Source organism: Parasteatoda tepidariorum, chromosome 1, assembly GCF_982258835.1.
Source record: "Parasteatoda tepidariorum strain Cologne lab strain chromosome 1, Ptep-v5.0, whole genome shotgun sequence".
Classification (NCBI taxonomy): Eukaryota; Metazoa; Arthropoda; class Arachnida; order Araneae; family Theridiidae; genus Parasteatoda; species Parasteatoda tepidariorum.
In genome coordinates this window covers 16,393,544-16,465,632 of record NC_141755.1, presented here as the reverse complement: position 1 = coordinate 16,465,632, position 72,089 = coordinate 16,393,544, and the positions used below count along the sequence as shown (strand labels likewise).

The 72,089-nt window shown below is 30.1% G+C and overlaps 2 protein-coding genes across 2 annotated transcripts; both read right to left on the bottom strand.

Annotated features, from left to right (window-relative positions):
- Window positions 1-55,708: 55,708 nt before the first annotated feature.
- Window positions 55,709-60,898, bottom strand: LOC147816289 (uncharacterized). The gene is made up of 4 exons (XM_087152591.1): window positions 60,141-60,898; window positions 59,296-59,930; window positions 59,033-59,106; window positions 55,709-55,978 (listed from the first exon to the last, which is right to left on the bottom strand). Exons 1-4 carry the CDS (start codon window positions 60,896-60,898, stop codon window positions 55,709-55,711), a joined length of 1,737 nt encoding a protein of 578 aa, XP_087008717.1.
- Window positions 60,899-61,509: 611 nt separating this feature from the next.
- On the bottom strand, window positions 61,510-62,508 carry LOC147816288 (uncharacterized). Its single transcript, XM_087152263.1, has one exon. The coding sequence runs from the start codon at window positions 62,506-62,508 to the stop codon at window positions 61,510-61,512; it is 999 nt and encodes a 332-aa protein (XP_087008389.1).
- Between the last annotated feature and the right edge of the window lie 9,581 nt (window positions 62,509-72,089).

Sequence of the window (72,089 nt, the reverse complement as noted above, 5' to 3'; positions counted from 1 at the left end):
CGATAAACAAACACAGAAATAACACAAAATAAATGAGTTCGTCATCGTGAAGTGAAAAAAAAGTCATCATCGCTGCCCCTCTCTGGAATTCATCAGCGTCTCCTTTTTTGTTAGTTCCATTACGCGCTCCCGTGTCTATCGTGTCTTTTGGAAATTCGCACGGGGTCTAACTTGCAGCTTACATAATCTGTCATAATCTGGTTGGATCTCTAGCTAGATCAGCTTACAGCACAGGAACTGGTACTATAGATTGGAACTGGCACTACAGATAGGAACTGGCACTACAGATAGGAACTGGCACTACAGATAGGAACTGGCACTACAGATAGGAACTGGCACTACAGATAGGAACTGGCACTACAGAATCGGCCGTCCTGCATTTCGGCTGGTCCTCCAGCGACTCTAAAAAGAATAAAAAAGAAAAAGCAGAACAGACTGACAAATAAAATTGATAACTGAAAAATAAATGTTTTAGGTTAGTATCTTTCATAAAAAAAATCTTTCGAGTAAGAGTCAATCGGTTCAGGCACGTTCACTCTTCTGTCTTTACAAGTCTTTTGTTTCTTCTTCAACAACTTTTCCTTAACATCTTTCGTCCTTTTTTTTTCTTTAACGTCTTTCGTCTTTTTTTTTTCCTTTAATGTCTTTCGTCTTTTTTTCTTTAACGTCTTTCGTCTTTTTTTCTTTCTTTAACGTCTTTCGTCTTGAACTTCTTCTACGTCTTTAAATTCTTCTACGTCTTTAAAGTCTTTCGTCTTTAAATTCATTTGTCTTCTTTCACGTCTTTCGTCTTTAAATTCTTTTGTCTTCTTTTACGTCTTTCGTCCTTAAATTCTTTTACGTCTTTCGTCTTTAAATTCTTTTGCCTTCTTTTACGTCTTTCGTCTTTAAATTCTTTTGTCTTCTTTAAAAAATCAAATTCACTTCTTTAGCAATTATTTTTCATCTTCAAAAATTACAGTCTTTATTTTTTTGTCTTGGCAAGTACTAAAATTCTTCTTGGCAACCGCTAAAATTCTTCTTGGCAACCGCTCCATGATTTAAGATACTCCGCACACGTTGTCGAGCAGTTGGGTCCTTCGTGATTCCCTTCTTTTACTACATCATAGGTATTTCCTCCTTTTACTCTTGTTATTTTGTAGGGGCCAAGGTACTTAGGTTTTAGCTTCAAATGAGGTCCAAATTGGCCATTCCAACAACGCCATTCCGTTACTTACTTTCACAAGAATGAAACCATTCGGCATCCAATTTTTTTCGCCAATAATTTTCCTTTTACTAGCAATTTTTTCTCAATCTAATTTCTTCACCATCAATTTGTTCTTGAAACCACTTCTGATTTTGTGGGGACGGCATGAGTGGTCGTCTTTGAAAATGAGAGACACTGTACTTTAACAAAACATATATTAAACGCTAAATTTACATAAAGATGGACGATAAACAAACACAGAAATAACACCAAAATGAATGAGTTCGTCTTCGTGAAGTTAAAAAAAAGTCATCATCGCTGCTCCTCTCTGGAATTCATCAGCGTCTCCTTTTTTGTTAGTTCCATTGCGCGCTCCCGTGTCTCTCGTGTCTTTTGGAAATTCGCACGGGGTCTAACTTGCAGCTTACATAATCTGTCATAATCTGGTTGGATCTCTAGCTAGATCAGCTTACAGCACAGGAACTGGTGCTATATATTGGAACTGGCACTACAGATAGGAACTGGCACTACATATATATATTATGAAGTGTTTAATAATATTAACCTTTGTGGAGGACTTTTTGATGGAACTAACCAGCATTTGTATTTGCGTTATACGGAGAGGAAGATAACGAGAACCTCCCACGGTTAGCCTGACAGCAAATAAACTCTAACCCATGATCGGTCTACCAGTGAGGATATTTCGTGTCAACACTGTGGTCGGTGCAAGCCGGATGCGGATTCGTATCAACTAGCCATCGCAGGGATTCGAACCCGGTTCACCTCACTGGAAGGCGAACTCTCTATCCCCTGAGCTATCGCGGCTCGGACATATATTATAGTCGAGAGGGCTAATCTGTCAATCTTATGACTGATAGAACAGAGGTTCGAGTCGCAGTGTTAAAGCGAGAATAACTCCCTCGTTCGCTTTAACACATGAAGGGTTTCTAGTGTTCTGCATCCCACAATTTGTGATTATGGACTATTAGAATATCATACTCTCATTTACACATAGATGGCAGCACCATAAAACTGCTTACCATAAAAAGGTCTAATATTCCCAATCTCCAACGATAGGTAAAATTACCAGAAAAATAAATGAAAGCACATTCCATATCTACACAAGTGGGCGACCTTTGTACTAAAATACAAACTAAGACAAACAACGTTGATGAGCATAAAAATATTTATAAAATACAGACAGCTGTTTTGGATGCTCAAAGGGCAACCTTCATCAGTGCAAGAGGTTCCATGGTTCATTTGCGAAATCACAACTCAAAAACCACTTTTTCTACTGCCAATTACAAAACAAAAAGCCTTGCTTCAATGCCCGGTAAAAAAATTTTTTAATCTTGAAACTATGCTAGTTGTAAATGGTTAAAAACCGCATATTTTTGTATTCATCGCTTTTTAAACCTACTAGTTGTAAAGGGTTTCAAAATATTAAAGATAAAAAATTTTTTTTTTCTTTTAATTTTATGGTTAATTGGATGGACAGACTGCTGTTGGCTCCTTTACCGTAAGTTTAGAATGAAACTTTTTACAGTGAATAATAAATTTAAAAATTATGATTATCGTTTTGCAAATTTTTAAAAAAAATTAAATATTGCGTTTATCTCCCCATATTATAAAAATTTTAACATTAGTAAATAAATTAGAACTAACTTGAATTTTGTTAACAGTTTTATAAAAACAAAATCTATTTTTGAAAAAAAGGAGAATTTATGTTTAAAAATAGGAGAATTTATGTATAAAAACTGCTTCATTTTTAAAAATGGTTGTGAAAAAAATCAAAAAAGTAGCTATATTTTTTTGATTTGAAAATCCTCACCACACTATAACAAAGTCCCATGAAATAATAATTAAAATCCAGTAATTTTCGAAATTTAATTCAAATTCATTATTAATAAAAAAAATGAGGAATGTAATGCATGAATTTTAAGTCGTTGGCTGTATAAGAAAAATATTTAATACTTTTATTTTTAAATTGGAAGATTAATTTTTGTACGTTCGATGAATCTATTCTAATTGTGTTTTGATTAATCAAAGAAAAAACGCAGATTTTTTTTAAAATTCAATATTCTAATTATTACTCTTTAATTCAAAAGGTATTATCCATATTTTAGTTTTATACTTGTGAATGGAGTTTGTCATTTTATTTATAATGAGCTTTTGGTTAAGTATTTAGCTTCTTAAAAATATTGAATTTTGATTAACTTTGATTCAACTTTTTTTGTTATTTTAAAAAAGTCTTTTTGGGATTTTCTTTCTAATTTTATAAAATAAAGTAAATGAAATGTTTAGGTAACCATTTTAAATCATTAATATGATTCATTAATTTGCATTTGAATTCTGACGTTATTTACATGTTTTCCTTAATCGAAAAAAAAAGACAAAACTAATAATTTCAGCTGTTTAGATCGCTCGAAATAAAGTAAAATTTTTTTAGTGGTTCAATACTATTTCTAAATATTGATTTAGCAATTTTAATTTAATATTTGATCTAATTGCTTATTAGAAAGTAAATAATTGCGAAGACGGAAATAAACTGTAACGCCTTACGTCGCGAACTATTACAATTGAAACATGTGACTAACCGAAAATATTTATTATTTAATTGATATTGGGTTGGCAACCTCACTATTGTCATCAGTTTTCCTAGTTTCTCTAGCATTTTGCATGTTATTAAATGTTTTTGGCATAATATTTTTGATCATTCAAATGTTCTACCAAAATCTATGTTTTTTTTGGATTTAATTTATGTAAAATTTCAGATCATTAAAAAGGAATGTCAAGTTAAAATAAAAGGACATTTTTTGAACCTCTTTCTTTTTGCTTTTAATCAATATTCTAGAACCGCAAAAGCTTCTCGTGATATTTGTGCTGCGTATAGAGAGGATGTCATAGATGAGAGGACTGCACGTTACTGGTTCCGCTTGTTCTGGCCGTTCAGTTGAGCTTGACGAAAAGTGATTGAACCAATTTATGCACGAAAATTCCCATTAAACGACAAGGGAGTTGGAGATGATACCACAATTTAAACTTTTATGAAAAGTTAAAAAATAGTAAGAACTCTTTGTTAACCCAATAAAATATTGATATTATTTACATTATTATCTTTAAATTATTTCATTACTATCTTTAAATATGCAACTATAAATTTTTGTTGCTTATTTTAATTATACAACTACATGATAAAAGAAATTCCGGCAAAATTACCATACTCTATGGTAATAACATTTGTGGTTAAAAACAACGTAATTCTGATTAATAAAACAAAAATTTGCGGTATTTTTACAATATTTAATTTGGTAATTTTCCCAATCATACGGGGATAACGGTTTACAAAAAATTCTTAGTTTCAAAATTATAGTTCTTTTTACCACACATTTAGTAAAAAACACGAAACTGAAGAGTAAATTTAACCGGATAAATGGTTTTTGTGCCACGCTCCAAAGAATCATGATGAAAATAGGAAATTTTACCACATTTACCAAATTTTATAAAGTACGAGTAATTCTATAATGCAAACCATACTGTATTGTTAATTTTTTCAAAAGCAATTACTAAAGCACTTTGGTAAAAACTACCGAGCTTTTTCGTGTTCCCATAGAGCAGTGTTTCCCTAAGTACCGCATACCCTTAGGGGTACGGTAACAGTTTATTGGGGGTATTCGTTCTTATGCGAAATATCTTGCAACAAACGAAAATTTCAAAATGTTTTATTTAAGAACTAAGCTAGCCATGAATATTTATGATTACGTATTTTATATTGGTTACTTTTTGCACAGTTAACAGTTAACAATTAGTGGTGTCAACAGCCAGTTGTGATTTTTAACTTTTGTGCAATTTTTTAATAGTAAAAGTTGGTAATAAATTTTACTTATTTTGATTATTTTTATGAAATATAATTTTTATTCCTAGCATAGATATGAATCATTCGTATCATTGGTATCTACAAAACCTTGTACCAAAAAAGAAAAATAAACATATTTAAAAAAAAATACATTTATTTTCTTGTTAGTGGTACACGGCGTTATGAAAACTTTAGAAAGGGGACGCAAAAGTCATAAGTTTGGGAAACACTGCCATAGAGAAATAAACACGATAAGTTTTACAATATTTAGGTAGTTTTGATAATGTTTTTTTTTCTCATTGCAAAAACAAAAGCAAATGCAAAAGTCTATATTGCTGTACATCAGTACTGCTATGTTAAAATTTTATCTAGCTGCTTTGACTTTAATTGGATGTAGTTTCTTATTGTATTTGAATGAACCATAAAATATAGCTATCTAATATATAGCTATCTAATACGATACTTTTCAAGCCTACGAGTGAGCGAAAATAATGAACTCAATTGAGATATGTTTTTATTTATTTCTTTCAGTCTCCCCAAAGCATTAAGTTTAGAGTATTATATTTAATGCTCATAAATGAACTCAACATTGTTTTCTAGTCGCTATTTAAACTCACGCTGAATTGAATTCAGAATTTATTCTGCTTCGATGAAATATTTATAAGATTTAAGAAAGTAATGGAAGTACGTGACTGGATTTTGAAAGCTAAATTATATGAACAGTAAAATACAGACTGAAAATTTATCTTGATAAGTTGAAGAGTTTTCATTAATTCTTTCCTGAAATTCGATGGAGCTTTAGGAGATATTTATATACTAAAACTGTCGACGAATTTTATTGTAGTAGGTGATGTAAAATATTTAAAAATGAGCTATTTTGATGAAGTATAAATCTATCTAATTTTGCTTTTGTAGTGTTGAGATATTTGATAAAATGATTTTTGAAAAATATAACATAAATTAACTCATTTATTTAAGTTTATAAATCAGGAAACATAATGTCGTATAATATAATTCAAGCTATTATTACGAGGGTAAGTATTACGAACGTTTAATTATTTTTGGCTTATTCTGCACAGGGTATTATTATTTTTTAAATTTTATACTAAAATATACTTGTGTTTTGAAGATTAGTGTGTAATATGTCTAAAGACGGTTTTTTTCTTTACTTTGCTTGCTTTATAATAGTGAAATTTTAAAAGAAGTTGAAATTTTTATTTGTTATTTATTTTTTAGAAAACCTTAATATGTATTTTTGGAGAAAAAAAATTTACCTAAATTATAGTTATATTAAATTTTTATGATTTTTCCTTTAAATTATTTAAATTAGGCTGTGTGAAGTGTACACACTAAAAAAATATAAATTATGTAGTTATATGTACAATGGAAGAAAGTATGGTCAATACGACCAGAATATGGTAAAATTTACCGTTTTTCTGGATATACGGAAACTCCATAAAGCTTTGTAGTTTTTACTGGAGCGTTATGATGATGATTTTTGTAAAATTAGCAATGAATGATGGTCCTATAAAATAATATTATATTAATAAAATCGGGCTTTAAAACGTATGATAAAATTTGGCAGATGTAGCAAAATTAGGTATTTTTATCATGATATCTTAGAATGTTTAGTTCATGGCATAAAAACCATTTAATCGGTTAAATTTACTTTTCTGTCTCGTATTTTTTTTCTAAATGAGGGGTAATAAAAGCTATATTTTTTAAAATCAGAATTCCCCAAAAACCGTTACCGTTGGAACCGGAAAATTACCAAAACAATGGCTTAAAAACGGAATAATTTGGTTTTATTTACCAGAATTCAAGATTCACCGTAACTGTAGAAGATTCTAAGTAAGATTAGAGAGTTTCATGAAAGCTTGGAAGATTTACTTTACGTTTGGCGACGTTTTGGAAAGTTTGGAAGATTCACTGTAAGTTAAGAAACTTTTTTATAGTTTGTAAGAGTCTCCCTAATTTGGAGACTTTATTGAAAGTTTTGAAGTCGTTATTTAGGAACGAATTGTAGAGTCTAAACTTAATCTGAGGTTTATTGAAAAGGTTCACTGAAAAGTGTTTATTGGCCACTATAAGCCTAATAGTAATATTCTTAAGAGAATATCTGAAACTTATAACAGCTGCATATTTTTCTATTTTTTTATTGTTTAAATCTATGAACTGAAAATAAATAAAATTAGCTGTGTCGAAAATATTCAATAACATATTTTTCAACCCACACTTATATATAACTTTTTTCTTAATTGTTTGAGTTATTGGATGATAAAAATATAAATGTATGCACACATTTCTTCTAATCTGTTTTTATCCAAATTATTATTTTTCCAAATGTTTCTAATCAAATTACTTGAAAGAATAGAACTAATTAATCGAGAAAGTGAAAGCTTTGCTCCTATTACCCAAAGAAAGCAAAAAAACAAGGAAATCGACAGCAATTTATTCAATAACTGAGGTAATTAATAACGAAGGATAGATTATTCGTTGATTCTTTGCAATGTAGTTTTTTAAAGTACGCTTTCTTTTAATTGTTTCATTTATCCAATTAAAATATCGTTTATTGAGACACTATCAATTTAAAAAGGCCTTGGTAACAAATGTGATTATAAAAAGGAACACTTTCTAACTAATTTTTATAAAAGAAACATTTCTCGTTAAAATTAACTTAAATTTTCATGGATGCGAAATTTTTCTTTTTAAATTGAAACAACTGATTTTTTTACATTTAAATAAAATTCTTTTCGATCTTTTAATCTTTTGATATACTTTACATTTTAACATTTACAATTTACATTTTACATTTTAAGTGTAGTCATGTCAAATCTTTAGAAATGATTTTTTACGCATAAAGTAAGGTACATTTAAAATAAGTCAATTAAACATAATTTTTCTTAATTTTTTGAAATTTTTTACTGCACACTTTTGAATTGTAGTGTCTTAATTATTAAGTTTTTAAATGGATAAATGAAACAAGTAAAGTAATTTAGGTCTGTTATCATTCTATTAGTTTTGATAATCTCTGGGTCATTTGCTACATTTTTTGTTAGTGTGACCTTGCTATATCTCACAAACTAGACGCGTTTTAACATTTTGACATTAGTGACACGATGCCCGTTATTAAGAATAAGAAAAAAATCATCGATTACTGCACATTCATGGAATCTTGCACATAAATTCAAATTTGCGATGTCAAAATTCTTTCTGCCCTAGTTTCATATTGGTGCCCTAATTTTATTCATATTAATGCTTTTTCCCTTGTTAACGAAATTAGTTTATTACAATCTCTCCATAATGCGTGGAAGTGCATTTTACCATGATTTACTCTTCTAAACAACTGGTTTATTCCAGTTCTGTTTTTTAATCCCTTTTGTCTTTTGTGATTTTTTTCTGGTTTTACTTATCACCTTTATGTTTTTATTTTTTCTTAGTGAATTAATGTTTAATATTTCAGAATTTCAAATCCCTTTTATTTCTTTTTATTCAAGTTCGGTAAGTCGTGGAAACAAACGCCTGTTTTAAGACGCTTGAAATCTGTCGACTGTTATTTCCAACTCGTATATTTTTTAAACTATTGAAGTTTTTAATCATGTAATATATTACCGATTCAGTTTCTTGTTATTATTAGTTTTATATGAAGCAATTTTACTTTAATAATTTTGCTTTTAAATTCAAGTATTGAAATTTTTCAGAATTATAGACAACTTAAAAGTTGATTTCAAGTATACTTCTACAATTCTAGTATATTTATGATTTTTAGTATTAATGGTATTTAGTATTAATGACATTTAGTATATTGATGTTACCGATTTCAAGTATATTATCGATATTTAGGGTGTTTCATAATCCCTACCCTTAATATATATGCATTTTAAATTTTTTGTCATAAATGAAATGATCGCATCGCAAATTAATATTTAAACGAAAAAAAGAAGGCAAAAACATTCGAGTTTCTACTAGGATGAACGAGACTTAAAACATAAAAATCTTTTTCACGATAGATTATGATGGCGTTTTTTGCTTTTTCCTATTTTAATTATGGATTTTTGACAATTAGACGTAAGTTTTTGTACCAGCTCTATAAAATATAGTTTAAGGGTGGACATCACAGAATATCATGTTTGTCACTAACATATTCTAAATATATCCCTGATGAGAGGAGTTGAAAGAATATTATAAGAAATACAGCTAAAGTTTATTTGATAATCAAACTGGCTTTGAATCTTTAGTTACCCCTTCCTCTGTAATAATTCGAAAGATTTTTCTTTCCCCCCCTCTAAAATACGTATTAATATGAATTATCTAATAAATACAAGTATTTTAATTTATTTTTTACAAGGATTATTGTAATAGTAGTAGTGTTTTAATTATATCTCTCTAGAGCAGCACGGTCTGGAAAGCATCCTCGATGATGAAGGATTTTAAAAATATACATTAAGGGTGGTGATTATGAATAACCTGTTTGATGTACTGACCAAGATAATTTATGAAACGGTAACACTTTTATTGCTAAGTTGACTATAAAAGTTTTAAAGAGTCTTTATTTAGGGTGAGTTCAGCATTTCCTATAAACAGAGCTCTTTTGAGAAGCACTGCAATCTAATTTTAGTGTTCTCTTTGTGACGTAATAATGTTGTAAAGTAGTCGTAAAATATTTAACGACTGTCCTGAGATCTTCATATTTTCTTCGGGTGCTGAGCTCAAATTGAGAAACAAGGGTAAACAAAGGTAGGTGTGCGAGGAATCAGAAAAATAATTTCTCGTTGTTTAGATTTTTCGTTGAAAAGAATGAGCTTTATTGCCTTTCATATAACTTTTAATACTTACAACGAGACTTTAATTAGACCTTACAACGAGACCTTACATGATGTTTGCATTTTTAAAACAGAAAAATCCAGTTTGCTCTTTTATTATATTTTATTTCAAAATTATTAAGATTTAATGTGAAATATATAATTTTAATATCTTTTAAATAATATTATCTTTTTAATATTTTTTCTAATATTCTTTAAAATAGAAACTTTTATTTAAACTCATGCTTTTTTTTCCTCCCTTCATATTTAGTTTAACCGCTATGCTCGCTTACCTAGAGAAAACAATGTCGGTTATATACAGTGCAGTTTGACTGATTTTGGTTTCTGTTTAAATAAACTAAACATAAATTATAATCCAATCTATGTACACTTTTTACTTGCATTAGAAACAGAACTAATATAATTAATAAAAAAAATGAATATAAAGGGAGTAAACAATTATAAGCAAGAAAGCTTAAATGTTGTTTTGAAGTGAATTTTAAAAGAGTATTGGCAAAAATTCAAAGCTGAACTTAAATGAATGCGTATTCAATGAGCGGCAGCTCGGATTGAGAAATTAAAATGACCAAAATTGCAAAAGCAGCATTGAGCGTGTGCAAGAACAATTTGTATCCCCAGAAAAGAAAAAGAACAGAATTGGTGAGTAATGCGAGCAGGGGGTGAGCGCCTTGTTTATACGAATACTGCACTGAGAAAAAAGTACTTTCAAAACTACCAGAATATGGGAAAATTTACCTTTTTCTGGCTTAATAAGGACACAAAAAAACCCCGATAATTTTTACCTAAGCGTTGGTAAATATTGTGATTAAATTAATAAAATATGGTTTTCTAATATGTGATAAAACTTGGTAAATGAGGCAAAATTTTTTAATTTCTTCATGATATCCTAAAGTATGGCATAAAAACGATTTATTCGATAAAGTTTACTTTCCAGCTATGCATTTCTTTCTTAATGTATAAAAATAGGAATTATAATTTTAAAATGCACGAATTTCCTGTAAACTGTTTCCATATAAACGAAAAAATTACAATAAATAAATGGTTTAAGTGCTGTAAATTTTGCTTTTTATGACTGGAATTATAATTTTTTCCACAGAAATACCATTACGTTACAGTGCGATTATTTTACTAGAAACTTTGTTCCATGTAAAAAACATATTAATTTAAAATGATTATAACTGTATCAAATTTAAGAGCAATAGAAGCTCAAGAATAATATGCTTTTATTTTTTCATCTAATAATATCGCTAAATGTACATTTTACTATAGTAGAACAACGTCTGAAACGGTATACTTCATAAGTTTTGAAAAATATCGAAGTTATTTGGCGTATATTGAACATATATATCTTTTTGCGTTTTTTCTTTGAGTTGAATAATCTCTTTTTGATTATCAATATCAGTGACTTCTTCACAGTTGGCTATTTTAACATAGGTCGTCCAACTCTCTACAAAAATTCTAGATATTATTAGTACTTTTATAAATAGTAATTTCTATCAAATGTATATTTTCTAATAATAGAACAACGCCTGAAACGGTATACTTCATAAGTTTTGAAAAATATCGAAGTTATTTGGCGTATATTGAACATATATATCTTTTTGTGTTTTTTCTCTGACTTGAATAACCTCTTTTTGAATATCAATATCAGTGACTTCTTCACAGTTGGCTATTTTAACATAGGTCATCCAACTCTCTACAAAAATTCTAGGTATTATTAGTACTTTTATAAATAGTAATTTCCATCAAATTAAATTTAAATTTAAGATAGCAATATGATGATACAAAGCATTTCTTAATGTAAATTGAGTAATATTATAATATAGTTAGGTATTAAACTTTCTGCTTAGAGAAAATATTAAATTTCGTTTTTTTTTCTTTTCAAAAACACATTGAAAGAACACTTTTGCACATATTTCTCCATTATTACAAAAATTTCCTGTTTGGAATTCTGGAACATTGTTGAATGAAGTATTTGTAAAAATATATAGCATCTCTAAAACGTCCATCTCCATTTAAATAGCCCGTAAAAGAGATAAAATAAAAATGATAAAATCTCTTCAGTCTGAAATATCTAAACCTGTCATCGTTGTAATATCAAATCCTGAAAAATTTACACTCCCGTTTCTTCGTAATAGTTTTTCTCAACTGTGCTACATTCAGGTCACATACTCTTAAGTTAAAAGTCATAAAGAATATCTAAGATCCAGAGAAAGATCGTGAGCGAAAATTTAAAGGGAAAAACAAAGCAATACAGAAAGATTTCCTAACAATATTTTCAAGCAAATCTATTTTACCATTTCTATTTTGCGTGCATGGCAAACAAAACAATTGCTTAGAAAACAGAGTTTTACTTCTAAAATGTTACCATAAATTTAAAAATTCTGCATTTTTAAATGTAGAATTTTTCAGTAAAATTCAGTTTTTTTTTATTAAAAAAGGGAAACCAGATTGTGGATACATTTATAAGAATGAATATTTACGTTACTTACGATGAATCCTTTCTGGTGGTAAAACTACACTGTAAAAATAATCCAAGACCAAATTACAGTATAAAGTATCGGCACTTTGGGTGCATCATCCGTGAAATCCCTTTTATTGTAAAATATATTTTGCACTATAATCAACTTTACTGTATAATCCATTTTAACCATGAAATTTACATCACAATTTTTACTGTCATATTTATTTAATTAGTGGGATTCAGTGATTTTACGGTAGATATAACTGTAAAAATTATGGTTTGCAGATTTTTTATTGCGTGACAGGTTCTGGTAAAAATAGATTTTACTGTAATTTGATCCAGATGTTTTTACAATGTAAAAATGTCACAAATTAAAATCAAAATTAAAATGGCACAAAAGAAAATCAAATATGAAATTAGAGACGTTTGCCACTGTAATAAATTTAACTTGTCATAAATAGCACTATAAATTGCAAAAACTATTTTGTTGATATTTATATTTTTTAAAGTAAAAACAATTAAACATTCTGCGAACGTTTAAATTAAGGTAGGGGAAAAAGCAGTTAAAGAAAAAAAAGTTATATTTTCATTACACGCGACCATATATGGCAGTACTTTTACTTTCGTTACTTGTACCGCCGGTACAAGTAAAAAGTACGTACTTTTACTTGTACTTCGTTACTTTTTAAATTTAGTACTTTTACTTGTACTTTCGTTACTTTTTTTGGGAAAAAGTACAAGTATTTGTAACGGAAATGTTGAATGAAATCGTTACTTTTTTCTAAAACTCGGTAAGCTTTCTAAAAGAAAAAAAAAATTAAAAAAAAAAAATCCTGTCAAAATGCAATTATTTTGCAAAATGAATAAAAGTATTAATTTGGAAGTTATTTTCATTCATTTTCGAGTTTTATGCATTTGTTTAATACATTTTAAATAAAAAAAAATGTTGGATTTTGTTATTACGTTTTTCAATTTTCTTTTTGGACTCACTAATAATACATTTTTGTCTTAATACATTTTTTACTAAATACATTTTTACCTAGTACAGTTTTTACTAAAATTATGTTTATGCCCGACCTTGTCAAACAATGCCCAGTCAAATCTCTAAGAACTTCCGAACTATTTGTGCTACTGAGAACTATTATAATTACTATTTTAACTCTTGAAAACTCGAAGGTATTAATTTAGCCGCAGATACTAAAATTCGTTTACAAATTTTAATTCTTCCGCTTGGCAGAAATGTTCGAAAAATGATTTTCTCGCATGACTTCATCATTAGCCATTGTTACAAATAAAACTGTAGACTGTTCTGTTTCAACTTATACTGATGCACATTCAATTATTTTTTATTAGCTCAAAGATCACAAAGCTATCTGAAACCCCGTGTTTGCTTTGTTTATGTTTGTGCTTTTAAAACGCGTTTCTATAGAGTAAAACAATTTTAAATCAATAGCAATTTAAATAAATAAAGATAATAAACTAAAAATTAAAATCAATAGATAAAATTTCTTTTTCGTGCAAATCCATAAAAAGTTTCATATTAAAATTATACTTGATTTTAAAATTATATTATCCGATTATATCATAAAATTATATTATAATATTCCTCCGAATTTAAAAATAAATTAATATCCATAACTTTCAAAATTAAAAATAAGTAAATAAATAAAACCAATTTTGCAAAACCATTGAAGAACATAAGAATATTATTCAATAAAATTTTAGGTTACTTTGAATTTTCGATTTCCTAGAAATGTACTTTTAAATCGTTACTTTTTTGTTTAGTACTTGTACTTTTACTTGTACTTTTTACTCGTTACTTTTTAAAATAAGAACTTTTTACTTTTTACTCGTTACTATTTTTAAAAAAACTTGTACTTTTACTCGTTACTTTTTAAAAGTAACGTTGCCATATATGCACGCGACCCAGCTTAAAAAGCTATATTTTTATAATTTGGCTATAAAATGTAATACCCCACAGTATTCAAATAACAAATTTTAACAAATATCACTATTTGAATAGTCATAATTCAGAAAAATCTACAATTCATTTTTGCTCTTTCTTACAAGAATTTCTCTAGCACACCCTTATCTAAAGAAGGGTAAAGACTAAAATAATATGGCAAGGATATAAAATGGAAGTGCTGCCGTCGGTGACATTTTGACGACTCAATTTTAAGACATCTAGAAAAGAAAAGTTTTGAAATTTTCATCGAAATTTCTTTTGAGTTCAAAGCACCTTTAAATTGTTCTATATAGTTAAGATATAGTCGTATATAGCTCTATATAGTCCATGAGGCAAAAATGTAAAAAAATTTAAACTTTTTTTATTACGCTTTATATAATGTAATTAGAAAAAGTCGTCCTGTTTTGATGGCTCAAAAATAGTCGCCAATTAATTTGGATGGCGGTAAAGTTCTTTTCACCTCTGTCGCATCAGTTTCACCTCTGTTGCATCATCTTGATTTCCTAGAATCTTGTTTCATTCATATGAATGACGAGTTTCTAGTAAATGACATTATTTTCTCACCACTCCTTCACAGCTTTTGAAAATGCAACTTATCTTCATTTACCTCTCTGGCGACAGCAGTTTTTAAAATTTGGTTTTCTCGGTTTTTATTTTATTTTAATTTTGAATCTGTTCTCGTTTTTAAAATGGGCGCTTAATTTTGAGTGCTCAAATTATGTCGGCTTTCTCTATCTCTTAATTTTTGAAACGAATAAAGTTTTTTTTTCAATGAAGATTTATTAGTTTTGTTTCCTTCATTCATGCATTTACTTCGAGTGATGCTGAAATTAGACGTCATTTTCTGCTCTAGGATCATCATTTCATATTTTCATCAACTTAAAAACGATGTATCTCAAAACTAATTATACCCAACAATATGATATTTGAAATGAATATTTTTTGATTGTTTTAATTTATGAGGTTTTTAGAGATGAATATAAACAAATTATTATACATGTATGTAACATTTTTTCCCTTCAAAATATAAAATTCATAAATATTTCATCATAAAAAGAATCTTACTAATTCTTAAGTACTATTTTTTGTAATTTTTATTAAAAAAGATCTCAAAAATTTAATGTTACGCAAATATCAAAACAGCGTAGCCAGTAACAAAATAGTTTTTCTTTTGATACACTGTTAGAAATTTCGTTAAATAACGATTTATTTAATTTTTATTTTACTATATTAAAATAAAACAGGTAAATAACAAAGAACAAAATGGTATTCAAACTGTTAACTGTGAACAAAAACCCGTTCATTAACTGCTTTCACCTAATACGGTTAAACAACCAGCACTTTATCACACCAACTAGTCCCACCTAATGAAGCCACTTAGTTCCTTGCGGATGGATACATATTATAGCCGAGAGGGCTAATTTAATCTCGTGACCGCCAGAACTGGATCCCAGCGTTGACACCACAACATTTCCTTCAACACATGAAGATTTTCCAATGTCCTACACTCCCCAGTTTATGACACTGGGCTATTAGAATACGATACTCTTATTCATGCATAGATGGTAGCACCATAAAACTGCTAAACTAGCTCTAATGTCCAGTTAAGTTTATTCTTTTTGAAACCATGCTAGTTGTAAATGGTTTCAAAATCACAAAGGGGAGAAATGTTACAGTTACGCGTTACGGTTAATTGGTTGGACAGACTGCTGCCGGTTATTTCACCATAATTTTCAAATGAAAATTCCAAGAGAGTAGAATTCCGTTGTTTCTTACGCAATTAATTAGATAAATGTCTTCTTCATTTTTTGGTTTGATGATAATTAAAATAAATTGAAATTCTGAAGTTCTCACGGACTGTTTTAAGCTTATTCATCAAGCATAGAAGCGAGAAAATGTAGAAAAAGATAATAAAATGAGCGAATTCTGAAATGGGTGAGTTTATTTAAAACAATTTTTTGTTTAATTCGTCTTTTGAAATAGTTTATTAATGGAAAAGAAAACAATGCACTCTTTAAAACATAGATTTATATGCTGTAATTACAAGAAATTTCTGTAAAAGCAAACATGAAAATAACTGAAATACATGTAACAATATTAAATTCAGTCTAAAGCTACGTCGTTATAATGATACATTGGATAAAGCTTGCTGTTCATGAAAATTTGTCTTGATATAGAAAGACTCCGAAAACGTAATTTCAAAAGGTAATAAGTAGAGATTTGGAAGAAATATGTTTTGTAAATTTAATTTTATTTCACATTTGCTTTCTTAACTATTACGCTTTTCCAATAACTATTTCTAAGTGTCAAATAGTAAGTAATTAAATACTTTTCAAGAAGAACAATGTAGTAATTACGCATTATATATCCAGTAAGAGCAGGCTTTTGCAATTAGAAATAAATTCAAGTAAAAGACAAGATTCTAAATTAATTGCTACAATTCGACAAAGGAACATTAATAAAATTGCGTCTTTAATCGAAAATGCGTTTAAACTTTTGTTTGTAACAAAATATTGGATATATTTTAAATCAAATTTATCTGTTGAAAAATTTAAAAAATAGTCAGTACTTACAGAAAAGTTCTTATTAAGGGTTTAAATAAGGGTCATAATTGTACCCAAAGGTCATAATTGTGGGTCATAATTGTAATGAAATTTGCCACTGTCATCTAATCATTATTTTTATACACATGACAGCCGCTAACTATAATAATTTCTAGTTGATTTGAGAGGTACTGATGAAATGATGCACTTGATGCGCCCTTCTTCAGAACTTTAGTATTTTATTAAGATTTATCATGTATTAGTTTTAATACTTTTTTCAAATTACTAATAACATAAAGTCGATATACAAATACGATATACTAATACGAATATCGGAGATACACTAACGACGATAAACGAATTACTAATAACATGTGTTGAAGTAAATTGTTGAATCTAGAAACTGTCAGATTTTATCAAGGCATTTGTTGTTTATTTGTGTATTATTCTTGACAAGTCCTAGATGTACTACTTTTCTTATAAATGATTTGTTTTCTATTAAAATTCAAAACATCCAGTCTTACCCTACCAGTGAGGTAAGACCAGATATACTCGAATGTATTCGGCTTATGTAAACTCCATGGAATATTTAGAAATACTAGTATTTTAATGAAAAAGTGGCAAACATTTCCATTTTATACGACAATTGAGAAAACTACATATGTAATTCACATATGATGTAGTCAAAGGAGGGGGGGGGGGGACTGACTATTGTTCCGAGGTTCGGAACTGCTATGTGCCCAACCAAAATTGTTTAAAAAAAAAATCGTGCTTATTAATTAGTTTTTTTTTAAAAAAAAGAATGTTTCAAAGATTTTTTTTTATATCTAGATTAAAACTATAATTTTTTATCATTCATCTTTAAGGGGAAATAAGGCATTTTGTGCTTCGAGAAAGGGACTTGCAATAAATATTGTCCTGGGACCAATAAAACCTTTGTTCAAATTTGGATGTAGTCATTTTCTTCAACCTCTGTACTGCAGCTTTTGTGGGTTCAATATAGACACACATTAAAGGGGGGGGGAGATATTACCCAGTCTTATCCCGAGAGTAGAGATTATTGAAGCGAAACAGAACAGTGCTACTATTTGAATAAATCCTTATTTAGTGTTAGAGTTTGAATCTTTAGAACACATCTAGGAAACTGGACTTAAAAAAAAACTTCTTGTATTTTTGAAAAAAAAAAACATAATTGGGCTGAATATTTAATCAGAATTCAAGAAGACCGAAACTGTAAGAAAATATTTTTTTAAAATATTTATTTTTCGATTTGTTAGCCAATGCTAACAAATCGAAGATGTAAATCGACAATGTTAAGAAGGACATCAACACTTTGAAAATAAAAAAGCTGGAAGACAGTAGCTAAATCAGAGGGACGGTTGGAGGAAACTCCGAGAGAAGGCCAGGGGCCTCCCAGGGCTGTCACTCCAGTAAAGAAAAGTAAAAATGATGTTTATAACTGTAATGAACATTAACTAAGATTAGTCTTAAACCGAAAGAATATTTGAAAGTCAACATGGTCAAACACACTTAGATTCACAAACGAAGTGAATTAATCAGCGAAAACTTACCAATGTAATAGATTCTTCTTTTTGACTAGTAAAATGTAATTCAGAGTCGGCACAATCGATTGGTATAGTTATTTGCAAAATCGAGGTACCCGATCTCACCTTATTATTCGGTCTCACCCCCTCTTCCCCAATTAAATTTCAATTTTATGAGATTTGACATGAAATTTAATTACTAAATTTTTATAGTAATTGTAATATAGCCGAAAAGAAATTTACCATTGACATCAAATCTGGATTTTTATACACGTAATTGCCGCAAACTGATGTTAATTTTCAGTTGATGTGAAAGGTATTGATGAAATAATACTATTGGGAGGACCGGAAAGTAATGTCGTTTTGGAGCATTAAATATTCATTAGTCTCAAAAACCAATCCATTTTTTTTCCGATTCTTTTCGAAACATTTTCGATTCAGCATTAAAAGGTTGTTGGTAACGAGGGTGAATACAATATTGAATAATAATAAAATCTTGATAACAAATATAAAATTCACCGAAAGACACTACTTTCCGGTTCCCCTAATATCAATGTGTTCTTCTTTGAAACTTCAAATTTAATTAAAATTCATTATGCAATTATTTTAGTGCTTTTTTTTGAATACTCGTAATTCAATTTCATATCATTCGTATTTGCTTTCACTCCAAACTTTAAAAAAAAAAAAATTATAAGCTTATAATAAGAGTTATAATAAGAGTTTAAAAGATACTCAGACATGTGTAAATATAAGAGTCTGGAAAATCTATATTTTCAGCTGATTGGCTTTCGTCGAAAACCTTTGGTCAATGATCTATATCTTTCGTTTTCTATTTACTTTCATCGAACGCATTCGTTGCCTCCTTGGAGGTTAGGAAACTTTCATAGCTTGTAATTGTATTTAATACTGCTTCTATAAAGCGTTTTCAATGGACTGTTTTCAAATTTTTCAAACTTTTTAAACATTAAAAACTTTTTAAACTTTTATTGCATCATTTTTATACGTCTTTCTCAAGTGAGCAATCATGCAATTTTAAAAAATACAAAGAATTAAAAAAAAACTGAATTAAACAAATAAGAATGATCATTAAACAATTAAAAAGTATTAAAACAAATTGCCTAATGCCAATAAGTAAACTTTGAATGAACTTAAATTATTGAGGTTTTTTTTATTGTCCTTGTGTCTCAATATAGTTAATATAGTTTGCTAATGTTTTTTTTTTTTTTTTTTTTTTTTTAATTTTATTATCGTTCTTTTTGTCCAACCAGATAGAGGTAAAGAGTTGGTTAATGATCTTCGCTTCCATGCTCGAAATTTGTATCCATAAACCATATCCATAAGTTGTTTCGAATTTAGCACTAATCAGGAGGCTCAATAGTTGGGGAGATTTCAGTATCGTGATCTGCGGCAGAATAATCGCCAAGTCTTGGAAACTTCCGGGCAATGTCCCGCGAGAAACTGAAAAAAATTACCACAGAAAGGGACCAACCAACTCCTCCTAGATAAGAGCAGGCCTCAGCACGGGTTACCATAAATATCCTTTAGTAGTCCAAACGTAATGACATGCTCCGTATTTTCAACCACTGCGCTGCTTAGTACCCTTAACGAAATGACATCTTTCTTATTTTTCATCTACTGCGCAGTTAACTTCGTTAGATCGGACTACTAAATTGATCCGTGCTGAGACCTTCCTTCTTCTAGGAAGTGTTGGACCAACTCGAAAGGTATAACTCGTAGCCACCCCGGGAAAACATCTACATGTTTTTTTTTTTTTTTTTTTAAATTTGCAAGTTCAAAATCTATTTGGCACCTTGGCGACAGCAGTTGGCGTGTCAGATCACGATACGGAAATATCCCTCATTAGTTGTTAAGAGGAGGCGATACCGTGGGAGAAACTTCTCTTCACAAATTCTATTTCCTGCCCATAAATAATTTAAAGTATTGAAAAAGTGAGTTTAGGTAAACCTAGAGTAAACTATGAAGTTTTAAATAATGAAAAGACATATTGAAAGTATAAAAATGAAAACAAATTATGAAAAGATAACTTAGGATTTCACAATAAGGAAATTCACTTTCATGTTTCGAAATTTATTTTTCAGTATTCGAAACTTCATGGCCTACTCACGGTTTGCCATAACTCCCATTTTCTTACTTTAAATTCTAAATTAGTTATTGAGGTAAAACAGAATTTGTGACGAAAACTTTCTCTCACGGTACAGCGTCCTCTTAAAATAATTAAATTACGCGATTTTTAACTATATTTTCCTGCAAGGTAAGAGAAAATCATCAACTCTATTCCCTGTTTGCTAAGTGCACGCCAAATGGATGCTAAGTTTCAAGTGAGAACGTATAAAAACCTCGCCAACTTCCTTCACATCCTTCGTTTTGCTTGTTCTCTTAAATATATAATCTTGTGAAATCATCTTGTCAAAATTTAAGTCCTGTGACTACGAAACTATAACCTTTTTTGATAATTCTATGATGTATGTCGAAATAGATAGCACAAATTGAATTTCTGGCTCATACGTTTATTCTTTAAATCTTTTATACTGTTTTAAAAGCATATTTGTATAATTTAATTACGGAATAAAGCGGAGCTTTATTCAGTCTCATGATTACTTAAATCGTATACCGCAATGGTCTTTTCTTAACTTGCAATGGAGTACAGCCCATCTTGAATATTAAAATTTTCGTACGACAAACCAATTTCTCTAATGAGTGGCCGCTTTAAATCTTTGAATATTTCATAACGTTGCATAGTTTAAAACTATTTTACATATAAATATGAGTTAGTAAAACAGGGGTCAAAGAAAAGTAGAAAAAAATTGCTCGATTCCTTCTCCGGTTGGTTATAAGCTAAGTCCTATAAGAGGATAACATAAACGAAATTTTTGATGCTTTGAACATTATTTAGATAAACATTTACCAATTAAAATTGTAATTAAAAGTATTACTAAATTAAACATCATGATAATAATTTAAACTATAACTTACCCGAATGTAATTCATCAGAATTGAAAATTTTTGGGTTTGATTGAATTGTATATAAAATACATACATACAGAAATCCAAATACGCTTAGCTCATTTGAAAAGTGAGTTAAAAAGATATGCTAGTGAATTCTATACATCATTTGAAATATAATTCCAGAATATTCTCTAAAGACCCCTTCTTAATAAAGATGTTTATAATTATGATATTGTGCGAGGAAGGTATTGACGTCTAATTCTTTTCTTTCAACGGTTTTGAAAAATGTCATTATTTTGCACTGATATATTTTATTAAGTTTATTTTTAACTGCTATATTATAGTGCAGAATATAATTTTAAATAAACTATCTGAAATTACACCGTACCTGCATAAATAATCGTACTTTAAATGTAACCATGATACATAAATTGAAATTAATATTTACTTTTGGTCACTCTAACACTGCATTATTTGGTTTCATGAAAAATATGAAAATAGTTTGAATTATTAATTTGTTTTAATGGGTTTCATCCAAGTCAAAAAAATGGCGCGAAATTGACAACTATTTCTGATATAATGATTTATTTTACGTATTTAACTATATTTTTAAAGTCCAATCGACTCTTTTCAGAAACTTAATAAATATATACAATTGAAACTTTCTTTTGATAATAGGGTCCTTCACATAAGGCATTTTTTAAAAATTTTCTTGGCGAAGGATTTTAGAACAACACGCTTAAAGGGTAACTTCTCAGGACAAAAGAAAAAAGAATGTTAACGACAATTTAAGACGGATCAATACACTTCGACAATATAGTTAAAACGATAAAGTTTCTAAAATGATATTTAACTGCCATAAAATTGTTTTAAACTTCACTTAAGCCCTCTTTTTCCTTTTATGAAAACTATTCTTCCAAATCTAAAGTTCCAGCTAACTGGGATAAAATCAATTTCAGTTTAAAAACGAAACAATTACCATTTTAATTTGAAAAAAATAGGATTTAAGTTTTATCACATGCCATAAAAATCACATAAAAACTTAATAAAAAGATAATTTTAAGGAAGGATAGCTTTAGAGAATAAGGACAATTTTTCTATAGGATTTGCAAATACACTTCAAGCAAATAGCATCTGTTTATCTAAATAAATTAATAAATAAAATATTAGAGAGGCAACACAACGTATCGAAAATAACTTTTTTCCAAAAGTTTTCAACTAGAATATAGAGACAATAAAAATTCCGTAATAAGATGAGTGTCACAGCCGTTTATGAGTCAAAAATAAAAGTATACGCTTACTGCTTCAAAATAGAGCTTTATATGGTCATATTTCATAAACATTAGGTTTCTGAAAACTGACTCAGAGTTATGTTAATGGAATATGTCGGATTCCTGCTTTAAACAGCTTATTTAAATCCACTTCTGGATATAAAATGAGGGTTTAGTTTGGAGTTTATGTCACAAAAGGGATAAACATTTTTTGAAATAACATTCGAATGTATCGAGTGCAGGCATATGTTTTCTCTCATAACATATTATGAATCGAAGAAACATCTCTGTTTTCTATCATAAACATGAAAATACGGTTATTTAAATTTACTATCAGGTTGTTTTTTTTAAAACTCAGATTTATTATTAGGTACTTTATTTACGCCACACTAGAGCTGCTCTATGGACTGCAGGAGAAGGTCTGAGAAACATTGAGAATGATCCGAAGACATGGGATCGCAATTTTGATCCTCGGCAGGAGTCGTGGAGTCGAATTAACTACTAGTTAACATCTAAGAGTTAACGAGGACCGATACCTCGCACCGTCGGTCTCTACTCTGGCTGATCAAAGTCGTCACCCACCTGCTTACTGACATCACACAGTGGGCCAGCATCCAAGGTTTCGTGACCAAAATTAGTATTTCGATAAAATTTGTTTCAAAATTTGAGGGTTTCTATCGGGGATTTTTATGTACAGGTAAATTGAATTCATGGTTAAAATGTTGAAATTCACTAAAAATATCCAAAAAAAAAACAAAATGGCAACTGAAATATGGCGAGCAAAAATTAAAAAAATAATATAGTACGTTTAAATAATTAAATACAGCAATGAAAATATAATAATTTTCGCAATTTTGTATTAAAAATAAAAAGCAAATTATATTTCCGAAGTAATATTACAAAATAACGCGAATTAATTACAAAATAACGCGAAAACATGAAAAAAAGCATAATTTTTGTTTTTCGGTATATTTAGTCCACCTTTGCAATACGGGCAAAGTGGGGCAGTAAGAAGAAACATCAAAGAAGACAACAAAAAAAAGTTTAGCTAATTACCTAGCGGAACTTTGAAAGTCATTCAAACATTGTAAAATGTCGAATGATAAGATATAAACTATAAGTTTGTCAAAAGTATTAACTAATCCAACAAATAGAAAAATTGTTCTATAATTTTAGACTAATTACTCTGATAAAAATGTAACAGTAAGGTGGAATTCCTACATACATTTCTGAAATAAAAATTTAAAAGTTACGTTAAAAAATTTTTTTAAACATATTTTTCATTACATTGTACTCTCGTCGGTCCAAAAAGTAAATTATAATGTTTGGAATGATTATGAATACTTAATTAGGGCTATATTAAAATTGCCTACACATATTTTAGTTGAAAATTTAATTTTTGACTTTTGGCCAAAGATCATGATCTTCTGGCCCACAGTGCATCAGCCAGTGATGCTTGACTTCGGAGTGAACAGTATCTTTACGACCAGTCCACTGCGGGACATTTATTATTAGGATTTTTTATCAAAAATAATTTGGCCACCGCCACTTCAATTGCGCCTTCTAATCTCCTGAAATAATTTCGATATTTCTAATTTATTTTAAATAAGTTAAAGTTAAATAAGTTAAAGTTAAATAAGTTAATTGAAATAAGTCAAGTTCTTATACAAGTAGTGTCAATATATCATTTGAAATATGTCAGTCATAACTCTTAAGTGTAATTTAAAAATGAATAGTTAGTCATGTAAGGAAGACGGAAACCAACAAGACGTAATTCAATGTTTCGAAAATTGCAAAGGTAGCTACCATTAACAGCGGAGATTTTAGCAAAAGATCATTAAAAATAGTGACAACTCTACACCATAATATTCTACAGTGTAGAGCGTTGTCTCTTTTTTTTATGTGTTTTCAACCATTTGTTTCAGTTTATCAGTTGTATTGTTCAGCCGATTGATATAATATTTTTTTGGTTTACCAGTTTTCGATTCCATGGCTTTGCAATTTTAAGCTTAACTCAGAAGTCAAGAAGCCTGTTGTTTCAAACACTGATAACAGTTTTTTTTATTTAAATCAACATGTATTTCCGTTATATGGAGAGAAATATTGCGAATGCCTCCCACGGTAAGCCCATGTGTAAAGAAATTCGAACTCAAGATCATCTTGGAACATTTTTCACTTGCAGCTTAGTTTATGCATGTCGAGAGAATTATGCGAATGGACCAGAACCGACAGAATTTACACTTAGGTCACATGATTGGATAGCAAGTGCTCTATATCCTGAGATATCCCTACTTTTCTAGAAATTAAGGCTTTTCTGAAAACAATTTCTTTTAGGTCTATGTATTTTCCGGAAATGTTTCTTAGAGAGTCTCACCAGTATAGATTTCATCTATCTTTATGATCTATGGGATTCAAAAAGCTTGCTAAAAAGATAAAAGGCTTCTTTCGTAGGAAATACATCCATTGAAATTTTAATTATTTTAAGAAAATGAAACATTTATATCTTTAGATGGAAGTCTTTGTGGGAAAACGCTCTAATAGAAATAAGGTTGTAAAAATTCTATATCAAATTGTGGTAAAAAAGGCTTTAACTATACGGCTTCTTACCGTAAAATCCATTTTCACCTTAACGGAAAAAATGGATTTTTACCGTAACTGTAAAAATAGATTTGTTACGGAACAAAAAAATCTGATATACCTTAGTTCTTGCTATAATAATTACACGGATCCCACCGATGACTGGTCGATGCGAATTTCGTGCCCGGCTCTCATGGATCGCAGTCCTGGCATAAAATATCATCAGTGGTAGACGGATCAGGGGTTAGATTCCCCTTTCCATCAGACTAACCATGGGAGATTTTTGTGGTTTCCCTCTCCATGTAACGCAAATGCTGGTTATTTCCATCAAAAGGTCCTCCACTAAGGCAAATTTCTCCCCAATACTTGATCCATGAGTTCCCTTGTCTTCTGGATTGGATTCAAATTTACAAGGTTATGGAGTTGAACATTGGTGGTCGCAAACCCAAAACTGGGTTGGCTGTTCAACAACGGTCATAAAATAAAATATTAATTGCAATAAATTCACTGAATCACTCTAATTAAATAAACATTGCTCTAAAAATTATAGTATAATATTTTACGGCAAAAATTGTATTTTACAGTAGAATAGATTTTATGGATGATGTACCCAAAGTGTGGAACTTAATACAGTAATTTGGTTCGGAATTTTTTACAGTGTAGGTTTAATTTCAAGTTCTTCTACTCCTTTGATTTGGATTTTGGTTGATTTGAAATTTTTGGAGGATTTGAATTCGAACATGTAATCCCGAATCTTTTCTTAAGACACCGATTAATATTTGTCAATGGAGAGCGGCAAAGAGGCGAGTCTGTACAAGAATCAGCAATGGTTCTCAAAGAAATGCTGTTGAAACAGGCTGATTCAAAGCGGAACAACAAATAGTGATGGCGTGGCAACTGGTGGAAGAGATGGCTGGTGAAAGATATTTTAGAAAACTAAAATTTTAGTATCAAGAATTAATATTGCATAATCTGGTTCATAATTATGAGTTCATTATCTTGGAGACTATTTTGCTAGTTTTTTTCCAATTCACTTGAAAATCGCATTCAAATTTTCTATTTCTTATTTAATAATATTAACATTAATTTATTAATATTCATTTAATTATATTTTTATGATATTTTGATTTTAATTTTTTGTGAGATTAATTTTGAATTTAAGATTTTTTGAATCATATTTTTAAGATTAACACAGCGTTAATTTTTATCAATATATACTTTAAACTATAAGGAATTTAAAGATCATATGAAATGACCTGGATACCTACTTCACTGCATAAATTCACAAGATATTCACCTTTTGAAAAATAAGAGTCAATATAGAATTTTTCATTGAAAGATAAGAATGACAACATAAAGTAGGATTAGTCTCAAAATTTGAAATTCAAATAAAAATTGTCAAAAAAAATATTATAAACACTTTTATTCTTTCAAGTATTGAATATATAAATATTTTAAGGAAAAGAACTTGTTTGAAATAGAATATATTACAAGCTTTTTCCGGTAAAATATTTGGGACTAAAGGAGCTGGTAGTAAAGTCAATCCAAAGTAAAGCAAATTGAATTTTTATATATGCAATAAAACATAGCCTTAAAACTCCAAGAGATGTTAGCAGAAGAAGGAAATTGAGTCCATATATGTTTTTTATTTGTGATTCTCTTACGAAATTAAATTTTTTCTGCTTTACAAGGCTTTATTCGGCTTTTAGCCAACAAAAATATATTATATTTTAAACATCATGAGTCATAACCTGTAATAAATATGCGATGTTGTGTTTAGATTCCAAAAAATCCATCTGCTGTAAGTACACTATGACTAAGTTGGATAAATGGCTCTCCAGCTTATTTATTAACTATATTTTGGCAAAGTGGAACGTGGTAGTTACGTAAGGAGTGATATTTTCAGAATAAATTGACTAAGTAGCTGTTCTTAAATTTAAAAAGAGTTGTGCTTTTTAAACCGCAATCACCATCAAGTGATCCAAAGTTTGGACCTCTTACTTTTACTCTTTACTTTTATCATATTTCGCCATATCTCGAAAGTTTTTTTACGTGAAATGAAAACATTTTGCACACAATTTTAAAATTCGTTTATTCCAAGATAATGCCATACAAAAAATACATTTTATGAAATATTTATTATTTTATTTAATAATAGTCCAAAAAATTTTGAATTGTAAAGTAAAAGTATGCGATTTTTTTTGCATCTTTTTAAAGTATGTAAATTAATATGGCAAAATACAAAATTTGAGTGAAATCAATCGGATAGTTTCTGAGAAATGAAATTCTCAGAAACTATCTGTTTTGTACAACTTTCATTTTCCTTTACGCATTTTGAATAAATTTTTTTTAATTTCACTCTCATTATTTTTTCAGAATAACATTTTTATTATTGAGAAATGCGCATTATTTACATAATAACCTCATCAGGACGTTTTATTTTCATACTTTGCCTAAATAGCATTTGTCATTCTATAGAATGCCTAGGTATTATATACAATGCCTAGGGAAAGTATCTAATACTTCTCATATTTCATACCTTACCTAAAAACATCCGGCATTATATACAATGCCTAGGAATTTTATAGAATGCCGGCGTTTCATACTTTTCCTGTAACATATATATATATATATATATATATATATATATATATATATATATATATACATATATATATACATATATATATATATATATATATATATATATATATATATATATATATATATACATATATATATACATATATATATATATATATATATATATATATATATATATATATATATATATATATATATATATATATATATATATATATATATATATATATATATATATATATATACATATACATATATATATATATATACATATATATATATATATACATATATATATATATATATATATATATATATATATATATATATATATATATATATATATATATATATATATATATATATATATATATATATTCATATTTGAACGTGAGAAGTAAAGGCACAAGCGTAAGCAAACAGAATTCTTCTTAGTACATATATGTTAAGTAAATAATGTTAACTTTTGCAAAAAAAAAATACGGTTTTATGCCAAGAAACAACAATCAGTGCGAAGCAATCATCAATGATGGTAAGCGGCAACGAACAAGGGGATTAGAACCCTAGTATTTTTATAGCAGACAAAGGAGGATCTGCTCTTGATCCTTTCGCTTACCAGCATTTATCTGTGCTTATTGTTGTTGTTGATAAACAGTTTATTATATAAAGATTAGACGGTTTTCAATAATAAGATTCAGAAAGCTTTTATTGTATTTATTCAAAGCTCAGCCCCATCCCGCCCCCTAGCGGGGGCATCCGGGGTGAAAATTTATTGATCAACAAAAGGATACAATACAATTTCCAGTTTGAAAACAAAAGAAGATGAGAATTTACAATGATAAACATGAATAATAAAACAAAATAAATGAATAATAAATAAATATGAAAATATTTAATGCTTATCCTAAATTTTAGTTGACATCCTATAATTTTAGTTGACAATGACTTGTATGCCTTATTATTGAATAGAGACGAATTTGATATAGCATTACATGATTTCTTAAGTATCTTTGAATATTACTAACAACAACAATCTGAAAAAGAATACAGTATATAACATTGGATCCAAGAGGGTAAACAGGTAAGTGAAAGACTGTAAACATTAAAAACATTGGATCAAAAGGTAAATTAGACAAGCAAAAGCAATTTAAACGTAATAAAACATTGAAAACATAGAAATTGAACCAACAGGCTTCCAGAATATAAAATATAAAATATCATTGAACCAAAAGGGTTCCAAAGTTAAAAACAAATAAATAGCAATGAAGTGAAATGAGTAGAATTAAAAGAAAGCGTTAAGAGCAATTAGCTGTTTGTGGCAGGGCAGGTGGTCGCTATGCAACCCCGAGAGATGTTAATTAGGTGCAAAGATCTAAATTTGATTCATATGAAGAGGGTCCATGAGATCGTCTGGTGTCATTATATCTACCAGGGTACGTTTAATAATCTCAGTGATAGCATATTTTTTTTTTCTTTGTATTTAATTTATTTTGTATTTATTTTGTATTTATTTTGTATTGTTTTTATTTTGTATTTATTTTGTATTGTTTTTATTTTGTATTTATTTTGTATTTATTTTGTATTGTTTTGTGTTTTATTGTATTTAAACAAATTTGGTTTAATTTGTTTTAATACAATAAATTTAATATACAAATAACTAATATACTAATTATTTTAATATGCTAAATTTGGTAATTAAGTTCTCGGTTCTATTGGGATGAAACTTAATAGCATTTTCCGGCACTAATAACACTTTGCTTTTAAATTGCTATTTAATTTTGGGTTATTATGAAAACACATTGAAAGTATTTCGTCACAAAAATTATTTCAAAAAACAATATTTAAAAAATAGCTTAATAAGCAATATAATAGCAAACAATGTTATAGCAAGCTTCATAGCAATATTTCAAAAGAAGTTTAGGTATCTTAATGCATATTAAGAATTTTTAAAACTTATTTCGTAATTTCAACTGTGTATATCCTGATTTCAAACAGTTTAAAATGAAATTCATTATTAAAGAAATTATAACTTTTATGTTTAATTCTCAAACTGTAACGAAATATCACAAAATGTTACGTAATAAGAAAATAGCATAGAATTGGTTTTCTTTTCTCACATTTGAGTTCCATTGCTTTTAGTTTTATGACTTTAAATTTGAAAAAAACAAACAAACGTAATAAGCATAATAAGCGGAATAATAGCAGAGCATTATATTAATGGTAAATAAAAAGTGTAGGTAAATATCATTAACTAAGAGAAGAAGCAGTATTTTACAGTTTTATACTGATCACAATAAAAGCTAACTGCAAATCTTTTGTTTACTGAGACCATATCATGTGATGTTTTTCTCATTCAAAGGGAATGCTCAAAATGGTAAGACGGAGATTATCTTTTTATGGCATATAGAATAATAAAGAAGTAGTTAAAGTAATTTATTTCTCTATATTATTATAAAAAATTAGTGAATTCTTTAGTTAAATGTCTTATTTTGAATATTTTGCACAGTAGAAAGTAACGTAAGAAATTTCAATACATTTAGGAGAAACGGACCTTTGTATATAAGACCAGCTCTCTTCTTTAAGGGAAAAAGAAAGTCCTGTACTCGTCATTGTAATAAACTTCAACAAAATTGTAGAGTTAATCTTTATTTTAATGGCCCATTATCTTCTTCGAGAAAAAAGTTTATAGGCAATAATACTTTCCTTGAAAAAATTTCTTCATAGCGAGCATATGCCATTTTCTTTTAAAGATTATATACATAAAAAAATGCATAAGATATATATTTGACATTTCTGTATTTATTATACAAGTAAGTAGCATCAAAAATTTTTGAGCAATTTTGACGTACTTCAGGTACTTAAATTCTTCTTAAAAATATGAAACAAAAATTTCTTTACTTCAGCAGCATTGAGATTAAATAAATTTTTATTAATAGTTTTTATCTTCGCTTTAATGTAAATTACTTTCTCTTAAAATTATGATGAAAAGAAAATTCGAATAATGAATATCTCATGTTTCATTGGTACAATTAAACCTTTTTTTTATTAGAATTTATGTAAAATTTCCACTATTTAATAACAAAAAATGGACTAATAAGTTTGCCTAACTAAAATAAATACAGTGAAAACTCCAGGTAAGACCACCTCTATGTAGAGATCTCCTTTATGTACGGTTTCTTTTGTACGGAATTTTTTCCATACTCTTTGTGTTGAAGAAAACTTTTAGGAGACACTATCAAAACCTCTCTTAATGACCAGGAAAACATCTGCACCAATTGCGGAAAAATTCAAATAAAGAAATACGAAAAGAATATTAAAAAAATATTGACACTACAAATAAGTAGAGGAAAATGTATTCAAAATATTTGCGTGAGACTTTTATTTGGAGAATTCTTTTTGATGATCTCTGAAAGAGATCTTCAATTTCCTGTTTCAGTCATAGTGCCCTAAAGATGAATATTCATTATTTGAGTTTAAAGTTAAATTAGAAAAAAAACAATTTTTTTTAGCAAAGAATTGAGCTTCTCAAGCAAACCTTTTCTCAATTTTTAAAGCCAACTATTTTTAATGATATAAAATTAAAAGCAAACTGAAACAAAACAAGTGGTTGTTTATTTAATTAAAATAACTCTATCATTATTAATTGCTAAATGTTTTACACATAATTTTATAAGTAGGGATCATTTTTATTGACACTAAATTTTATTCATCGATCTGGTTTCCATGACACAAGTGGCATTTTTGTACCTAGGAGAAAATTACAGTTACTAAAATTAAAATTATTTGCGGAAAATCATGTGCCTTCGATAACATTTTCCAGTCAACGAAAAGAACCTCTGAGAACAACCAACCTCTATTTACGACCATTTTACTGTGCAACAGAGAGTGGTCGATCCCGAGAGGTTTCAATCATTTTTTTTTGGCGGTTACCAAAGCTTCCAAAACAGGTGTATGGTGGTTACTATATCTGGCTACTGACACCACAAGAAAATCCACAAAGAAAATCTCTTTTCACATTGACCATGGACAAACAACAGTCAACTCTTTTATTCCCTCACAGACAGAAAAACGATGCTATTTTGTCCTGTTCCATAATTCTTTGAAGAAACATCTCATGTCCTAATTAAAGAAAACAATCGCGAGCATACTGATTATTATAATCAGTGAAGATACATTTCACAAAATAGGAAAAAACAATAACTGAAAGAAGAGTATTATTATGGTCATGACAGCTTCATGGGCACATAGTTATTTTTACGGTGAGGGACTGGATCCTTTTAATCCGGTCAATTACTTTAATCCTAGCGGTGAAGTTATTTTAAGTGAATATTCTTGCTATTAATATTCTAATTTCTCAAAAAAGGAGCAATGATAAATATTTTAAGTTGAAACTTATCCTTATTTTCATTTTAAGTATTTCAAAATGATAAATTATGCAATTCGCGATCGCAACGAACTATAGGGGGCGTTGTTGTATGAGACGCTTACCTGCGATTTCCATATGAACCGTCATTCAGTTACTCTGGAGACGTCGTTAATGTAGCGTGTAGCATTGCAACGTTCCTTCTTTAATGTGGCTTATTAAATTTAAAAAAGAAAAATGCTTGATCTTCTTTCTTGTACAACCGAAAACAAAATGGTATCTCCTTTTATTAGAGAAGGAATATCCAAAACACATCGGAAAAATATTTGTACATTAACAGAAAAAAATATGTATATTCTTATAAGAGTTAAAACCTAATGCCCGAGAAATAGTATTACTAAATTTAATGATGTAACATGAAAGGCCCATTTAAACTTTACATTCTATAGTTTTAAGAATCATATTAGTTCAAAAATTAAAATGAACAAAAAGTATACATAAGCCTCATAATTTTATGAAATTTAATTTTGTAAACAACGTTTTTTGACAACAATTTTTATCAAAAAATTTCAAGTTTCAATAAAAATCATTATTTAGAAACTAAGAAACGTAAAATAAAGAATGCTGACGAAAAAAAACCAAAAAAAAAAAAAAAATTCTTTTTTGTCGCCATTTTTAGTGCTACGAATATTCGTCTTTGGGATTTGCCAAAAACAAAACAAAATGCAATTTTATTTTTTCAGGAGGGAAATATTTTACCGAAAAAACGAAAATGTACCAATTCCCACAACATAAAACTTTATCTTGGCAAACGTACGTTTTGGAAATGTTATTTCATTTGGAATCTTATTCATCAGAGTTCATATGGCGATATGATTGTTTTGAATCTATGCTAAACTCTATATCGGCTCATTTTCCACCGAAATCCAATTAACTATTTTGATTTTAAATAAAGTGTTTTATTTTATGAGCTGTCGCAAAAATTTTAAGTGTAGATTGGCGGCACTTAAAAACCGCCAAATCTGTAGCGGCGGTGGCGTTAATACGTCGTAAGTACCGAATTTTTATTCCATACTTTTCTGAATCATATTATTTCAAACATTGGAATATACAAGAAGTATACATAAACACATAATGTTATACCATTTAATTTTTCAAAAGTATTTTGAGAACAATTTTTATCAAAAAATTATAAACTAAAAAACGGAAAATAAAGAATTCTTAGGATAAAAAAAAACGATTTTAAGAATTATTAACATTGAAATAAAAACTTTCATATTGTTTCGTTTTTTATTATTCTTATAGTTCTTAATCAGACGTAAAAAACCATTCTGTAGAGAACCATCATCAAATGAAAAAAAAATATTTACAAGCAAATTTTTTATTGTAAAAATCATTGCACTTACCTGATTTATGATTCCCGGAGAATTCCAAAATGATAAGTTCCTTGTTTGAAAACTTTATTCTCAAATAATAGATACATAGTTTATACCTTCATTACTTTTAGATAACATACTACACAGCAAAATTTTATAATTGATATGAATTTGAATATGTAGCTAAAAACAGAATAGCTGAATTCTAGTTGAACTTATTCTTTCAAAATTAAAAAAAACTTACCAAGAAAACGATTTAAATTAATTAAGAATCAGCACAAATGGCACTATTTCAAGTAACTTGGATAATTTTTTATTGTTGTTTTCCGAATTATATGGATACAGAAATATATACTATTCTATAACGAAGAAGAATATGCTATAACTATTACAATTCTGTATGTTCTGAATTCATATTTATTCACTGGAATGACGAAAGCAATGTTGACTTCACTTTAATTCGTAATGAATTGAAGACAGAAGAAATGCATTTTACCTTAATACACACATCTGTAACAGTATCCGAAATCGGAAGTCATCAGTTGCAAGTTTGTTGATAATAGAAATTAAAAATTATTGAGGAATTTTTCTTCAAATGTTTGGCGTGTTCTGTTCCTGAAAGATTTACTAATATTCTGGAGATTTTTTTCAAGTTCTTCGGCCTTTTCCTTAGGGAAATTTTGTTTCTTATTTGCTGCTAAAAAATGGCGTCTGATTCAGTCAATGACTTTGATGGAACTAAATGAAAACGTGATAAATTAATGTCCGATATTTACCGGCACCCGCTAGACGGCGTACTCGAGCGTTGCGATCGCGAATAAATAATATTCCAAGTTTAAAAATATAACAAGCATAAACCCCTCATATGGTTTCCGTTCATATGAAAATGGTTTACCGGAAACTCTGTTTTTCAAAATTATCATTCTTATTACCACACATCAAGTAAAAATGCAAAACTGAAAAGTAAAATTAACCAAATGAATGGTTTTATGCCATGGTAAAATTTACCATATTCTGGTAGTTTTGACCATTATTTTTTATCTTACTGTATATGTAAATTAATTTAGAAAATTATGCTAAAGAATCCAAATGGCACGATGATACGATCTTTCTGATAAACTGATCTTTCTCTCTCTCTCTTTATATATATATATATATATATATATATATATATATATATATATATATATATATATATATATATATATATATATATATATATATATATATATATATATATATATATATATGTATAAGAAGAGAGTGGAATGATAACACATAGCCAATCACAGAAGACTTTTGGTTAGTAACGCGCAAAACAGCCAATCAAAATTGAGAACGCATGTGTGCGTAAAGGTAATAATTTTTAATAATGCTGTCTGCAGAAATGTTACAACTAAACTTACCAGCTAAATCTTGTTGCGATTTTTATTTTGTATTGAATGCGGGAAATACATTGAACAGAGTTTACTTTAAAATACTTATATCTTTTATAAAAAATAGATCGCCGTGAGTAACTTCGGAGATATCAACAGCGACATAGGGCTGAAATTTCGCAGTACAAAATTACCGGGAAAATAATCGCAGTACTTTCAATACGCGACAGCGAAATGCGCGGCGAAGAAAATTTGAAGGGTCAAGATAATTATGAAAACGAATAATATGCAAAAGAAATTGATAAAAAATGTTGCATATAAGGAGGTTTTGTAAATAATTTTTAATTTTATCATTGTTTTTTCTTACTTTTAATTATTTTTTACTTACTTTCAAAAAATCGTGCAGCCAGAAATATTAATTAACAGTTCATATTTGTTTGAGATATTTCTTAAATAATGCATAAAAGTGCAAATCATTGGTACACAAAATGATGTGAAAAGGAAAATCAATGAAAAATGTACATAGCTAAGTTTTGTGAATATTCAGAGATCTACTGTAAATAATTTTTAATTTAATTGTTTTCACCTTATTTTTTTTATAACAATTCAGACAAAAATGTTTATTGATCATTGATAACATAATTATTTCATTTTGCATTTGTTTTTTTATTAGTATTCAATATGACAAAAAATTAAATTGCTTAATTTAATTTGTCGAATTTCAGTTACATATGTTTTTATTATATAATTTGCTTTTTGTCTGATTGAAACTAAAATATTTTGTCAGTTGACAGTATTGTAGTTAATTGGGCAATTACTTGCAATGGGTTTTGCTCTTGAAGTATTACTCAGCATCAACTTATTAATATTACATGTTTTAATTTGTTTGCAATATTTTAAAGTTTTTTTTCATTAGGTACTAATTGTTACAGTTTAAAATTTAAATTACTGGGGGGGGGGGAGATGAAGCACCATATGGGGAGCGTCTGGCATCCTTTTCTTTTTTTTTTCTTTTCTTCCAGACGTGGATACGTATCTAGGTTTGCAAAATCCTTAACTGTATAGTCCACGTCTGGCCACAGGTCTAGCTCACATTACATACGGGCATCACATTAGTTAAAAAAAAAGAAAGAATAAAGAAAGTGTAAATGAAAAATAAAATTTTGAAGAAAGTTACAATAGATGACAATAATTAAAAACATAATGGATAAGTAACATTGAAAGGTAAAAAGATCAGAGTTACTACTGGTATGAAGCTCTCTCTAAGAGGCTGTAAAATAGGAATTTTGAAATACTTGTGGGAAAAAAAGGTAATTGAATCTTGTAGAAGAAAAGAAAAGGAGTTTTTAGAGTTTCTCTTTAAGGGGATCAATTCAACTGGAGTTTGTGAATGAGAGAGTTTTGAGCATTTCTCATGGAGAATTGTGAGTTCAACTGAAAGTTTGTAAATTCAAGAAGAATAAATTAAAGTTTTGAAGTAGTCACTGACTATAAGAATGTAGGAGTCACTGAAACTGCCGGGGTGGAGGCGTAGAGTTCGTCCGGCATTCTATAAGATCAACAATTATTTGAGTTAGTAGGGGTAAAAATACACTTGAGGGTGCCCCTTGGCGAAATTGGCGACTTATGTTTGGCGCCATTCCTGTTTGCGCAGAACACCATGGTAACAGGAATGGCTGCCAAAATATAATGATATTTCAGTAAAACATTGGAAAATTTTAACAAAACATCTGGCAGAACTTTATAAAAATGCAATGAACCCGATATGAGTAAAATTAATAAAGCAAAGAAAATGCATTTTGAATCGAAAAAAAAAATTAATGGAGTAAGCACAGAAAGAAAAGGAAAAAAAACAACTCACTTCTTTAAGCTCGAATATCCTCAGATTTAGGTGCACCGAATTTTCTAATAGCAGTTAGATACTGTCTAAATTTATCATGAATAGAATCTGTGTACAGTCGGCAAAAAAAAAAAGATATCACCCTGAATAACTTTCGTTCTAATGATCGGATTTTCACGAACTAAGTGTTAATCTTAATGGTTCCTGGGGGTGACCTCAAATATGCTAATTAATTAGTGCTAACTATTAATTAAGTTACGAAATCAGACACAAAAACGTACTTTCTCTGAATAAACATATATTTTTTCTTACATATTTGGATTCTTAACCTTCAAAATATAGGGGGTAGCCGCAATCAGGGAAATATGGTCCCCATAGTTTGGTCAGGAGAGCGATCCAAAGTTCGTACCCCTTAATGTTAATTTCACTTTTCACGTTTTTAGTCATATTTTAAAAACTAATAAAGCAATTCGAAGAAAATTTCACCCAGTCATAAAACTCATTTACCCAAAGATAATTTCACGAAAAAAATAATTTTTAATAATTGTTAATTATTTTTTATTATTTAATTAAATTAAGGATGAAAAATTTTTGAATTATAAGGTATGAATTTTTTTATACCATATTAATTTACATATTTTTCAATTGAAAAATCTAAAGTTTCAACTGTTTTTATTTATTAGAAGCTGAGAAAAATTAAAATTAATTATTTTAAAAAAAATAATTTGGCGACAATGAAGAAATGATTAAATGGAGCGATTAATATTAAAATGTGATAAACTTGCGAGGAACTTGACTTCGCGCACCTAGCATAAAATTTCATTCATATTTTTTTCGCTAATAATCGTTTGCTTATCTTTTAATTTTTATTTTTTTAAGCTATAAAATACGATGTTTCTTCTTTAGTCGTCTAAAATTCTATTTGCAATTTAGTAAAGAAATTTGAATAAAACATTTTATTGAATAAAATACATTTTATTCAGAGAATGTGGAGTTTTATAAAAGCGTGCTTCTGATAGAATATGATTATACAACAGATTGTGCTTCTTTAATGTGATTATTTTTTATTTATTTTTTCTCAATAACTGATAAAATTTCAATAATATACATACGAATGAATAAATTTGGAATAAAATATTCATCAATTTCTTGAATATATATTTTATAAATATTAATAAAAATACGCAGTCAACATTTTTAAGCATCTCTCACAACATCGCAAATTTGTCAAAATCTTATAGGATAAACTAACCAGTGAAGGAATACTTAAGCTTAGCTTGTCTTTAAAAAAAATCATAAAAATTTCAAAATTTGTAATTTTAGCTAAATGACGTATTTGTTATTAAATGCATGTCGACATATTTGTTATTAAATGCAAATTATGTAAAAAAAATTTAGATAACTTACATAATATTGTTTTAAGCTTTTGGTGGTTTAAATAATAAGTAGTAAGATAACCAAGTGAAGGAACAGTTCTTAAATTGAATAAACACTAAATTTTCCAGTGAATGAACACTTAATTTTGAGAATGTTTGATGCTCGTTAGGAATCCTTAGGCCACACAGATATCTGCCGGCCTGTAGATGCCTGAATTGACTGATGTTAAATCAGGCGGGCATTAGGAAAAAAAAAATCTTTTAAGTTTTCGTGCCCCCATTTCAGTATCTTAAGGGCCTTACGAGCTCTGTTTAAAAAGAGAGTATCATATATATATATATATATATATATATATATATATATATATATATATATATATATATATATATATATATATATATATAACAAAAATAATCATAGTAGCAGTATTTGGTGGTAAATGTAGCTTATCGTAATTGAAGAATATGCTGTGCGACATTTTATGGTGAATTTGCGAACGTAAGTTTCAGAATGTATCGAAACATGTGGATGCTATTTGCTAATCATCTTTATCCAAAGAAAACCATGTAACGTAAATATCTAGCAAAATGAAGCAATTTTTTAAACAATGAATCATACAATATGCAACATATTATTTCAATATCTTATTCTTAAACATAACATATTTCAATGTTTTTAAAATGCCACTAAACATTCAGCAATTCATTGAGTTATAGAAAAAAGAAATCGTAAATTACAGAAAACCTTGTGAATGTGCATTAGAATTACTATACAATCTACATTTTATTTTTCATGCACTTTTTTTTCTTCAAACTTTCATGCCTAGAAGACTCGATTAAAGCTGTAAAAATCATTATCCCTAAAATTTTGTATATAGCTACTATAAGTTATGTTAATTTGATTTTAGTATGAAATCCTCGAATAAACATAGCAAAAATAGCATAATCTAAATAATATCAGATAAAAAGTTCATGTATTTAAATTCTGAAAACTTATAAATCGATTCAAATTTTCTTTTCCAAAGAGATTAAAATAATTTTTTATTTTATTTATTTATTTATTTATTTTTGCTTTTTGGATATAAATGAACTTAAAAATTGTCTATTGCCTAGAAACTTCGAGGTGTTTTCTATTAACTATTAATTAAACCTCTCAGAGCAATCACAAAACATTATTTCAATTTTTTTACAGTCAGAAATTGGTTGCCTAGCAACCTAGTAAAATTAAGCGTTTCTCTTTTGAATCAGTCAAGGGTTATCTTAAAATATTTATTTGCGCAGGCGACTTTTTTTGGCGGTTTTCTGGACTATCGCCAAATATATAAACCTTTATTGCAACCCAATTTACGACCCAATTGTTTTAAAATTTTGTCTACCCCCCTAATTCAAGTGTCTAGATTCCAAATATGTAAAAAAAAATATATGTTTATTCAGAGAAAGTACGTTTTTGTGTCTGATTTCGTAACTTAATTAATAGTTTGCACTAATTAATTAGCATATTTGAGGTCACCCCCAGGAACCATTAAGATTGACACTTAGTTCGTGAAAATCGGATCATTAGAACGAAAGTTATTCAGGGTGATATCTTTTTTTTTTTTGCGGACTGTACCTCCATCGCCACAACATTAATTCGGCGAAATACAAATTGAAAATGGCGTCGGTGGTACCGGACTGGCGATGACATTTTTTTCTAAAGTCCCTTTTTATGACTGCCCACATACCTTCGATCTTTTTGACCAGAAGAAAAAGTAACCTTACCAGCCGGTATCCAACTTAGAACTAACGGACCTCTGAAATCACATAAACCGTTGCACATTTAAAAATAACGCTAAAATCTAAACCAATCAGAATAACGATTGGGTTTCAACATCACCCAGCTTGGTGATCAACCGCGATTACAACTTGGCGATAATCAATGGGCACCCTCGAATATAGTCAACCCGAGTTAGGCTCTGCCACATGTGCTTCGAATACGGAGATTAATCTCCGGCTTATGCCCTATAGTAATTTGTTAAGTAATATTGCTTTCTGGCTTTATATAAGTTTATATTATTGCTTGTATTAAAATTTCTTTAGATAAGATTATAATGCTGATAACAAGGACCTCTGACATATTACAATCCTATCATATTACAATCCTATCATATTCTTTCTATGTAATGTTGGAGCAGAAAATTGCCACCAAATCTCCAGGAAAACGATTTTAATTTTGTTCGCGAAGCGAACAAAAATGTAATTGCGTAGCAGTTATCGGGGGTTGGCGAGCGGCAGCGATCGGGGGGCGGAGCCCTCTAGTATATATATATATATATATATATATATATATATATATATATATATATATATATATATATATATATATATATATATATATATATTATCTACTATTACCTTACTTCCGTTTTCTTTTTGTTTCCGTTTTTGTTTTTATTGTGCTATGTTATAGTGATCATATTTAAAGCAGCTTTAGCGCTTAATATTATCTACTATTAGCTTACTTTCGTTTTCTTTTTGTTTCCGTTTTTAGTTTGTCTTCTAATTTCATGTGTTAAGGGCATTGCTCATTGAGCCTAATTTTTGGATTTCAGCAGCAATAATAATTTGGCTCTTGCCAAAAATCAATTCAAAACGAGTACATCCTGTTTTTTTTTTTTTTTTAAATAATTGTTTTAATTATCAAACTTTTTAATTACAAACTTTAAATTATCCTGTATTATATTATTGCCTTGCGCGCATCCATTTTCGGGCCCACCCAAGGTAACTAACAAATTAGACGCGCTTCAGTTTTGCAGTAAGAACGTGCCATAAGATATCACTTTATTTATGCTTCTGTTTTCATATATTGTAATCTGGCAATCTTATTACGAAAATATTATAAATCATTCTTGAAAGATTCCGGTACGTGTAAGTTCATTTAATTCGTTCCTCACTATGTAGATTTCCTTTCGTGTACTGTTCTCTAAAGTCTTTACTTTTTATTTTCAGTTTTCTGCTTGATATATTTGTTTGTTTTTCCGTACATATTTTTTACTTAATGTGTTCCAATTTCGTTTAAATTTTTTTGAGTGCTCCTCACACTGTTGTATTGATATATTTTGCTTTGGCTATATTAATACAATATTAGAAAGCACTCCTTTTGCGGATATAATCGTGTGAGCTGATGAAGAGATTATATCTTTTCTTAGTTTTGTTTTCCAAATTTTAATAATTTTTTTTTTTTTTTTTTTTTTTTTTTTTTTTTTTTAAGGTATTGAAAATTATGTTTTTTTTTTTTTTTTTAAATACTTTTAAAAAATTTTTGTTAATAATTTTCTTCTCTTGTCATTATTTTTTATTTTTTTCCATATTCTCTGAATTTTTTAGCTTATATATATATATATATATATATATATATATATATATATATATATATATATATATATATATATATATATATATATATATATATATATATATATATATATATATATATAATAACAGGGCTACATCTCTGCTCATCATTGGTGTATTCATGCTAAGAAATGCAGTCAAAACCATAAGTTATCAAAAGGTTTATTAACAGGTATGCTGGTGGTTATAACAGTTCACATCCGCCCTCCTCAAGGGAAGGGGAGTAGACAAGACTCCGGATGGTTCCAACAGATGTTTTGTGGAACACGTTATTCAGCAAGAGACATGCGAAAACAATCTGCCTCGCATTAAATACTACAGAGATTGGTGTAATTAGGTTACAGTCGTACATGCCATTGTAACTCTACGCTCTAAGGTAAATCTTTTAATGCTTCCTAATATGGAAGTGAAAGAGGGACAAGATTCCAAAAATGACTCAGCAATCATGTTTTTAGTAAAATATTGATATAAAATTGTTAAAAAAGTTAATTGTTGACATTTTTAATAACAAAAACATCAAGATATAGAAAGATATTAGTTTGAAAATAATTTTCAGCGTTAAAAAAACATTTTTTATAAAGAATTCTTTCTTAAAAAGAATGTTTATTTCAAAACATTTGTGTTTAAACAAAAGGAAACCATATACATTTTTGAACATTGAAATGGAAGAAATTTCAAAAATAATAATTATTACATATTCATTAACATTTATAATCTAATATATATAATTCTCTTACGTGGCTCCCGAATTTTGGCTGTGTTTCTTTTCCGCCGGTGGCAACGTTTGCTTTGTCTTGTTTACGTTACTTTGTCTTGTTATTCTTACTCGGCGAATCGACCAATGATTGCCACTAAAAATGTCACATGCCAAATCTAGCTGAGGTGGCTCAACATATAGTGCTTTTAAAAACGGAAACTGAAATAACCAGAGAGCTTCAGCTGCGGCAATCTCATACTATTAAGCTAGGCAGAAGTGAGTAGTCTTTGTTGATAGATCTCTATTTTAGTATTCTGTCGAAAGCGCTTTTTTTTTCACGAATTTATATATTACGAATTTATTTGACGATTTTTGATTTACATTACGAATTATACTATAGCACATTTCTAATAGGTTTAACGAATTACATGTCATTTATTTGAATTCAAGTTTATTTTAATGACTTAGTATTTATTAAAAAGATGTAATTTTTTTTAAAAAAAAAAGTGTTTATATGGATTTGAATGATTGTTTTGAATTCTTAGAATTTTGCGCATTTGCAATATACCTAAGTTAGTAACGAGCGAAGCAAACCATATAAGATTGCGTAGCAATTTTCGGGGGTTGGCGAGCGTCAGCAAGCAGGGGGCGCAGACCACTAGTATTGATTAATTTGAACATAACATGCTTGAATGAACATGACAGAACTTGCTCTTCAGTTTCTGTCAAAATCACCTGATGTCCTATAAAATATATTTTTATGTGTTAAATCGTTTGATTAATTCATTAGAAAAATCTTTGTGTAAGAAAAATAATAATTTACCAGCACGTTTCACGTGTTTCTTGTGAATTTTATCAGAGATAGTATTTCTGTGGATCTTGTACTTCCGAGAAGCTTCTGCAATCGACATAAAACCAGCAACTGCTTGCAAACATTGTTGCAGATTTTCTAAAGTGTTATTACGGTGGTTTTTCGTTCCAGGTATTTTTTTATAACGTCTGACAATTTTTCGGTCGGAAAAAAAACGAATGAAACTTTGTACAAAGTAGCCCCACAGCGCATTTTTTTTACATTTTCCGATTATTTGTTATTAATTTTCAAATTTTTTTTTAACGCTAACATGATATAGTTGTTTATTAATATGTTAATAAAGAATTTTGCACTTACGACAGTTGTTTTATCAACGTCTTTGCATTTCACAGCTAAAGTTTCCTCGCACACTTTTCGACGTCCGACGTTCTCGGAAAATTGTTGATATTGGATAAGCAAAACACGCTCTGAGATTGTTTTAAAATTCGAAAAAATGTTTGTAGTAATAGAGGAGACTTCTATCTTCAAATTCCACACATTTTTAACGTGAAAAAAACATAATACTGAATAGTTGTACTTGAAAAGTGCCAAATTGGAATTTGCACAATTTAGCCCCACATGACGGTAATAAAAATTGCGGAAATTAGATTGTACTTGATATTTTTGTAAAACAACAAAATTGTATTTGAAACAATCCTTGATGAACATTTAAACCATGTTTTGTAATATAAAAAAGCTTAAGAGCAAAAGCTTAAGCAATTTGAGTAATAAATATTTTACATAATTTTCCACTAAGTGGCATTTCATTTAATGAATCAGGGTACTAAGACTGGAATTTTTTTATATAGTCTGGTTAGTAGGACGTTGAGCTCATGTTCGTGAGAACATGAATTCGAATCACGACGGTCGAAGAATCCCTGTGTATTAAATGGTGACTGGTGCACGTTAAATTTGTCGGGGTCACAAAGCCTTCCAAGTTTCCATAACAAATCAATACCTCTGGGGGTAATGAATTGATCGTTCTTTGGTTCAGATCAAAATAACGATCTGTGGAAGAAAGAAAGAAGTATGATTGGGTCTTCATTTAAGAAAAGAAAAAGGAAAGAAAAAAAAAACGTGTTGTGACGTGTGCTGGGCTGCAGTTGTAGTCTGGACCATAGATGGCGCCACTGAAGAAACAGGAAACTCACGTTTTAAATATTCGCTTGATTTCAAGCAGGCTCGCTGAACTGGCAAGTAATGACAGCAAACTTTCTGAATAAATGAGCAAAAATGACCAGCTAAGTAATTGGATGAGTTCCTAAAAAAAGTTTACTAAGTGGGTATACAATTTGTAAAACTAGTTGAGTTAAATAATTTCGGCATTTTGCCGAGTGAAAAAGTAAATCATTTTTTGTATAAATAAATCTTTCTGCTTTTTCACTGATAGTGCTCGTCACGCCATCAAAGACAAAATATTCTCATTCTCATTTTTTAAATTTAAAAAAAAAAAAAAAAAAAAAAAAACATTTATGCTTTCCCCCCAAAAAAATCCTTTACAAAATTTATCCATTAGCATCATTAATTCTCTTTGCTACCAGCTGTGATTTCTCATTTTTTTTTTTTGGTATTTATCATTGCTTTCATAGATGTTTTGAAAACTATCTTGTTTGTCTAGCCTTGATCTTCTTCCTTAACATTACATAAAGATATTGCATAGTAGAAAAAAATAAATTTCAGATTTTTGAAACGCTTTAGTGAGGAAAGGTTGCCTAGTGTGATAAGAACCATCAAACAAGCATAAAATAAAGAATGTTTATTTAAAATATTTGAGAAAATCAGACATTTTGTTTTCCTTCAAGTTTTGAATAATTTTAGGTGGGATGCGTGAACGTAAGATATTATCTGATTTTCAATTTTTTATGCCATTTTTATTAACATTACAATATGAAACTTTTCAGATTCAAAGAGTTCCAAAAATCGAAAATTTATTTTTCTCAACTCACTGTATTGCATAATGGTTGTCTTATTTCTTTCTAACAATCTTATTTTGTATTCCTTAGAGATTCGAGATATTTTAGAAATTTTTGCGCATGTGCTAGGAAGCTTAGTGTTAATGCTAAGGAAAACCGTATGTCTTAGCAAACTTTTCTCTATTTTACCCTTAATTCCCTTGAAAATCGGTATACTATAGCGTTAATAGCATTTATTCTTACTTATTTTCAAACTTTTTTTAGGAATTAGTGTTTTTTTCTTCAGAATTATAGAAGCCACATTTGACACTTTCTCTCACAGAAAATATCGTTCAATGACTAAACAGGATGTTTCGTAGTCACCTCTCTTTATATATTTTGCAAAGCCTCGTCAAAAATGAAACAAAAACAATACGCACGTAAGGAAGTGTATGTCAAGATTTAAACTAGATAGAAGTCAAAAGGACTACCGAAAACTTAGTATAAATTTGAAGAAAAACTTGACAAGTTGGGCCGTAAACAAGGAAACCTGTTAGTTTGATAGAGAAAACAGAATGAAGTTCAAAGGTGATCATTAGAAACTTCTTACATTATTTGATGCTCATGCTTCTCGATTTTGATGTTTACTTCCTCATTCGATGTCTATGATTTTTTCCTAATTTAAATATTAATTTCTAAATCTTAGCATATCTTCTTTTTTTTTTTTACTTAATTCTGACAAAAAATATAAAAATGCATATTAAGTGTAGTAGTTATGGAATTCTATGGATTTTTGAAACCTCAATAAGCTTGATAAATTTATTTAAGAATGTTTGAGATATTACGTTACTTCATAATTTGATTTATTTTTGGAATTTTTTGTGAACTTTACAGACTAGCAGAAGTTAGCAGTATATTTAAAAGTCAAGTCTCCCGATTTTTCTTAAAATATAGAATTTTTTTTTTCTTACTATGTGTTTCGAAAGCAAATTATTCTTAACTAAATCAGTTTAATTATAGATGTATATTCTTAGTAAGTTCAAGAATTATGGAGCACTTATATTAATATTGAATTCAAACGTTAGAATGTCATGTTGATAAATTATTATTAGATGATAGTTACGTAACAAATAACTTAGTAACTAGGCAATAGTAGCGCTATATTTTATCCCATTCTACTTAATTTGGAGCACTAAAGCGGTAATTGAAATTAATGTGATCACGAGTTGGTCTCTACATAATATTTCTCCAGTGACTTATACAATATTCTAATTATAGAGAAATTATTAATGTTAATTCGACGTCAAATATCTGACAGTTTATATCAGAAGATAAGTAATCATAAGATAGTTATTAAGCTGTGGAATATAAAACTCTGAATGAATAATATTCTATATACTTATGTCCTTTTATGTTGGAAACATTCCCAATCAATTTCCAATTAACTTAAGTAAATACTTAATTCAAGAAATATGTTGAAATTAGTTTGAAACATTGTTCTAGATAAATGCTTGTGCAAAATTTACAAATACAAACTTGGCTTATAATTGGGATTATGGAAATTTTACAGTGGCCTAGGCCTATAGGCCCATTCGCCGAATGCAGTGGAACAACAATTTTTAATTTGACAGCAATTATAAAGAAATAAAATGTTAAAAATTTTACAGTAACAGCGATGGCAACAAGCTTCGAAAACATTGAAACACATCAGAAAGAAGGTCAACGGACCCTTATAATTTAACATATCGTTCAACAATTTAACATAAAAACAAATTAAAACAATATTGATCGTGCTTGGTGTTGTACCGTTCAGGCCAACAGACCCTTATATTAACGAAATGTTTGTAACATCACGAACTCATTTTTACTTACTAGATACTACAGTTGAATAAAGGTATCAATAGGATCGAATTGAGAGCTAGAGCTAGTTGCTGGGTAAAAGGAAAAAGTCAAGAATTACACACAAGATAAAAGTACACATTAGTACTAGCCTGTCCTAAAGGACATAAAATTTGTATAAATCAGTAAAATGAAAATTTTGAAAACGTTACAATTTTAAAACATTATGTTTAAAAATAAAAATCGACTGTACAAAGCCGTTTACATGCATAAAATTTCAAGATATAAAATTATTTGTGGATAAAAGATAGGATAAAGATGTAAAAAGACAAAATTGATAAAATAACAAGTATAAATAAAATATACCCTAAGATTAAAATCATTAAAATATATTCGTCCAAAAGGGACGTAAATGTTATAAAATTCATTTAAAATTTTAAAATATTTGCAAATCAAAATTTAAAAGCGTGTTTTTAAAAATACCAAAAAAATGGTGGTATGCAGAATCAAGGATAAAAGCTAATTGTGTATAAAAATTAAAAAGAAAATCATTTAAAAGTTGAATAATTAACAGTTAAAATCAATAACAGACCAGTGTAAAACAACCAGCCGAGCAACAATTAAAAAGTGTTGAGTAAAATGGAAAGCGATGTCTAAAACATTAAAAAATGTAAATACAAGGTCTAAAATTTAAAATATGATATATTAAAAGTTTGAAATTTGAAATACTACGAGTAAAATTATTAAATGAAGTGGTCCAAGGAGTATTTAACTATATTTATTGGGGAGAGCAAATTAGTTGTTAAATTGGGCCAGCGTCTCCTCGAGAGTAATTTTAATGATCTCTTTAATAATGGATTTGCAAGTATTACTCGCGAAAATTTGTTGTTCATTTCTCCCGAGGAAGTGGTTTTGTCTGAGTGTCCGGAATCTGTCGCAGTGAAAGAGTAGGTGCTCAATTGTTTGAATATCTTCACAGTTATTGCAGGTATCACTTTTATTAAAAAACTTTTTTTGGTAGACCCCGAACACACTATAATTGGGATTATAATAAATGACTTATTATTTGGGGTATAATTGAACATTAATTTATAGAAAAAAAAATGCATCCAATATGCAGTATAAACTATATTCAGTACTGTACCAAATACATCATGCTTTTGAAAATTGAGCGCCAAAAATTAGCCTACTTTTTGGCGCTCCTATAGAGCCAGAAACACGGTAAATGTTACCATATTCTGGTAGTTTTGAAAATACTTTTCTCAGTGTAAAATGAGCATGATATTATACTTGCAGCGACGCAGTAAAATTGTTGCATTATATGGGATATTTTTCAGACTAGACTAACTAGGCCAGACTTTTTTTAATGTTAGACTTTGTTTAGACTTACTAAATAAGCATCCGGTTTTGAAAGTTGAAAGTTTGCAAGATGTATTTCAAAAGTGCGGTTTAATGAAGGAATCGCTTTTTAAAATAGACTCCTATGTTTGTGCAAATGCACTAGATCGCATTTTTAACATCAGTAATTCCAGTATCTAAATGGCTGACAAAACCCATGCTGAAAAGCTTATGATGATTTGCGCCGTTATGCTGTGCAGGGTCCACAGCAGGGGTTTCCAACTTACATGAGGCCAGGGACCACAATTAAAAACACAAATCAAATGACGGGCCGCAACTTTATCAAAATTTTATGTAGGACTCTTTTATGTTTGAAGGAGCATTAAATATTACTGTCAGATTTTAACCAAGTTGTACAAAACAAAAGTATTGAATTACAAATTAAAATAAGAAGTAGATTTTTAAAAATATTTAATTGCATATAAAAAAATTCGAGCTACAATAACTTTAAAGTGCACCCATGTATTAAACAATTAATGTGCAACACATATCTAATTGTTAAGATATAAAACTTTAAAAAGGTTGGTATTAAAACTTACATAGTAGCACACAAAATGTTCAATGACAAAATTGAGGTTTGTTTGCTGCAACCACCAGAGAATAGATATTTGCATTTTAAATTTTAAATTTACAAATGTGTGTGTAAATATTTTCGTCCAAAATGAGGGGTTTCAAAAAGTTAAATCGGAGAATTTCTTCGAGAAAATTTCTGATGCACACATGCTAAATTATATTCACAAAATACAAAAAAGAGCAACATACACGATTATTTTTGTATTTGAATAAATATTTTCTTGGATGCAAAACCTGAGAATTTTTTTTTTTGCACCGTTGGTATGATAAATTTCACAGAAACGAAGAAATAAGGTATTTTAAACCCATATAGATTTTTTACGAAAATTGTCCGCAAAAGAATGACAAATAATATATTTTAGTTCGCGGGCCACAAAAAAGGCTTCGTAGGAAGGATGTGGCCCCCGGGCTGCCAGTTGGAAACCACTGGTCTATAGTGTACCACTTGTCAGTTCTAAGTGTGCATATGGCAGAAAGCACTAGGGTCGCCTGCGTTGTTATCAAGTTTGTTGAGATATTCCAGAATAGAATTGAAAAAAAAATCTATGAATAAAATGTATAAAAAATAATTGAAGATTTCTATAGCTTTCATACAGAAAATAGCTGTTCATTAAAATTATAGATATTTACTGTAAACTCATCTCAATTAGCAAATTATAAATATATCTTGAAAGGCATATTTTCAGCTAACAGATAAAATCAAGATTATATAACAGATTTTATTTTTTACATACCGCTTTCTAAAAACAAAAAACTTTTTCATCGAATTATTCATCGATAGAAAATACGACATCCTTAAATAGAGGTAAAAAAAATAAAACTTAATTTACTACGTTGGCTTTATTATTGCATCATGGCACTCCAAATTTCAGTGAAACGTTTATAATATTAGCGTAAAGCTAGATTCAATATATCAGCTTAAAAATCAAAGATAAGTCCTTCAAGGAAAGCATAAAATGCAAAAGCTGGATTTTTATGCCGTGCGTTAAGAGGAAAAGAACTTCACTTCTTTTTAAAAAAAATATTTAAGTGCTTTTTAAGTATATGCTTAATACCTATATTTTAAAGCCTAAAAAATGATAATGCGATTATGGTATTGGCTATTCAAAAGCTATAGTTTTTTTCGATATCTGTGAACTGTTTTATAATTATTTTATACAATTTTTCTGAGAAAAGATTTACTTTATTTATATCTTATTGACTGCGTTTTGAATATATTTTTATATCAAGCATATTTCGAATTCAGCTTTGTTATATTTTAGTATTTTTAAATAGGATTACTTTCTAATAATAATCTAATATAACAATAATCTAATATAATAATAATCTACTATAATAATGATCTAATATAATAATGATCTAATATAATGAAAATCTAAAAAGTTTTCAAACTAAAATGTTATGAAGTACATAAAAGATATGTACTTCAGGGAAAATAGAAAATAAAGCTAATTTATGTTCTATTCACATGTTAAATCTATAAATAAAGCAGAGTGTTTATCAATGGATGTTTATGTAACTTTACAAACTCGCAAGCTACAATCTTATAGTATGAAGCAGCAACGGGTTATAACAATAAATAAATAAATAAAATAAATAAATATTGTGCATGTGTTGATTGATGATATTAGATTACTTATTCATTTTAAAGGGAGGAAAAAAAACCAATTACTACAGTACCTACATTAGGCATCTGTATTGATATAATAGATTCTCTTTACCATACCTACAACGGCAATACCAGCAGCATATGGCTCAAGGGATAGAGCGTTCGCCTTTCAACGAGCTGCACCGGGTTCGAATCCCAGCAATGGCTAGTCGATTCGTATTCCGCATCCTGCTTGCACCGACCACAATGCTGACGCAAAATATCCTCAGTGGTAGACGGATAATGGGTAAGAGTATCCTTAACGTCAGACTAACCGTGGGAGGTTGTTTATAGTTTTCCTTCCCTTGTAATGCAAATACGGATTACTTCCATCAAAAAGTCCTCCATGAAAGAAAATTTCTCCCAATACTTGATCCAGGAGCTCCATTTTCTTCTGGAATGGGTTCAAAATTACAAGGCTAAAGAGTTGAAAATTAATAGTCGTAAGCCTAAAAAATTGGACTGGCTGTTCAACGACGGTTATGATAAACAAAGGAAACTGGTAATGTCTTCCTACAGATTGGATCAGATGACAAAAACTATTTGGCGAATAATAGTCTGTAGTAACTTGAAAGAAGAAGAATAGGTGTAAATTGAAAATAGATATAGAAAATTGAACACGAATTATGTTTATATTCCCTAAATGTTACATTATATAGAGATTATATATTTTAATTAGCAATACTAAGCTGCAATACAAGAAGCAGCTGGCGAACTTGCTTTGTTTCATATTCCAAGTGTCCCAGTAGTCTTCAGCATCCTAATTCCAAGTTCATAAGTATCTTATTGATAAAAGACCTGCTGTTTTCAGCATCATTGCTTCAAGTTACAAATGTATCCGTTCCTCAGAGCCTTACTGTCATCAGCATCTCTTCTCCAAATAACACTTCTTTTTAAATATGTTTTGGTTCAAAAAACTAACATAGTTATTACAAAGAATAATGAATCCTACACAAATATAAAAATCTAGATAAATATTTACGAAAAGTTAATCTGTTAGAAAATTGAAATTCATTTGATACTTGTATAACGAGAAAGTTTAAAAATAATTTTCTAATAGAAAGACAATGAAGATTAAAATTATTAAATTCAAACTCAGCATTCTCAAAATGCCAAAATCTTGATAAATATACGATCATTTTAGCCACTACTAATGCAACTACCAAATGATTTCAAATATTGAGCAAAGCATGTAATTATGGAACTCTAGCAATGTTGTTAATGTCACAAAATATAGAAAATCGAAATTTTTTTTAAAAAAATAAATCCATTTTTCTCGAGTAAAGATGTGGGAAAGATGTGACTAGGTTAGACGGTTAGAGTTGTGGAGCTAGAACGGAAAGTTTTATGCATCAATTTTGTAGGGTTCTTTTCAAATTATTAATAGGAAGAATTGATGGCGATTATCAGATAAAATAAAAATTATTTATTAAGAATGAATGAAGATAAAATAGGTACATCAAAACTATATCATCGTAATATAATCAGAGCGTTTGTTTACGTCTGCTTACTTTCGTATTCCTCGTGCAACTGACTGAGGATCGGACAATGCGCATGCGCGCAGAGTAAAAGGGGGGGGGGGGTGCTATAGTTACCCGACACCTCCCTTCCTTAAGATTTGATTGAGTCTTCTTGAAGACAAATCAAATTATTATTAACAAACATATCACAATTATTATATTACAGAACTTACTAACACATACTTATAAATTTTCCAACACAAACATTAATACACATAAAAATTAACACAAAATTATCTTGTATGACAAAAATATAACAAAACTCAATCAATAACTGCGTAAAACAAATATTGTTAACTTTTCGTTTAACAATTAAATTTTAATTGCAAAAAAAAAAAACTAATAATAGTTTTAAACAAAATCTATTGCATTCATAAATGAATTAGTTACGTATGAATTATCACTTCACAAACATTAATCTTACATCAATAATTTAAGCATTTTCAAAAATATCATAGAACAGTTTTATTTAACACTAAACCGCAACTCAGGTTAAAGAAAATAAATTTTCATCTCAAGTTATATTAATAGATATCAAAATAAACATTAAAAAAAATAAAGAAAGGATACGTGTGTAAACAATATTCTTATATAGTTATAGAATTATTTCCGTCATTTATCCAGTGTTTTGCACTTAGTCGTGACAACGAGTCTGCATTTATATGTTCCTTTCCTTTACGATACGTAATCGAGGCATGGAAACGTTGTAAAGCCAGAGACCATCTCTGAAGTCGGGGACTTTGAGAAGCACAATTCGTAAGGAACTTCAACGGGTTGTGATCACTAACGATAATGATTTCTGATCCAAAAATATAAGTCTCAAACTTTTTCAATGCAAATATCACTGCGTAAGCTTCTTTCTCAATAACAGCATATTTTTCTTGCACATCTGTTAATTTCTTGCTAACGAAGGCAATCGGGTATTCGATGTTTTGAACGTCTTTTTGAGCTAAGCAAGCTCCTACAGCATACGAAGAAGCATCAGCATATATGATAAATGGTAGGTTGAAATTCGGTGAATAGCACTTAGGGGCTTCGCATATTGATTTCTTTAGCTCCGCAAAAGCAACTTCGTGTTCACTCAACCACATTACATCGTTTGGAGCTCTGCGTTTAGTTAGAGTGGTCAAAGGGCGAGCGATATCGGAAAAATTTGGCACGTATGCCCTATAGTAGTACTATAGGGCATACGTGCCTCCCGGTAAGCCCACAGTACCTATAGTAGTAGGATACTTCTAACATCTTTTTTCGTTTTGGGTGATTCTAAATTCTGTATAGCCAGTACTTTTTCGGGGTCAGGCTCATGTGTGCCAGAGCCTACCACATGTCCAAGAAACTTAATCTTTCTCCTCGCAAAATCGCACTTTTTGAAATTAACGGTAAAATTTGCTTCTTCTAAAGTAGTCATAACTGCATTCAGGTGTTTGAGATGAGTATCCCAGTCATCTGAGTAAATCGTTATGTCGTCTATGTAAGATTCGGCATAACCTCTGTGTTTTGAGAGTACCTTGTTCATAGTTCTTTGGAAAGTAGCAGCTGCGTTACGTAGTCCAAAAGGTAGAACAACAAAAGCATACTGTCTTCGGTGAGTTACAAATGATGTCAGGTCTTTGCAAGCAGGGTTAAGCTTCAATTGCCAATAACCTTTCAGTAGGTCTATTAAAGTGATGTATTTGGCTTTAGACACTTGATAAATCAAATCAGTAGAATTTTTCATTGGGAATGAATCTATTTCAGTCTGTGCATTCAAATATCGGTAATCAACACACAAACGAACCGATCCGTCTTTCTTCGAGACACATACTACTGGATGCGCATACTCACTTTCGGATGGTACTATCAGTCCAAGTTGTAGTAGCTCCTCTATTTGACGATCAACTTCTTCCTTCAAAGCTTCTGGAATCCTAAAAGGTTTCTGTTTCTTCGGAATACTTCCTAGTTTTAATTTAATGTTGTGTTCTCCAACATTTGAGATTCGTGGAACACCAGACCTAAGGTTGGAATGTTTTCGAAGAATTTTCAGCATGTCCGTTCTCTTATCTGGATCTAGATGCTTTAGGTCTACATCAATGGCTGGATCGGGATTTACTAGAGCAATCCTCGGGACGTTTTCTATGTCACCAAGGTCTATATCAGCGTCGTAAGTAACTCCTACGTTATTTGTTGATGCTTTGAATTCTCTTATTTTATTAGCGTGAACATGTTTGATGTTGTCGTCGGGAAGTTGCACTAAGTAGCTATATGTAGATTTTCTTTTAATTATAGTTGCAGGACCTTTCCATCTGGCATAAACTTTGTTATCACTATCTGGAATTAAAACAACAACGAGGTCTCCTTCGTTAAACTCCTTATGTCGAGTTCTCCGATTTCGATAACAAGCATACGCTGCTTGCTTCCCAGCAGCAGTCAAGCCAGCAAGTTCGGCTGCATTTTCTAACTTCATTTTCAAGTCATTCAGATAATCAGTGACAGATTTCAATGGACCAATTGGGATCAATGTTTCGTCGGTCAACGTTGACTTCAATATAGACAATGGTCCGGTCGGACGTCGTCCGTAAAGCATTTGGAAAGGACTGACGCCGGTAGTAGTGTTCGGAACCTCCCGGTAAGCCCACAGCAGGAATGGAATATGCTTGTCCTAATCTTTTGCATGTTCTCTCATAGTATGGTGAATCATACCTTTCAAAACAGCGTTAAAGCGTTCCACCAGGCCATTTGAACTTGGATGACCAGGAGTTGAAAATCTGAGTGCTGAACCAAGTCTACTTAAGAACTCCTTCGTCAGAGCAGAGGTGAAATTACTACCCTGATCGGTGGCAACTAGTTTGGGTATCCCCGTACGTGAAAATATCTGAAGTAATGCATCACATGTCGATTTCGCTGTTAATGTCTTCAGTGGAAGGGCTTCTGGCCATCTAGTGCATTGATCCACAGCACATAAGACGTATTTGTGACCTCGGCTGTTAGGTTCCATGGGGCCTATTAAATCCACATTTATAGCTTGAAAAGGTTCATCGGGGCGTGTAACTGGCGTAATTGGTACTTCGTCGAACGGTCGCTTTTTGGCTTGTAATTGGCAGGCAACACATGTGCTACAAAATTCATCGATGTCCTTCTTCATGCGAGGCCAATAAAAGGAGTATTTTAACTGTTCAGCGGTCTTCTTTTTACGTAGGTGACCTCCCCATAAGCTTGAATGCGTTAGTTTCAAAAGTTGCTTCCTTCGTGATATTGGAACAACAAGTTGATCTACATGTTCACCTAAAATTGTATCTCGATGATATAAGTAATTATCAATTACTCGGAATCTATTAATTCCCTTTTTAGCATCTTGCCAACAAGAATTCAAACTGCTGTCCTTTCTCTGCTCATCACGAAATTTTTCAGAGTCAGATATTTCGTTCTGATTAGCCATCTCGTTTACTTCAGCTTCAGTAGTCATGCTTGCACAACATTTTATAGTTTCTTCAACCGTATCTTTAATCATTTTCTGGATTTCCCAATTGTCATCTTGATTATCGTATAACATACTAAGATTGATATCATCATCTATCGTTTTGTCGCACGACAACTCACCATTTAGCATATTACATTCCAGTTTCTTATTTTTGGTTCCGCCTTCTATTAAATTTACAGTCTCAATATTACAATTTAATTCATTTAGAGCACTTACGGATAATAATAAATAGCTTGACAAATTAGGTACCATGGCACAAGTAATGTAAATTGGTCCTCAAAATTTCATATCGTCTTCACATTTAGTTACTGGCTAGTTTATTAATGGAGCTTTTAAAGTTTGTCCGAAAGCACATGTTAAAACTACACTTCCATGCGGTGTCTTGTATTTTTCTGGAACCAAACAGGTCTTGACAACAGATATTTGTGTACCTGTATCAGCTACCGCATTCAAGATGTTAGAGTCTACTTTTAATTTTATTATAGGCAGTGCGTCAACATAATTATTTTCTTTATCGTTTTCTTCACCATTTAGAAATTTGACACGAGCTGTTAAAATGTCATTCGGAGCATCCTTTTCTTTCTTTTGTTTAAAATTAACATGTAGAAGTGTTCCATGAAAAGGAGAGTTGCAAATATTACAGAATAGATTACAATTCCTACGACAATTTAATTCATAACAAACGAAACATCTGTTGAGCTCTTTTAATTTTTGTTTCTTTTCAACTGGCGTCAAGTAACAATTTTCATATTCATGTTCATTTTTACAAAACAAGCATAGAGAGGGAACAAATTTTAAATTAACCCGACAAATTTTAACATTCATTTTGTGAAAAGTTTTACAAATATCGTATGTTATTTTATAATTTCATAATTAACAAAGAAAAAATCTGTCTTAAGTTTCGATGGTGCATAAGATTGACAATGTAATGAATAATTAAATCTTCATTTGTTTCAAAAGTTACAAAAAGTTAAATCAAGGCGAGATTTTTGAGTCTTATATATAATATATATATATATATATATATATATATATATATATATATATATATATATATATATATATATATATATATATATATATATATATATATATATATATATATATATATATATATATATATATGAATTGGTGCTAGTTTTTATAAAGTCGTTAGACAAAGTAATATTAAATTGCAACCCAAAGAAAAGTCATACTAATCAAGTAACGAATTTTCCAAGGGATGCTGCAACTGATTTAAAAATCTCGCTATATTAATAAATTGTTAATCCAAAGCTTCATTTAGCTACGTTAAACTCTTATAAACATTGAATTTCTACGACTTATTTTTCCCGTTGAATTATAGATAATTCTTAACGGTAAAATAAAAGGAAATTCTATATTCGTATTTTCCATTGAAAAGAATATTTTTAGCATTATAACTAATAGCATATAACTAAGGGATAAGGAAAAATATAGCATTGTAACTAAGGATATGAATAATATAAAATGTTAAAAACAACTTTTAAATTTTACAAGTCGTCAGACTATTTTTTATTCCAGAAATATTTTTTCATCTCTTATTCTATTTAAAATAAAATACGAAAAATTGAAATATTATTTTAAAAAGATTCCCCGATATTTTTTTTTCTTTTACGTTTTAAAGTGCCTTTTATAACAAAATACGATACATTAAAGCACTTTTCGTAAAGTAAATTTTTGAAAGTTGTTTAAAGTATGAAATTTCATTTTGAAACATTTCTTAAAAACTATTAAATGGAAAATTTTTATGCTTGCAATTTTTATGCTTGGAAAAACAATCTTAATTTTACGCTCTGAATAATTATTAAGTTTCTCCGAAATTTATTATTGCTTATTTTTTATCTTGTTGATGTTTTGATTTTATTATCAACGTAAATGGCGAATTTAGAATTCTTGTTATTTACTTTATTACACCATAAAAATGTGTAAAAATAGCTATGAAAAACTAAAAATAGTCGAATTTAAAAACAGTATATATTCAAAATTGAGGCAACACGTACTTATTTTTGAGCAAAATGCATAGTCCCAATGCAAAGAGATGTGTAATGGAGAAATGTGTAAGAAGATGCTGAATATTAGTTCGGTTTTTTTGGAAGAAAGTGTGCCTGTTCGTAATCTTTTTGGGCAACAATTGATGTGATCAGCTGAAAAATAATTGTTTTCTTTAATTTTTAAAGTAAGTTTGAAGTTTATTTTATTTTATGTATGATTTTAGATTCAAAACAATGGTTATCGTTACTGATTGTACAGCTGATATAGAATTAACTAAATAATCACTTTTGAGAACATATTTGTCTTCGATTTTAAGCTATCTAGGGCTGTAAAATTATACTATGCGCTACACTGTAAAAATGGATGCACAAGTTTCACGATACTTTCTTGGTTTTTGAAGAAACCGTTTCTTGGTACATGTTTTGAGCAAACATTTCCTCAGAGTGACACAATAACTATCTTCACATCTGAATGAATTTCGTCAAAAAAAAAAGAAACATTTTAATATTTCGTAAAACTATTTTTTTTTTCAAAAAAAAAGAAAGAAAGAAGCTATAAGTGCTTAATGTGTATAACTTTTCTGATAATCATTTTATCCTGGTCACCATATACCTGTATCAATACTGCTTTAAAAGCGCAAGAAAGACAGATAGAACAGAGAGATAAATTAAACCCATACCCGCCTCGGGATTCCAACCCTGGATCTTTCTCCTAACTAAGGCCAGTTCATTGACCACCATACAGTCAGCTGGCTAATTTAGTCAATTTATTTTCGACCGTGAAGGCTGCATCGTATAGTTCTGTCATTTTAGTAAACAATTTCTCACAATGCATTACCGTGAGGTTTCGAGTTGAGGAAACATTTGGCACATATTTGAGAGCTAACGTTTCGTCGCAAATCACGTGATTTCGTGACGAAATGATTCACAAAATTAACGAAATATAGCTCAAAAATTGCTGAATTGTCAAAAGCGAAAGTTTTATTTCTGAGATTGGAGGACCTTGAAATATTTATTTATCTATCAAGCCTGTAAGTTGCGTTATTCAATAGTGATAGCCTGTCCGTTGAAATTGTAATAATTTTCCAAATTTCTCTTTTTTATATATTTATTAAACAGAACAATAGGAACACTAAACATAAACACAAATAAACATAAAATTTTTCTGATTGTGCATTATACATTCAAATCGAATTTTTCCGACCCCACGAGATGTTTATCCCGCCAGTTCAAGATTCATTCTGATTGAATTCTCCCTCGGTTAGGGAAGACGCCTAGCAGAAATCCCTTTTGTGGGGATTTAACCTTATTCGTGGCTTGAGTTGCCACATCCTCCCGCCCCGAAAGAGAGTTCAAAAACAATTTACAAATAGAAATTAAAATTATACTAATACTAATTCTACATTAAACTACGAAATTAACAATTCACGACATAAATAATGAATCATACAAAAATTTATGAAAACAATATCAGCAAAAACCCATAATTAGAATAAAAACAGTAACTTATTCATAATCAACTTGTAATTTGTTACTTACTCATTTGATGCAATTTCTAAATTATACAATAACTGTACTGGGCGTTTTGAAGGCCTGAAGACGTTTTCACAGAGACTGATCTTACCTTGCCATCTCGACCCTTGTGGCATTCAAGAATTCTTCCTAACTTCCAAAGTTGTCTTGGTATTTTCTCGTCACCTATTAAAACTATATCATTTACATTAAATTCAATGTTTACATTTACATGTTTGTTGAAATTTGCACCTTTTAACAGAAGAAGATATTCCCTTTTCCATCTTTTCCAAAAATTATTTAGAATCTTTTCCCTATACAAAAATCTTTTTATCAAATCCCTTTTACCTTTAAATAATTCAAAATTTGCATTACCTGACCAATTAGGTAAAGCTGTTAATCTTCTTCCAGTTAAAAAGTTAGCAGGAGTGAGAGGGAATAGTTCATTAGGTTCATTATAAACATACGTTAATGGACGCGAATTAATTATAGCTTCAATTTCTGCCAAAATAGTTTGCAATTCTTCAAATGAAACAAATGATTTCCCTAAAATTTTCTTTAATGCGATTTTTGTTATTCGAACCATTCTCTCCCAGTATCCTCCCCACCATGCAGCACGTTCAACGATGTACTGCCACTCTATACCCCTTTTGCTAAAATAGTTCTGAACTTCGAGTTCATTAATGTTCATGTATAGTCTCTTTAGTTCAATGTCAGCACTTTTAAAAGTTAAAGCATTATCAGAATTTACAATCCGGCAAATGCCTCTTCTGGAGATAAATCGTCTGAATGACAAAGGAAAATGTTCTGTACTTAAATTCGACACAACTTCTAGGTGTACTGCTCGCGTTACAGCACATGTAAATAATGCGATGTGATTTTTATCATGGTCCTTTGAGTACACAGAACCAGCAAAGTCGATGCCTACAACTTCAAATAGGTTGGCTTCACAAGTTCTATTTGCAGGTAATGGAGCAATTACCTGAATTCCATGTTTAACTTTAAATCGTCTACACTTAAAGCACTTATTCAAACAATTTTTTACAGCTTGCCTGCCTCGGATTATCCAAAATCGTTCTCTCAATTGCGTAAGTGTATCCGAAACACCAGAGTGACACAAGTTTTTATGTTCTTTAAATATTAAGAGTTCTGTAAATTTTGTCTTATTTGGGATGATAATTGGGTGCTTTGATTGAACATCGAAATCTGAATTTTGTAACCTTCCTTTTAAGGCTATTAAATCATCAGCTGACAAAATTGGATTTAAATCGCATAATTTCGAATTTGGATGTATGGGACTATTGTTTTTTAAATCCAGGTATTCCTTTTCAAATTCAATTCGTTGCACAACTTTAATCCAGTAAGTTTCCGCGTTGGTTAGTTCACTCGCTGCGATTGCTCCTATTCTCTTTTCGTGCGCTGCCTTACAGTTATGAATGAAACGGAATATGTATCCTGTAATTCTGAAAACTTTGTTTAGGTCACTATAATTATCAAGATTCAGTAACGGCTGAATAGATACAGTTTTTAAATGTAAAGTTACAACTTTTCGTCTCTCTCCTGCAACGTTATGCAAGTCAGGACAAGAGGCGCTTTCATCGTATGGGATATTCCTTTCTTTTAGCCATGGAGGTCCCGATAACCAAACAGTATCGTTTAAAAGAGCTTGTGCATTCATTCCTCGTGTAAGTTTACCTGCAGGGTTATCTTTTCTGCTACAATGATGCCAATGATCCGGATTGGCTTTTTCCTTTATTTCTATCACTCTGTTTCTAACAAACTGCTTCCAATCATCGGATTGTCCCTTGATCCAGTGTAGGCAAATTGTAGAATCTGTCCAGTAGAATATTCTTTTCTCATTTAACTTAGAGAAAGTGTCTTTAAGATAACTTCCAATTCTTGCGGAAATTAATGCTCCCATCAGCTCTAACCTCGGTAAAGTAAGCTTCTTTAAAGGGGCTAGGCGAGATTTAGACATTATAAAGCTCGTAATATTCTTCATCCGGAAATAAGCTACAGCTCCATAACATTTAGGACTTGCATCGGAAAAAATATGAATCTCTAATGACTCCCTACTCTAATGACTACAGTTCTTCGAAATATTGCCTAGGTATTTCCAAGTTTCGAATTATCTTTAATTCGTTATACCAATCAATAAATGTGTCCTTTATTTCAGTGGGAATACACTCATCCATGAAATGCCCTTTTCCCAAATCTGTTGTAACAAAAGCTTTATTCTAATACTGAAGGGGTTCATTAGTCCAATGGGATCAAAAAGCATACCGCATGCTGCCAAGATAATTCGTTTAGTTATCGCCTTGCGCAATCTCAGCTTTTCAAACTGTCAAATGTCGAATCTAATGTTGTCCTCAACATTGTTCCAGATAAGTCCCAAAATCTTTAAAGGTTCGCCTAGTTCTTGAGATGTTTCTCGGCAATCTATAAAAGCTTGTTTCCATGCTTCGCCAAGAATCGGAGAATTTGTTGTCCATCTACGTAGATTCATGTTAGCTTGTCCAAGAATAAATATCATCTCCTTACTCAAACGAAAGGCATCCTGCACGTCAGAAGTTCCGTCGATCATATCATCTACATAGAGTTCATGGAGCATTTCACACGCTTCACCATAGTCTTTGCGATATTCTCTATGTGTAATCTTATTGTTGCTGACAACACAAATGAACTACATTTAACTCCAAATGTAACCCTTTTGTATCGAAGAGTTTGGATATTATGATTGCTGAGATCGAGATTAGGACCCTTTTCTTTTATCCACGAAAATTTTAAAAATTCTCTATCTTGTTCTGCGATCCCTACTTCCAAATATGCACGCTGAATGTCAACGCAAATTGCAATTTTGTGCAATCTGAACCTCAAAATAATTTTTAGTAAATCCGGGTTTAAGTTTGGACCGCAATCTAAACAATCGTTTAATGACAATTCCCCTTTACCCTTTGAAGATCCATCGAAGACTACACTAACCTTTGTACTGTCCTTTTGTTCGCGTACTACAGCGTGATGTGGGAGAAAATAACCTGTATTTATATTTTTATCTAAATCCATTTCTACCCTTTCAACAATTCCTTCCCGTACGGGCTCATTTATGATCTCATCGTATTTTAAATATAATCCCTTATTTCTCTCGAATGTTTTGTTTAAACTAAATAAACGACGTTTTGCAATTTCATAATTACTATTCAATTCTCTATTATCCGCCCTCCATAATAATCGAGTTTCGTATCTTTTATTTGAATATGTCGTATTTTGTTCAAACGATTCCAAAATTTCTTTATCTGACGGAGATAGTTCCTTATCTGCATTTATCCCGATTGCTTCCAATGACCACAAATTCTTAATCCTATCACAGTCTAATTCTTCATTTTCAACAAATAAATGATTGACTGGCACCTCCGGTGAATTGGATTCCTTATCCTGTCCTTGTAGTAAAGCTCCAAAAATACTACCCACTACGATCAATCTTTTACTAATTCTTACGTTCCTTTCACGTAAAATTTGTGATATGTAATCCGAATCAATTGAAACATGTATATTATTGGAGGTACTAACATCAGCTAATTCAATCCCCATTTCTATAGCAATATTTCTAACCCATTGTGACGGAATGTTAATTTGTGCCGAAGTAATCGAGTCGATTACCACCGCTTGTATTTTTATCTTTCGATTTGAATTTTTTATACTTAGTAATGTTAATTCGACCACATCATATGTGCCCTTTTCTGCGATTTCATTTCCGAATGTATAAATAATTAATGATTCTTTATTAATCACTTCTAAATTTAATGACTCAGCTATTTCTCTTAAAACGAAATATTTATTCGCCCCTCCGTCTAACATACAACGCAATTGAATATTAACTCCTTGTTTTGTTTTGCATTCCGCCGAAAAAGTTTGCAATAAGATCGAATTAGAAGCGCTCCTCTTTATTTTATTTTCTTTAGAAGAAAGAGAAATCATAGACGATATAGCATTTTGAGTTTCTGGGATTCCCCCTTTCGAAGGGATTCCCCCTTTTTTCCCCCTTGCACGGCGTCAACCGCTGGCGCCGAAACATTTTTTCTTTCATTATGTTCGTTCCCATTACAAATTAAAGAGTTATGAGAAGAAGAATTACACTGTTTGCATTTTTGATAATTCCTATCACAAAATTTACTAAAATGATTTTGAAAACATATAAAACATAAGCCCTTAGACATTAAAGCTTTCTTCTTCTCAAACACATTTAACAAGCAATCGTGACTCATATGATTTTTAGAACAGAAAATGCATTTTAAATTATTCACATGTCTATCAGAATAGGAAGTATTAAAGTTTCGCTTTGAATTGTAATTTGTTTTCGCGTAAGAGTCAAATTTATGAGGGTGTGAATATCGTTCTTCGATGTGTGTAGCTAAAACTGCGGCGCTAGATTTATTGTCCAAATAATCATTCCTTTTAGTGTTCGAATAATGAGGCCTATCAGGGTAACTTTGATCTGTTTTATTTTTAAATGAATAATCTCTAACAGTTGCATTCTTAGGATTCGCTAATAATAATGCTGCTTCTCTGCAATTTACCTCATCTTTAATAAATTGAAGCAACAAAGAAATATCGAATAATTCACCTGTTTTACGCTGCCGATTAAAATTTAAATTCAATTCCTCGGGTAATTTTTGTAGAATTACTGGGCATAGGAGATTACTATAAGTTCCTGCAGCTACTCCTAATGATTGTAAAGATCTAATTTGGATTTCTATTGCGTCATACATTTTTCTTAATCCAACAATATTATTACAAGATTTAACAGGATCTATTAATAACAGTTTATGCATATGTGTTGACATTATAATATCAGTTCGCCCAAATCTATCTTTCAGTAAATGTATTGACGCGTCATAATTTTGATCCGTAAGTGAAAATCCCGATACTGCACTTAATGCAACTCCTCCTAGATAGGATTTTAGATATGTAAACTTTTCTATTTTTGATAATGAAGTATTATTGTGTATTGCAACTTCAAAAAAATACCAAAAATCTAAAAAATAACTACAATCACTGTAAAAAGTTTGAATATTTAGTTTCGGGAGTTTGACAATATTTTTAGTTTCGTTTTGAACGTTAGAAGTATTTTGTACGTTATGTGGTACAAACTGAACAGAGTTATTTAAGGCCTGGTTTCTTAGGACAGGACGCCGTCAGCTGGAAATCAGCGCTAACCTCTGATTGGTCCATTTGTGAGTTTGATAGTATACGTCATCGAACGCTCATCTTGAACTATAACTGCCGTCCAACTCAACTGCAGTTGGATTACAACGTGACGTTAACCACAGAAGCAATGGCGGACAGCATCCAACAGTACATTGAAATCAGCCAAGATTTTGATATTGACATTAAACATAGCTTCTTCATTAAACATAGCACTCTTCATTTAGCTCAGCTATAATGTGTTTTTTCTTGGGCAAAGTCATTACTTGTTCTCTAAAACACTGGTCGACAATAACAAAATCAATACAAATTCAAAATAAATATTTGTTTACATTATTAACGCATGCGCAATGAGAGATAATGTCTGCGTTAGACCGACTGCTCAAGCTGAGCTAACAAAAAAGTATTTTTTGGCGTCACTTCTACGTCAACTTTCCGTTGACGCCCAGATAAGGCGCTAGTTCTAAGAAACCAGGCCTTGAGCTAACAAACCAGTATTTTGTTGGCGTCAGCGGGACGTCATAAGGCGATTGTCCTAAGAAACCAGACCTTTACATTTGCCGCGACATTTGTCTCGCTTATCTGAATTACACCTTGTGGTTTAACAATTAAATTTTCTAAATTCCTTTCTATTTTCGATTTCGCTTCAATACCCTTATCTTTATATTCTTCACTTAAATCTATTTCAGCTGCCATATCTTTTATTTCAATTTTTAACTGCACTTCCTCATCAGCTTTAATTAAATCATTTAATTGTTCTGTGAGCTGAGATTTTAAGCTCAAAAGCTCATTCACTTTCATTTCTTTCGTGTATTCATTCGAAATTTCAATTCCTATCGTATTTTCTATCTTAGTTAAATGCTTACTAAATGAAATTCTTAACCTTTTTCGTTTTTCCTTAATTCGTTCTAAATCCATTTTATATATTAAAGAATTCAATAAATTGGAACAAAGAAAAAATGGACCTACCTCAAATCTCAGCGTTTCACTATCTGAATATATTTTCATCGACAATATTTATTCCGTGCCATTCAATGAATGTTCGTAATTCATAGATTCCTCGTAATAGTCTTATGGATTCGTAATTTATAAATCACCACAATTTCATAATTCCATACTAAATCACGTCCGGTGGTCACCATGAAATATTTATTTATCTATCAAGCCTGTAAGTTGCGTTATTCAATAGTGATAGCCTGTCCGTTGAAATTGTAATAATTTTCCAAATTTCTCTTTTTTATATATTTATTAAACAGAACAATAGGAACACTAAACATAAACACAAATAAACATAAAATTTTTCTGATTGTGCATTATACATTCAAATCGGATTTTTCCGATCCCACGAGATGTTTATCCCGCCAGTTCAAGATTCATTCTGATTGAATTCTCCCTCGGTTAGGGAAGACGCCTAGCAGAAATCCCTTTTGTGGGGATTTAACCTTATTCGTGGCTTGAGTTGCCACAGACCTTTCGGGAGCACTTTGAGAAAAAAAAGTCCACTATAAATTCCAGTTTCTGATACGTCTGTGTAAATACGGAGCCATTCGCCTTCCGAGTATAATTCACTAATCATAACGAAAATATAATCTCACAATTCTCACTAAAAGTAGGTGAGGAGAGGAGGTCACGAGTCTTGCACACAAGGTAGCTTAGAATGTTCCTGACATCTCCACTTTCACCACATTGTTAAAATTTTCATTATAAAGTTATGGTAAAATAACTGGCAACTGTCTGTCCATCCGTTTAGCCGTAAAGTTTACGGTAAAGAACATTTTTTTATCCGTTATGGTTTTGAAACTATTTACAAAAAGTATGGTTATAAAACCATGAATACAAAACTATACGGTCTTTTAACCATTTACAACTAGCATTTTTCAAAAACGTAAGGGAAATAATTATTTAACTAGACATGGGAGCTCTGCTTTTCGTAAGGCAATGGGCATTAGTAAGTGCCGGACACTGGAAAGGAATGGAGGACATATTTTGGCCGGTTTGGTAATATTCTGCCGGTCATGAGACTGACAGATAAGCCCACTCGGCTATGATATTTACGCAGTTGCAAAGAACTAAGTAGCTTCGATAGGGGGTTCTAGTTGTTGCGATAAAATTCTGGTTGTTCAACCGGCTGTTTAGGTGGAAGCAGTTAACAAACAGTTTTTCTCACGCATAACAGTTTGATTACCATTTTATTTATGGTTATTTGGCTGTTTGGATCAAATATAGCAAAATAACCATTCAATAAATTGTTATTTAACCATTTTTTCCGAGAAATCTCTAACAGTGCAGTGTTTAGAAGAAAAAAATTGTGGAAATGTATTATTAGATGATAACTGAAATTTCAAAATATGCTTTTTAAATAATCATTCATTACACTTAACTAATTATATTACCGTCTTGATTTAGTATGACTCACATTAAAATTCCAAGTAACAAATAAAGGAATTGAACAATATTTCCACGAGAATTAAACAGGAAAAGATTAAATGAAACTGTAACAACGATTGATATGCTTTTTTTTAAAAACCGTCGCCACCAGTGGTGATGTTTTTCGATAGCTGTTTATGAGTATGAGTTGTTATTTATTCAAGTCCCATCCCTAAACATCAATATCGTGAAAAACATATTTATTTTTGGAGAAAATAAATAAAATATAATATGCCATGGATAGAAGATATTTCTTGCCTGAAAAGAAAATGTCGTTGCGAAGAAAAAAAATAGTTTACAAAGGATTTGTTCTATCGCAATTGGAAGTTCTTTACACAAGCAAATCCAACATTAGATGTTTGAATTGTTATTGGCGTGAGTTAAAATTAATATTATTCAAAATACTTATTTTTACCATTAAAATAACAAATATCAAATTTTTTCTGAAGTACCAAACTAAATATTTCCGTTATTAAGTATAATTGACCATTAAACTTTTAGGCTAACAACATTTTTGAAGTAGTATAAATGAGAAAAACTATTTTAAATTTATTAGACATATAAACTCAAACACTTTTAAAAGAAGTCTGATGACTCAGCTGATTTCCATTGTTTACGGACCACTACAAACATAATTTGCCATTCTTTTTTCTTCAAATGTATCGCCATTTATCGTATTTAGGTTTTATCATAAACCAAAATTTCACAAACCTATCGAATAACTAGAGGTCTTAAATTTTAACCACATCCTGCTGACAATAAAAGGGTAAATTATCTTTTGAATGTTATGCGCAATATATATGGTACTTTATTGCAAAATTGAATTTATAGCCAATCGAAATTCTGACTACTTTTCTGCAGCTAGAGTACTGTGATTTTAAATCCACCTCAAGTCTTAAGAATAATACAAGATTCAATCATTTTCTAATCACGGTAAGCAGAATTTTCTTTCTCTCGTCAGACAAATATCCGGTCACTTTCCGAATAGCTAGGGAGCTCTAATTTCTATTGCACTTAGGAGTCTGATATAAATATACAAATTTCAATCGTCTTCAATTAACTACAAGTAGAATTTAATGCCGGAGGGAACTTGTCATCGAATTTCATTCTTCCGAATTTTTCATTGAAATTTCAGCTCTTTTATAAGAGATGGACATTCCGCTATTAGTCTTTAGGTCAGCTGTAAATACATCCCCTCTCCAAACTTAATTGTCTGTTTCGGTTTCAGATTCCCAGCGAATGGTATTTATTTCTGTGTTCGTCTTCTTTAAAGTGTTTTGGCTTATTTGAGTGGGGACCGTACTATGGGGACCGTACTTCTTAGAGTGTGTTAAACTTCTATATTTTGAGGGTTAGAAATCACAATCCGTTGTTAAAAAGATATATTTACTCAGAGAAAGTGCATTTTTGTGTCTGATTTTGTAACTTAAAACATCGTCTACTCTAATTATTTAGCATAGCTAAGGTCACCCCCTTGAACCACTAAGATTGAGTCCCAGAAATTAAAGATCCGATCATTAGATCAAAAGTTGTTTTATAGTGTGATCCGTCTATTGTTTTATGCATTGTACTTATTTTTTTGCCTCATATCCTGCTTTTTAAACAGTTATAAAATATATACATTCTGTTACCCAATCATTTATTTATGACATGCTGATGGGGAAAAAATTGTGATAAAGGGATATATACTGTTACAAGACACCTGATATTCCTACAAACGTTTTTAATGTATTTTTGTAAACTTAATCTATGCAAAAAACGAAACATTTCGTTACTTTGTGACAAAATAAAAATATAGAACACGGTAAAACTCCAAATAAAAATGTGAAACTAATTTAAAAGCAACCGTAGTATGAATAAATCATTAAGTATATGAGCAGTTAGGAATTTTTGAGCAGCTGATAAAAAAGGGAAAATATAAGATTGATGAATTTAATGACTTATTTTTTCGAAAATTCGCTTTAATATTTTTGAAAATGCTCCGAACATTCCGATTCAAATAATAACGAAAAAAACTTTGATAGAATTAATTTTTTTTCCCAGTCTCATTTGTATGCTAAATTGAAAGTTAAGTAGCAACAGATGACATTTGTACTCTTTTTTTTGTACAGAAAATTAGTCTCAATTTGTCTCATTTTTTCTGTCTTAACAGTTTATTTTCGATATAAGTAGTTTAAAAAATGGTAATTATTAAAACGATATATTTTCCATTTACTATCTTAACAATCTAAGTGTATTTTTTAAAAGTATTTTTGATCATCTTTTTTTATTTAAAATATATGAAATATTGCATGATTCAAAAGAGTTAATTTCTAATAGAGATTCTTACATAAATATATTGGAATCTTAGTAAGGTATTTATTAGAATCATATCCATAAGCATGCGTTAAACTTTCAATTATATCAGTTGATTAATTATTTCAATGCAATTTGCAAACCAAAACTTATAGCACCATTATTAGAGCTGAATGTATTATTAAACTTGACGAACATAACCTTTTTGGCCGGGATAAACTGGTTGCAGGTTGCTGGACTCTCGTTTATGAGAACGGGAGTTCGAATCCAGTCGGCCGAAGACTCCCGTGTAGTAAATGGTGACTGGTGCACGTTAAATATGTCTGTTATCTTAAAGTCCTCCATGTGCGATAGGTGGATAAATAGATATATGAAAGGGTTCGCTCTATAAACGGGTGTGACGTATGAGTCAAATTTTTAGTCAAAGATGGCGCCACTGGAAAACAAGAACAATCATACCTCTTTGCCTTAATGGCTGACGACGACAACAACAACAGCATAATTTTTATTCGGAAACTAATTTTCAGATAAAATACGACCATTATTGGCCTTTTAGAAAATAACTTGATTCAACGGGGTAAGTGCAAGTGTTGTTGAAGCTAGCAATTTCTGAGATACATTGAAATTTTTTAACAGTGTTCATCTTAAAGACAGAAAACCAAAACTTAACAAAAAAAATTTGAAACGTTTGATAGTTGGCAGTCAAAGCTTCATACTCTGATTTAATTTAACCCTTTGATGCAGAAAAGACACCGGTGTATCTTTTATATAAAACATTTTCTGGCCCTCTAATTACAAATAAAAATATATTTTGCTACTTTTTAATTATAAAAAAACAGTCTATTTATTGCAAAAAAAATTATAATTTAGAAGTGAGTCGTGTATGGAAGATTTTATCTTTAACGTGGAAAATACACCGGTGCTTCATGCTGTATATCATAACCGTAAATGATTAAAATGCTAATTATAATATTTGTCACTTATTTTGACCTAAACTAATGCATAATAAGGAAAAATCAGTATGGAAAATATGTTAAAGGAAATTTTTGCGTCAAAGGATTAACAATTGTGTTCTTTTCTTAGTTTGTATGAATTTGTAGGAACGAGGAATAGCGTTCCTACATTTTTACGGAACCAAAGACAACATCAAAACAATCAGGAGATAATAATAAACCCTTTTATTTTCCGGGAAAATGATAGAGTCACAAAAGCCTCGTGACTAACTTAAAAATGAATTAAAATTCAAAATAGAGTATAACAGGGTAGTAGTAGTTTTGTGGTTTTACAGATGCATATATATACTGGAGAAAATGTGCGATGAATAATTATGACATCAGTATCCTTCAGTCAGTTGCAGTTAATTTCTGACAGCAGGAAGAATATCAGGATGAGAGGTCGCAGGTTCGGCATTCCGATTCGCAGGTCTGATCTAGCGAACTCTACAAATTGTTTCAAATTGTAATATACAATATGGTGATAAAAGTCATGGGATACCTTTTGTCAAAAGGGATGTGTCTCGGGTCCAACAAATATAGTACGAGCCCAAGAGAGGCGCAATTCTTCAATGTCGTGCACTCGACAAGCCACTCGAAGTCGGTCCACGGTTGCCATATTCTATTAAGCCAAATATCGCACCACTGTTGCCTTTATAGTCACGTGATTATTCCACGTAATGTTAGTTCTTTGTTAACACTGATAATCATGTCAAATCTCCTCTAGCTCTATGAAGTGCAGCAACTCAACCTGACATGGACTCAACAAGCAGTTGAAAGTTTCCTTCAGGTATATTAAGCTCTGCAACCTCAATAGATAACCATAATTGCGAAAGTGTGGCGGGTGAAAGACTTTGCGCACGAACTGACCTATCGATTAAATCCCATAAATGTTCACCGTAAATGTTCTCCTAACCAGTCGCGAACAAACTACCACTCCTCTAACCACTCGAGTCGATCATTGGCTGTCATATCCCACTATAGCCAAATTTCGCCGCACTGCCGTTACAGATACGTGGTTATTTGACTCAAGTTATTTAACTGTTAACACAGATAATTCTACACAAACGCTAGTGGTCTCAGTCATTATGAGCGGGTGGTCGGCTACTACGATGTCCATGATGGGAGGTAATGCCTGGAATTAGGTATTCTCAGTTCATTCTTGATACTGTAGATCTAGGCATGTCGAATTCACTCAGGATTTTCGAAATGAAATGTCCCTTGCCTCTAGCAACCATTCCACGTTCAAAGTCTGTTAATTCTCGCCTTGTGATCGTAATTACATCATAAGCATTCTCAGATGAATAAATTGAACACAAATAAAAGTCCTGCTAGAGCAGTATCCATATGTACATTTCGTACTCGACACAACAGTTCGTACACCATCTATATTGTTGCATATTGTAACCCTAATTTTTGTAACCTCTGTTTTAAAACCCAATAACATCAATTACACATGCTTTAATCAAAAGTATTGGATGAGAGCCATTTTTATTAAAAATCAGGCAAATCAGGTAGGGTTGGATTATTAAAGCTTTTGATTTTGTAGTTTCAGGAGATGTTCTATATGTTCAGGATATGTTCTATCCGACAAGTATTTTTTTATTTTTGCGAAATTTTTTTTCTCAAGAGGTGGATCAAAACTGAAGACCCTCTGGGATAATGAGAAAAACGTATCTTTTTACACGCGGTAGACTTTTTTGTGAAATCAGTGAACAAAGACACTGACAATTATTTTGTGTTTTACTACCTCCACACTAACTATTAAGCAATAGATACTTTTATTAGACTTTTGCACTGAAGGTCAAAGACCATTAAAAAATATTTTAAATAAGGATATTTTATTAGGCTTTGGCCATCAACAGCTACTTATACCAGCAGTGAACCGAAACCGTATATATTTCGGTGAATGCATACTTAATGAGTAGTACCTAAAAAATTAACATGCGTGTAATGTATATTTGTCTGAATGTAAGGCTGCAGGAATCTGAAATTTTGCCCAATTTTAGAAGCCATTGTCTTAGACAAAACATGAAAAGTATAAAACTTGCTGGAAAAGTATTTTGCGTTTGGAAGTAGTATGCATCTTGAATTAATGTTTTTAGAAGTTGATGTATTTTGAAGTAATTGATAGGAACACTTTGTTTACTAACAGTTTCAAAGTTATGTATGATTTATGTGCTAAAACAGTTATGCATTTTTTGTACTTACCTATTTAAAATTTTGTAACTTTTAAGCAATTAGTGAACTATG

Bases quoted from the DNA above. Each gene is read 5' to 3' on its own strand.
- LOC147816289 (XM_087152591.1), bottom strand. From the start codon at position 60,898: ATGTCTAAATCTCGCCTAGCCCCTTTAAAGAAGCTTACTTTACCGAGG. The intron at 59,931-60,140 runs GTTACAAAATTC...CTTTAAGTGTAG, and splicing joins TTAATAGCCTTAAAAGGAAG to ACGATTTAAAGTTAAACATG. The intron at 55,979-59,032 runs GTAAGATCAGTC...TTTAAACAAAAG, and splicing joins ACAAGGGTCGAGATGGCAAG to AAAGAAAAGGATGCTCCGAA.
- LOC147816288 (XM_087152263.1), bottom strand. From the start codon at position 62,508: ATGGGGATTGAATTAGCTGATGTTAGTACCTCCAATAATATACATGTT.